We start from the raw sequence: 60948 nt of genomic DNA on the forward strand, positions 1-60948 counted from the left end.
CCTGGCTTACATAACAACTGCTACAACATAATCTCAATTTTTCTGAGTCCAGAATCCCTCCCAGACGATAAACTCACCTGGAAGCCACACTGGACTGGGGGGACTTGAAGAAGTATGGTCCCAAATTAAGTGCACACATGTCACGGGGACCACACCACTTTTCCAAGCTGGCGTCCACATCACACGAATGCATCCAGAAGGTTCTAGAACATTCTGGAAGAAACCACCTGGTGACAAGAAAGATGCTCCTACAGATAAAAAGAAAAACAGGTGGCACCAATAGATGGACGCCAGTAGCGATTGCGAGATCCTTGGAGGACAGGCCAACAACCAGTACAAGCAGGCGCCCAGTGGGAACGAATGACCACGTTCCACGTCATCTCTGGTACTAACGATGCCAGAGGGGACAAAAAGGATATTCCTCCTGGTCGGACAGCTGGCGAGCACTGACTAGCTGGCAGGCTCCCTCATCCTCCTTTATCTTTCTCCGACTATAAATAGAAGACTCTACCTTCAGGTTTAAGGATCCGATTTCTCACTCTCTTACTCTTAATGCACACTTATCCTCAAAACAAATACTTATTCTCATGTCAGAGGGTGGTCACAAGGAGAACCCCCTTTTCCCCTCCTTGTGGGAGTCACCGGTGTTGTTGTTTTGCAGCACTACTAGAAAAATTAAAATTTCTGACACCATTTTCCGTAGGAAATGCGTCACAAATCGCGTTTTTCTATGAATTTGTGACAAAATGCATATGTAGGAAAACCACTCGTAGGAAACTGGTTACTTACGCATTTTCTACGCATTTTCCTACCCATTTCTGACAGAAAAAGGGCTGTCACAAATTGCTACATATTTTCTACGCATTTTCCTACCCATTTAACATAAGTTAATTTTTAATTTTTGCTACACAATTGTCACGAAATTTAATTTTTAATTTTTGCTACACAATTGTCACGAAAATCCATTGCTACACATTTTCTACGCATTTTCCTACTACCTGTTTACTACGCATTTCTGACGAATTTGTAATAAAAAAAATGAAGAAATAAAAGGTTTTCAGCAATGGATTTTGTGTCACAAACCCGAGTAAAAATATGCTTTGTTTAAAAAAAATATTTTTTTCTAGTTTTATTCTATACAAAAGCAAATAAAACTAAAAACTATACAAATTCAATAACATTAATCATAAATTTATACAAATTTACGAACAAAAAATATATAAAACCTACAAACATAAAGAAAATAAAATTACATATTCATCCTAAGCTTGTTTTGTCATCATCTTTTCTCTAAATTTATGTGATGCCTTCACTATCTCAACGTATGTGAACCGAACAGTGACCCGAGCCGAAACAAAACCCGAACCATCATGAAGCTAGAAACACACTTCCTCCGCCACTGGTCAGACGTGAAGATCCCCACACCATCGCCTGAAATGACAACCACAACAGACCGGAGAAGATAGATCTTAAAGAAAAGAGAAGAAGATGATTGTTACCTACTGTCCGTACACCACCGAGGCACCGCCGCCGCCGTAGACGCTGAAACCACTAGAGAAATCTCAATAAAAGTCGCCGGCTGTTTACCGTCAAAACCTGTCGCCGTCGATTCTTATCAGCAATTACGGCGTCGGTCAGCCGGAACGGCGGCTGAAACCACCGGCGAAATCTCAATAAAACCTGCCGCTGTAGACGCTGAAACCACCGATCTCAATAGAAATCTCAATTACGGCGTCGGTCAGCCGGAACGGCGGCTCCGCTCACCGGCTACAGAGGAGATGGAGTAAGTGTGAGAGTGTGTTTGGCTTTTCCCTTGTGTCTGCAAGTAGTGATCGAAAGGAGGGGGTAGAAGACAATTTCTTCTTGTGGGGATAAGCAATAGAGAAAAGAAGTGGAAGGGATGGGTCTTGAGGATGGTGTGCGCAGATGTTGTTAACATAAATGAGAGGTTTTAGGGTTTTTTTTACTATTTATACATAGGGTTTAAAGTGTGTTTGGGCCTAGGCCCACAAGACCGTTTCACGCGGCCAGTAACAATTTTGAAGCCCGTTTATCAAATCCAAACTTTGTAAAACATTGTAAATTATAATGTTAAGTCGAAGCACGCAAAACCACGTCGAAAATCGATATTTTGACGCGTATTTCATAGATTGTGTCATAACCAGTAAATGCCCCGTTTGACGTTTCTGATGCGTTTCTGATCCGTTTTCAACTACGGATAATATAATTTAAAAAGAAACTAAATATGTCATAATATTTCAGTTTTGAAAGCCACATGCTAGTCTGATGCTTCCGCTTCGTTGTCGGTGCGTTCCTACAGTCGCGTTTTCGTTCACATTTGCGCTTTGTGATGTTTGAAAGCGTGTTATTTCCGCAAAGCCGCATTCATATGTATAAGTTATACGTATAAGCTTCGTATTTGTCGGCGTTGTCAGTGTTTTGTCCGGTGTCAGTTTGTTACCGCTTATCGTTCCGCTGTTTTTCCGTATATCACCATACGCGCACTGTAAAACCAGATAGACGTTCCTAGGCCTAATTAAGTTAATCTCTCTCTCTCTCTACTTCATCTCTCTCCTCTCTCTGTGTTTTCGCCGCCGTACACCACCACCAGATGGTGGTGGCCGGCTGTTTCCGTTGTCGGAGTTGCAGGAAGTCACTAGCTAGGGGAGCGGGGGTGTGTGAGGGTTGCAGTACATCAAGAGAGAAAGGGGAGCGGGGGTGTGCAACAAAATACCTAGTAAAGGACACCGCTCCCCAAACCCAAGCCCACCCGAGGTGGTGGCTTGGGCGTTTTACCCCAACCCACGCCCAAACCCCCGCCCCATACCCCACGGTCTAAGTATAGAGTACAACTACTCAATGCATCAATATGAACAGAGGTAACGTTCGCCTTAAACACTATTTATTATCGTTCTAATGCTTATTTTGCGAGAAATTAAGAGCCGTAAATCACGTGTTTATATGGTAATAATAAAATATGAAACATATTTATACATTATAAATTATCAACATGTTGATGCATCGAGTAGTTGTACTCTATACTTAGGGAGATTTTCAAAAAAAAAAAATTGATATAATTACACTTTTAATACGATTTATAAAAACAAATTGATATAATTACACTTTTAATGTGATTTATAAAAACAAATTGATATAACAAGTTTATAAAAAACTGGATATAATTTATGTGCCACCATATTAATAATAATAATATTTTTTCATTAATTAACTAGTTAATAATAATACAAGTAATAGATTCCATGCTCACCTAATTGAGCCAATCAAAAGCTTTAGTTAAACTTCACACGGATCATCATCCTACGGTCCATTGCTCACCTAATTTTCAATCCAACGGTCCATTGCACATCTAAACCCTACACATTTCCTACACAATAAATTTTCCATCACAAATGCGTAGCAAGTTGCTACACATTTCCTATACAATAAATTTTCCATCACAAATGCGTAGATAGCTGCTACACATTTCCTACACAATATGGTAATAAATTTTCCATCACAAATGCGTAGCAAGTTGCTACACATTTCCTACACAATAAATTTTCCATCACAAATGCGTAACAAGTTGCTACACATTTCCTACGCAATAATTAATAATAATGTTGATTAAACATTAAAATATAATCTAAGTATAATAATAAATAATTCGTCATAAATGCGTAGCAAGTTGCTACGCATTTCTGACGCAACAATTAATATTTAAATGAATTTAACATATAAATCGAATTCCAACAAATAAATATTGTTTCCGTCGGAAATGCGTAACAAGTTGCTACGCATTTCTGACACAATACTTAGAATTAGTATATTTGTAACTATTGTGTCACAAATTGCCCAAAAAAATCATGGTCTTTTTTCCGTAGGAAATGTGTAGTAAATGTGTTAGAATTTGTGACGCATTTTTTTGCGTAGGAAATTTCCGTAGCAAAATGACCACTTTTCTAGTAGTGCAGGACACTTCCAGGAAGATCAACTTAACGACGAGTGTAAGGTAGAGATTGAACCATCCTTTACGAGACGATCAGCTGGAATAACCTAGTGTAAACAAGTGTTTCATCAGTAATATAATATTATGTGCAACGGTCTTATTGTCACTTAAACAGTAGCTCGTATACTGGAGGAGAGTCATTGTCGCTTTCACGGAATAATTAATCTTTAACCTGTTTAAACCAAACGGTATTTTTTTAAAGACTTTTTTAATTATTTATATGGCTGAAGAAACAAAGAGAATGACTATGACAGGTAAATATTGCAACGTTATTGGCATTTTGGGGAAGACGTACAAACCGCTAAGATAGGAATCTTAGGGGTTTTTTAATATATTAAAATCTGAAAAGCTAGCCATAACAATCAACTTTTCATAATAAATCTTATGTTTTTAATTTTTATTTTTAGTGGTTAAAAATCCTATTCGAGATGATTAGTGATTATGATTGAATGCTTTTCTTTTAATCTTAAAAAGTTAGTTGTAATTAGTCACTGTTGTAAGGACTATACGCATGAATACTAACAAGTTAATGGACAATGGAACATCCAGAGTAATCTGTTTTAATGAAAATTAAGAATCACTTACCAAAAAAAAGACGAGTTTATTAGCTTAACTTTACCATATTTTCTTTTACCAAACATCACATAGTCCTACGGTACACGTTAAAAGTAATTCATTTTGGGTGGTCGTTTCACTAATTAGTTTCAAGGAGGAAATTACATTATATTCTATTTGGATTTTAAATAAATAAATTATTATGACATATAAAGAACTCTCAAACATATCATTTAATATAATAAATCTTGATTAGAAACGATTGAAGTTAAGGTGTTGCTCCCCGTCAAAGACGGATTGGTGTAAAATTTGTTGTTCTAAAAAAACCATTGTGTTTTTTTTCTTCTTCTGGATGAAGTAGCTTTTTCTAGCGAACTTGTTTCCAGACTTTAGATTTGAGGAAATGATCTCGCTAGAGAAGATGACATGGTCTCGTCCACAGAAGAAGATGATCAAGTGCCGCACATTAGATGTTGACGATAATTCCGGCAAAGTCATTACATCATAGATTTGTAGTTAACTAATTAAGAGTGTGAAAATCGGAAAGGGGCTAAGCTAGTACTTATAGTGTATACGGTATATTTGCGGCGGATCGCCAGTGACTTGTGGCTGTCACATCTTTGTTGTACCGAAGACTACTTAATTAATAGCCTAGGGAAATCTCATCCGGAATCTTATCTATAAGTTCATTGGAAATCCATTGCCCATTGATACACATCACTTAATGAGTCGTCTCTTGGAAGTGAGTTCGTGCTGACCCAAGGCAACCGAATTCCAACCAACCGAAGCCAACCACCGATAGTTTGTCAGTAGATGAATCAACGAATATTTATAAAAGTTGTTTTTCTGTGTTTGGATTTTCTTCTATTCCTAACCGATTTATGATATAAAATTTGTTTTTGATTTAATTCCTTAGAAATTCTTCTGTAGGTAATTAACGACCGTAGCCGTTGGTATAATGTTTCGTAGATAATAGTGACTTTTATAGTAAATGCAAGTCAACTAAAACCAAAGAATCAAATGTTCTTTATATGTAACAAGATCAGTACTTTCTAAAACAAGAGTCCCCATGCATCAAGTTGCAAATAAGATATAGGAATTTTTTTACTTTTGGTTTAGGGTTTCTAAACTCTTTAACAACTAAGGTCTTCGATGGACGATGCTGATCATTCATTTGCATTCTTTACTTTATTACAAGCAGAAAAAGCCTATATTCATGGGTGGGAATGCATGAAAAGTTGCAATAAGAGGCTTATAGCCTCCCATATCCATTCATTAATTCCACTTGCTTTTTTGCTAATTAATTCTACAATGATGCCATTAACAACATCATCAAAGGATTATATATATTTATAAGGATAACCATCACTAGGGCTCTAGCGGTGGCTACGAGTATTTAAGTTTCATCCATGGTGAGCCCGGATGAGTTTCCCCTCCAGGTCTCAAGTTCGAGTCTGGGTAATAGGGATTTCTCATTGAGGGGTTTAAATTAGGGATCTATTGTGCGAGAGGGCTCTTTAGAGCAGACTCTGTTAATACAACGTATACTAGACCTCCCGACATTCGCGAATAAGTCACACCTTTCAAAAAAATATATTACAGGGATGGGTTCAATGAGGAACCTTAAAAAATGAGACTAAAAGAATCATTCATTTAACACGTTAAATATATAATAAATAATTTAATTCAACATGTACATTTTTTTTTTCAATTTTTTTTTTTTTGGAGATAAGCTGTTTTAATTAAAAAAATAAAAAAGATGCTTAAAAACAGTTAAAAGAGTAATGTTTTATTACAATAGATTCTACATATCTTTATATGCAAAAGTTTCGAAAAAAACTTTAAAAAAAATAATTTTTGCACGTTAAATCAATTTTTTATGATATATTTAACATTCTAACTGAATAGTTCCCCAATTTCCTATTTTATAAGGTTCTCCATTTAACCTCACATTCTATGTATAAATACAGGGAAATGTTATTTTGAGAACACTATACGATAATCATGAGAACTAATGAAAAAACCAATAAAATTTGATTTTTTTTTGTACAATCCTCATTATAATTAAAATACAACATTGAAAAAATAATTTAGTCTTTAAATAATTCATCTCTTTTCTCAAAATCACTTTTAATAATTTTTTTATAAATGTGTAAATACAACAAATTTACACATATGTAAATGAAAAACTTATACATGTGTAATTTTTTTTATTTATGAATGCATGTTAATTTAAATATGTAAATTTATTTTCTAATATTTTATTCGAATAATAATGATAAGTTTTATTTTTTTTTTAAATTTGACCGTTTTTTATCAAGTTCTCGCAATTATAGGAGAAGCGGGAACAAATAGTTTTACATGTTAAAAACTTGTAAAAAATCCTTTTTCTATATAAAAATGATTTTTTTTTTCAAATTTAAAATTCATGGTTTTACGGTTTCTTACTTTTTTTGTGGTTCCACAATCAACCTCTATATATATATATATATATATATATATATAGAGAGAGAGAGAGAGAGAGAGAGAGAGAAAGGTTAACATACAAAAGCGCTTATCATACTTCAGGTACGCGACAATGGTAACCGTCAGATCAGGGCTATAATCACGCATGGAACATATAATAACGCATGGGATCAGTTATTTGGTGATAATCACGCATGGGGAGTATAATCACGCACGTTAAGATGCTCGAAAATGTAATCACGCACGTTATGTATTTGGTCGCGTACGTTAATGTAGATTAAACCGTGAAGTACATTATACTTTCTCTCTCTCTCTCTCTCTCTATATATATATATATATGTATATATATATATATATAGGGTAGAGATCTTAAGAGGAATACATTCTAATTGAGAAATGTGAGAAGTATTTTGGACCAGAGAATTCTCTAAGTCAATAATAATAATAATAATAATAATAATAATAATAATAATGATAATAATAATAATAATAATAACTAATAAAATTGGTTTTTAATAAACCAATCTTTGTCCCGTTGGTAAATAATAATCTTACCTACGTAATTGGTATACAATAATCCTACCTATCAACATGTTGGTACTCAATGAACTTCCGTTAATTTTTTTTAACTGAAGTTAATTTTTAAGTTTTATTTATTACACAAAAAGTCCCTGTAGTTGTAATTTACTAGTTTTAACTATTTTATAAAACAAAAAAACCTTAAGGGACTGTAATTTACTAGTTTTAAAATAGTTAAAACTAGTAAATTACAACTAAAGGTACTGTTTGTGTAATAAATAAAACATAAAAATTAACTTCAGTAAAAAAAAAATTAACGGAAGTTCATTGAGTACCAACATGTTGATAGGTAGGATTATTGTATACCAATTACGCAGGTAAGATTATTATTTACCAACGGGACAAATGTTGGTTTATTAAAAACCAATTTTCCTAATAATAATAATAATAATAATAATAATAATAATAATAATAATAATAATAATAATAATAATAATAATAATAATAATAATAAATTACTGCTAACCGCAATTTTTAAAATTTTTTATGTATACATATATGTATATTGTCAATTTTTAAATTATACGTATATGTATATTATTAAACATATATGTACAATACTTATTTTTCAAAATTAGACACATAAGTACACTAGAAAAAAATGTTTAGAACCATATATTTTCCTTTATATACATACATACATAGATACTTACATTATATATATATATATATATATATATATATATATATATATATATATATATATATATATATAGGTAGAGGATCCTGTAAAAAGTGCTCAAAGTGTGAGAAGTGTATTATAACACTATATATAATACTATATAACACCATAAACACCGTATAACAATATGTAACACCATATAATACCATATAACACTATGTAACACTATATATCATTTTATAACAAATATAACACTATAGTTTGTCTGATAGCATGTCTGTGATAGGTATATAGTGTTATATTTGTTATATAGTGTTACATAGTGTTATATGGTATTATATGGTGTTACATATTGTTATACGGTGTTTATATGGTGTTATATAGTATTATATATAGTGTTATAATACACTTCTTACACTTCTCACACTTTAGGCCCTTTTTACACTATCCTTACCCTATATATATATATATATATGTATATATATACACAATAAATTATACACATTTGTACCTATATGTACATTATCAAAAATATATGTACAATACTTATTTTCAATTTTAAACATGTATATACACATATGTATGATTAAAAATTGACAATATACACATGTGTATAATTAAAAAAGATACTAACAAAAAAGGGGCGATTTAGTAAAAAAATTACTCCTTTTACTTTGGAAAAACGTATGGTAGAGAATGCTTCTCGCATTTCTCAATTACTCTAGTCTTCTCCGCGATCCTAACCCTATGTTAAAATATTAGACAGAAAAAAGAATGCAGTTGTGATGTATAGTGGACCATGTTCAAATACGACCAAAACATTCTTTTATTGAATTGACTGTGTGTAGATGTTCTTGTTGTTTTTACAACAAGAGTATGGCAGGGGGAAGGTGCGGGATTGACTCCAAACGACAACTTCTTGATCAGAATCTGCAACCAAAGAACATCGTTAGCCTTAACGCGAGAGGGGGTCTCCCGTGTTTGGACTCTGGTGTGAGAATCAGTAGGATATTCTTATGAGTCTTAGCAAGAGAAAGGATAAGAGTTTTAGAGTGAGAAAGTGAGAATGACTTACTTTTGGCTGGAACAAGACTCTCCTTATATAGGCAGATTGTTCTGCCCAAAGAGCCTCATGCCAGCTGTATAACTTCTAGTCCTGATAAGCTTATCCTTCCCTAATGTTGCTTGCAGGGTTATCCTTGGCTCTTTAGGTATGTTTCAGGTTTTGTGTGTCTCAAGTACACCTTTATACTTTATAGAGGTTTGTCTTTTCACTTTGAGTTATTCAATTCAAGTCCCAAGGCTGTACAGTAATTTTACCTTTCTATCGTCAGCTGTGGGTGTATCAGCTCCTAGTCCAGAGCTTTCAGCTTCTTGCTTTGTGCTTTATCGTTGTTTATTTATTTTTACTAGAGAAAATTTCACTTTTTGTCCTTTATGTTGCACTGAATTTTGAAACATGCCCTTTAAAAGTTTTAGTTTCAATTTATGTCCAAAAAACACATGTTTTATATCACTTTATGTCCTTTACACTAAACTGAGTTAATTTACTCAGTTAGGTTTATTTAATGCAAGGGTATAATAGGTATTTCACCTTACTTATTTTTTTTCAACATTTTCTGCCATAGATATCAAAATCAAGAACACACTCTCTTTTCATCAATCATCACATCTCTCCCCCTGTTTCTCTCTCTTAAAAAAAACCCTAGATCTAAAATTTTTTCCCCTGTTTCCACCGGCACAAGCGTAATACATGGTTTCAAGCTAAATCGCTTACCGGAGAACAATTTGACTCGGATTCGCCACCATCGTCGCCAACTCAGACGACCACCTGCTGTCGTCGGACCATCATCTTCAACATCGCAACTTTTCGTCATCGTCTTCAACAGGTTATCATAATCATCATCTTTTTCGGAGACGGACATTAACGTCGTCTTCATCATCATCGGCAATGTGGGGGGTGTGTCGTTCAGCCATCCAGATCCGCCGCCGCCGCTGTGAGCGGCGGCGCCACTTCTAATCTGTCGCCGGTTTAGGGAGATCGAAGGAGGAGGGGAGTTCTGATGTTGGTGTTGTCAGCTGGTCATCCGCCGTCGTGTGCCGCCTCCTCCGCCACCAAGGAGGTGGTCGACCGGATTTTAGCGAGAGGGAGAGACAAGGAAGATGATGTTGTCTGTGAGTTTCTGTTTTGAAGTTCAAATTCTATTTTCATTTTAGATCTAGGGTTTTTTTAAGAGAGAAACCGGGGAAAATGTTGAAAAAAAATAAGTAAGGTGAAATACCTATTATACCCTTGCTTAAATAAACCTAACTGAGTAAATTAACTCAGTTTGATGTAAAGGACATAAAGTGATATAAAACATGTGTTTTTTGGACATAAATTGAAACTAAAACTTTTAAAGGGCACGTTTCAAAATTCAGTGCAAACATAAAGGATAAAAAGTGAAATTTTCTCTTTTTACTATTACCATTGACTTTGACTTTGCTGACTGAGATCTCCGAGTACCCACGTTATCACTTGTAGTAAAGTGAGCTATAATAATTTTCTTCAAGAATCTAGATGTTGAAGGTGTATAAAGCTCTTGGCTTTGTGTGATCACATATTCCCGTGTATGAGGATACAATTTGTAATTGTTAATTCAAATATTTGTCCATTAAAAAGCTTAAATAGCTAAAACGATACATGTATATCCTGTTCATTCACACACGCTTTACTAAGACGTGACTCAATGAGAAAAAAAACGAAAAAGAAATATACAACCCCTTAATATTATTAATAAGCTAGAAAATTGACATAAAAATGAAAAGACAGAAAAAAACAAGAAACGTAAAAGTGAGCCTTTCAAATAGAAATCATAAAACCAAAAGGTAAAAGACATTACGGGACATGGAACCAATTAACACAATATTCAAAAAGTTTTAAGCACTTGTCCTTGTCCTTAAATGATTTTCTTATGATTAATCGTCCAGAAAGAAGTAAATTTCAACAAATTAAGACACACCGCCTAATTAAACAATTCCATATGGTCTGCCATCAAGAAATTAAAGAAACTAAGAAACCATGATCACTAGTTTGTCACAACAAACAAAAGTGATATCATATATCGCACCAAGAAATCAACTAGAGACCCACAAATAATTAATAATCAAGATTTAAAGCAACTATATGTTTGCTAATAAATCGTGCGCTGCAAAACCAATGAAAATATATCTATTTGCCTTTTCTGTGCGGCATAAAGTCTATATATATATCATACAATTCAATATAATGGGCATTGTACTTGTCCTGACTCGTGACGATGAAATGGATTGCGACTTAAGTGAAATTTTATGTGCATGAGACTCTAAAAAGAGTGTTTAGTGCATAGCTACTTGCACCATATATGCTACGAAGCATTGTATCCAGTGATAAAAATATTGTTTTTTGAAGTAATGCTAAAAAGTTTTGGGATTCTGAAAAGATTCTTAAGTGCTTGCTTTTAAATATCTTTAATTAGATGGATTGATATGTTTGCAATAGCTTTTGGGAAGGTTGAAAGAGTTATGAAAGTAAAAAATGTTTGTAGCAACTTGCAATTAAAATATTAGTTACTTTGGCTTTTAAACTGTTGGACAAAAACAAACGTTACATCTTTTGTAACTTTATTTGCTGAAGGTGTTCACTTACTTTAATATTTTATATCGTTTAGAAACCATCTACGTGCCGATGTTTTTTGAGTTTCCCTAACATATATTATGTTATTCTTCCTGGTTTGCTTGAATACAAACAAATGTAGATATACATTTTTGTTTTGTCTTTTTAATAAGTCACATATGGTTTATCTTTATTAACCATAAGAGTGTGAATGGACAAGGAAGTGTCGTTCATATTGCCAATTCTTTTAATTAAATATCTTACCTTTTTAGGTGAAGTTGACAACAACCAAATAAAAACCATGCAGCCAAATCTAGGCTTGCAACTTTACCAACTTTTGTGATAAAATACATATTTAAAAATTTCCAAGGCTAGTAAACTAATAAAATCATTCAGTTTACAATACTACATGCAAAGAGTATAATATATGATTATCCTCTCAAAACGGTATCCATTTTCATTTTAAATATTACAAAAGAAGGGGTAGATTTAACCATGATTTAGTGCACCTTTAGCAAGGAGGTAATTAAAAAAAAAAAAAAAAAAAAAAAAAAAAACCAAAGAGTGAGGGGAGTATAAAATGCTTATTTGTTTATAGATTAGCATGTTGCGGATGACAACCTTTAGGATTCATTAGTAATACTTGTTAGGTGACCGTTCATAATTTAATGTTGATTGGTGGTAGAGAAGTGAGAAGAGAAGCAATTTGGCAAATGAACCTGAAGCATTTATTGATGAAAATACCTACCACAGTATAATCTCTGTATGTACAAGAAACGTTATCTGATACGTCGGCCTATCCCGACGACATGTCATCGGCACAACCTTTGTTGACGACATGTCGCCTCAAAAGTGAATAATGTCGTTGCGACAACTATCGTCGTTATTGGGTACCCTATCTCGATGACATGTCGTCACTAGAGGTTGACCCAAAAGCTATTTTATTGATCAACAATAAATAAATAAATAAATAAATAAATAATAAAATACATTTTAAACATGTCCTGACGACATGTCGTCGCTACCTGGTCGACCCAAAATTTTAAGCCTTCCCGCTTTAGATAGCGACGACTAGATTGTCGGGAAAGGTGAAAAAATATAATGTCGTCGCTAAAACGTCAACGTATCATACATGTTTTCTTATAGTGGTAATAGGTGCATTCTCCACATATACAAAACCCAACTCGGGGAATAGTGCCACATAGCTGTGTGGCACTCCCCTATTGGACCACCAGTTTTATTGTTTATATTCGTTTGAAATTACGATTTGGTCCTTAATTTAAAATAAAATTATGCTTTCGCCCCCACTTCAAAATAAAATTACGTTTTTGTCCCTCGCTCAAAATTACGATTTTGCCTTCGGTTCAAAATTTTGATTTTTTCCCCAGATTACAACTACAATTTTGGCCCCAGTTCGAAATAAATTTTTCCTTTCGCCCAAACTAAAAATGACGATTTCGCATTTTCGCCCCTTTCAAAAACTATTATTTCGCCTTAAGTTTAAAAATATGTTTTTGCCCGGTTCAAAATAAATAGTGCCACACACCATTCTCCACATATACAAAACCCAAGTCGGGGAATAGCGCCACACAGCTGTGTGGCACTCCCCTATTGGACCACCAGTTTTATTGTTTTATATTCGTTTGAAATTACGATTTGGTCCTTAATTTAAAATAAAATTATGCTTTCGCCCCCACTTCAAAATAAAATTACGTTTTTGTCCCTCGCTCAAAATTACGATTTTGCCCTCGGTTCAAAATTATGATTTTTTCCCCAGATTACAACTACAATTTTGGCCCCAGTTCGAAATAAATTTTTCCTTTCACCCAAACTAAAAATGACGATTTCGCATTTTCGCCCCTTTCAAAAACTATTATTTCGCCTTAAGTTTAAAAATATGTTTTTGCCCGGTTCAAAATAAATAGTGCCACACACCATTCTCCACATATACAAAACCCAAGTCGGGGAATAGTGCCACACAGCTGTGTGGCACTCCCCTATTGGACCACCAGTTTTATTGTTTTATATTCGTTTGAAATTACGATTTGGTCCTTAATTTAAAATAAAATTATGCTTTCGCTCCCACTTCAAAATAAAATTACGTTTTTGTCCCTCGCTCAAAATTACGATTTTGCCCTCGGTTCAAAATTATGATTTTTTCCCCAGATTACAACTACAATTTTGGCCTCAGTTCGAAATAAATTTTTCCTTTCGCCCAAACTAAAAATGACGATTTCGCATTTTCGCCCCTTTCAAAAACTATTATTTCGCCTTAAGTTTAAAAATATGTTTTTGCCCGGTTCAAAATAAATAGTGCCACACAGCTGTGTGGCACTTCCCTATTGGACCACCAGTTTTATTGTTTTATATTCGTTTAAAATTACGGTTTCGTCCTTAATTTAAAATAAAATTATGTTTTCGCCCCCACTTCAAAAGAAAATTACGTTTTTGTCCCTCACTCAAAATTACGATTTTGCCCTCGGTTCAAAATTATGATTTTTTTCCCCCAGATTACAACTACAATTCTCCACATATACAAAACCCAAGTCGGGGAATAGTGCCACACAGCTGTGTGGCACTCCCCTATTGGACCACCAGTTTTATTGTTTTATATTCGTTTGAAATTACGATTTGGTCCTTAATTTAAAATAAAATTATGCTTTCGCCCCCACTTCAAAATAAAATTACGTTTTTGTCCCTCGCTCAAAATTACGATTTTGCCCTCGGTTCAAAATTATGATTTTTTCCCCAGATTACAACTACAATTTTGGCCGCAGTTCGAAATAAATTTTTCCTTTCGCCCAAACTAAAAATGACGATTTCGCATTTTCGCCCCTTTCAAAAACTATTATTTCGCCTTAAGTTTAAAAATATGTTTTTGCCCGGTTCAAAATAAATAGTGCCACACAGCTGTGTGGCACTTCCCTATTGGACTACCAGTTTTATTGTTTTATATTCGTTTAAAATTACGGTTTCGTCCTTAATTTAAAATAAAATTATGTTTTCGCCCCCACTTCAAAAGAAAATTACGTTTTTGTCCCCCACTCAAAATTACGATTTTGCCCTCGGTTCAAAATTATGATTTTTTCCCCAGATTACAACTACAATTCTCCACATATACAAAACCCAAGTCGGGGAATAGTGCCACACAGCTGTGTGGCACTCCCCTATTGGACCACCAGTTTTATTGTTTTATATTCGTTTGAAATTACGATTTGGTCCTTAATTTAAAATAAAATTATGCTTTCGCCCCCACTTCAAAATAAAATTACGTTTTTGTCCCTCGCTCAAAATTACGATTTTGCCCTCGGTTCAAAATTATGATTTTTTCCCCAGATTACAACTACAATTTTGGCCCCAGTTCGAAATAAATTTTTCCTTTCGCCCAAACTAAAAATGACGATTTCGCATTTTCGCCCCTTTCAAAAACTATTATTTCGCCTTAAGTTTAAAAATATGTTTTTGCCCGGTTCAAAATAAATAGTGCCACACAGCTGTGTGGCACTTCCCTATTGGACCACCAGTTTTATTGTTTTATATTCGTTTAAAATTACGGTTTCGTCCTTAATTTAAAATAAAATTATGTTTTCGCCCCCACTTCAAAAGAAAATTACGTTTTTGTCCCTCACTCAAAATTACGATATTGCACTCGGTTCAAAATTATGATTTTTTTTCCCCAGATTACAACTACAATTTTGGTCCCAGTTCAAAATAAATTTTTGCTTTCGCCCAAACTAAAAATGACGATTTCGCATTTTCGCCCTTTTCAAAAACTATTATTTCGCCTTAAGTTTAAAATTATGTTTTTGCCCGGTTCAAAATAAAACTATGCTTTTGCCTCCTATTCAAAATTACGATTTTGCCATCAGTTCAAAATTTTGAATTTGCCCGAGTTCAAATTAAAAATATAGTTTTGTCCCCAGCTTAAAATTACGATTTTGTCCTTAGTGCAAAGTTATATTACGCTTTTGTCTCCGGTTCAAATTTATAGTATTGCCATCACTTTAACTTTTGGCAAATTACGATTTTACCCAAGTCAACAAATACAACTTTGCCCTCAGTTCAAATTACAGTATTGTTATCGTTTTAGTTTTTTTAGCAAAATTATAAAAGTGTTTTTTTATATTAGTTGACTGGATTTAATTTTTTTCCATGTTAAGGAGCTTACTAAAACTCGCTCATTAATCCTTACAAGCTACAGTTTTGCCCTGAACTCTGAACTACGGTCTTGTCATCGTTTTAGTTTTTTTTCCTAACAAAACTATAATAGTGTTTTTTTAATTGATTGATAATTATTCGGCCATCGCCCCGCAATGCGGGCGGTAGCATTAACTAGTTACTATATATGGACAAGTCGTACACTATACAAGTGGATATATAAGCAATTAAGTCAGTTACAATCAATCAAGTAGAAGTCGTGTAGTTTAGTGTATGTTCGTGCATGATAGTTGCGATACGTTTGTATCTCAATAAACTGATGGCCTAACTCTTTTATATATCATAAAGTTGTGATACATAATGCTTTGGAATTTATTGAATTTTTGTCGAGAAACGTTGTTATATAATCAACAGTGACACATTAATGTCCACTAATGCTTAGCTTTTGTGAAAAATATGCACTTATTAAAAAAAACAAAAAGATATACATCATGTTGTCTCAATTTGGTGGAATCATTTGTTTATTATTCTAAATACAGTGTGGATCTTTTTACAAAGAAGATGCATAGATTGCCAAACAGTCACACACATGTTTCACATGTTTTAGAAAAAAATTAACTTGGTTAGCACTAATGCTATCATGGTGGATTAACTTGTAAAAAACACACCTTGAATTGAAATCAAAGTTCATAGTGATCGATTAGATTACAAGACGGAAGTCTGAGACAAACACTACAATCGGTAATTAAATGGACAAAATAACTCTTAGATCATGAACATAGAGCCGAATGATTCATTTATTGAAAGAGTTCACAGCGTTACAAACATGAGATCAAGTGTGATCTCACTCAGGTCTTACAACACTCATATGAATGAATTGTATTTATAAGCCAACTCTCATTCGCTGAACATCAACTAGTGAAATGGGAGTCCATTTGTTAGCACCACCAGCGAAAGAGCGAAAGGCCTCCATTCGCTAGACACTATAATTAAAGGCACATGTTCATTTGTATATTGCTAATCACAAACACGTATTCAACATAAGACTAAAAGTAGTCAATTCGTACAATGACAGACACACTAATATGCACTATCGTGGTGGGTTAACTAAAAGTGTAGAACCAACTGCCACGTTACTATTACGTAGGCAGTGAACCTTTAACTAACACACTCTTTCACTAGGTTATAACGGTTAAGTAAAAATATATATATATATATATTTTTTTAAAGAGTGGGGAAAAAGTTGGTGATTAGTTATAGTGGTGGACCTCATCTCACCTTCAACATTCACATCCGTTAAGGGGTTGGCGGAGACGTTCTTGACCTGCGTTGCGGTGTTTGGCGCCGGGGTTGTTGAGGTGACCCTGGCTCACGTCCACTACGCATAGTCTAAACTATGCCTAAATGAAATAAGCTTTTGTCTTTATTGATACATTCTTGAGAGTGACATAAGTTTGGCGTCTCCGAAAACCAACATTAAAAGACATATTTTTCCTCAAATATAACTGAAAGGAAAAACTAAAAGTAATCAAATTTCAATGGCTTTAGAAACAAAACACGTTATTTGAGCAGACGTTGTGATGGCTTGGCTCATATCAAGAACATACAAATCATTAATCCTTGGAGCAGATAAGAGAATCCAGTCTTTGGAGATCTTGAAACCGGGCTTCAGCACATAACATCCATTAGCATCAAAGTGCACAGAAAACTTCTTATCACAGAAACACTTAGAATATGTCTTTTAATGTTGGTTTTACTACCATCATAATTAGGAATAGGTGGTCAGCGAAAACAATACGAACTAGTGAACTACACCCTTTTCGTGTGTGCATGTTGTGATTGTGACTTTGCGCGATGGGCTTACTGTGGCATCTTAATCAGTTCTTTGTAAATTGTCATTAAGGTAATTAAGCTACTAAGAAGTTTAATAAAATCGAACTAATACGGTTAATACAATTAAACGATATGTTTAAATTAAGGTTAAGCTAGACGTTTAATAAAATCAAACTAATACAGTTAATACAATTAAATGATATGTTTAACTTACTAAGCAGGTTTTGATTTTGACTATAAAGCCAAGGTTTTTACCATGGTTGAATATGCTTAAAACTACTCACACACACAGACAAACACACGACAGTACAGTGGACTTGATATGATGGCCATACGACAGTACAGTGAATCAGTCATGCTCTTATACCCAGGGCAGCCGTTTCTTTAAGTATCACTACTAGAAAAGGGGACAATTTCCTACACAATTTTTTTCGTCATAGATTACAACACCTTTACGACGAATTTCCTACAAAAAAAAATTCATGATTTTGTTACAAATTTTTGATGCATCCATGATGAAAAACAAGAAAACCCTAATTAATTGACAGTTGCGTCACAAATCTGTCAGAAATAACCTACAAAAGGTTAATTATTATTCTTTGCCGAATAAATATTTATATAAGCCAAATAAATAAGGGAAAATAATATCGTTTCCTACACATTTGTGACGAAAAATAAGAAAACGCTAATTAATTAACAGTTGCATCACAAATCTATCAGAAATAATATCATTTCCTACACAATAATATCGTTTCCTACACATTTATGACGAAATATTTATTTTTTAATTAACTTAAACCATCCGTCGGAATTCCGTACAACTTGTGACAAGTTTCCGACAAAAAAAAAAGAAAAAGAAACCCCTATTTAATTGACAGTTGCGTCACAAATCTCTCACAAATAATCTACAAAAGGTTAATTATAATTGTCTACAGAATAAACATTAATATATGCAAAATAAATAAGGGAAAATGATAGCATTTCCTACACAATTGTGACAAAATATTTATTTATTAATTAAAATAAACCATCCGTCGGGATTGCGTCACAACTTGTGACACATTTCTGACAAATATCCTTGTATCAATACAATTATCTACCGATTTATGACAAAATGCTTAAATCCATTGCAAATTGTCATAAAGGCGTAGGAAACAATCCATGTATCAATACAATTTCGTACGAATTTATGACAAAATATAGATTCATAAACCACCCGTCGGGATTGCGTCACAACTTGTGACACATTTCTGATAAATATCCTTGTATCAATACAATTTCCTAGGCATTTATGACAAAATGCTTAAATCCATTGCAAATTGTCACAAAGGCGTAGGAAACAACTGTTGTAAGCTTTTACATGTCATTGAGGATGGAACTTGGTTCTGAAGTTGGAATCACAATCGTGACTCCAGGGTTGACCGAGTCAGAAATGACTCAAGGCAAAATCATGAATAAAGACGAAGAGATGGTGGTTGATCAAGAATTAAGAGATGTGAGTCATGTTTTGATAGATATTATTGTGTTAATAGTCTTAATTGATTGAACCGACTGATGACATTTGCTTTTACGGTGAACTGATCATAGGCGGAAATGAGTATTGTACCAATAGGGATGGCTGCAACTACCGCTCGGGGTATTGTGGAGTGCGCTTGCCGAGGAGATGTTTACTTGGCAGTACCATGGTGGGTTCGGACGACGGTGTATTGGGTGGCGTTTCCCTGAGTTGGTTGAGTGGGTGAACCACTGGCTCTTACTTGTATCTCGTCTTGAAGAAGAAAGGGATATACTTGCAACTCGTCTTGACGAAGAAAGGAAAGCAAGGGAAGAACTTCAAAAACAACTTCAAGAGTTTATGAAGAATTGGCATCCTCCCTCTAATTAGTTATAGTTTTTGATATCTTTTTGGAATTACGTTGAATTGTATTAGCTTACAGTTTAAACATATTGGAACTTGCGTTGTAACGCATGATTTTTAAATTTATGTCATTGTAACTTCGGTGAATTTTGTAAAACAGTTTTTTGGTATTGTAGATTATTTCTGGAATTTTTTGCCAGAAAAATGCAGAAATGTTATTTATTTTTTTGCAGTTTTTTTTATTTAATAAATTAGGTGGTTGGAAATGTGTCACAACATAAATAGTTTTTGTTGGAAAACGGTCAAAAATAGTAGACCTTTTTTCTTTATTTTGTCAGAAATTTGTCACAAAATATACTCACTTTTCGTAGGAAATTTGTAAGAACACTTCTTATTTATTTGTTGAAAATGGGTCACAAAAAATACTCAGTTTCCTCGGAAATTTGTAACAACACTTCTAATTTATTTGTAGAAAATGGGTCACAAAAAATACTCAGTTTCCTCGAAAATTTGTAACAACACTTCTACTTTATTTGTAGGAAGTGAGTCACAAAAAATACTCAGTTTCCTCATAAATTCGTAACAACACTTCTAATTTATTAGTAGGAAGTGGGTCACAAAAAATACTCAGTTTCCTAGGAAATTTGTAACAACACTTCTAATTTATTTGTAGAAAATGGGTCACAAATAATGTTGTATTAAAATTTGTTAATTTTTTTGCTTTTTTTTTTGTCAGAAATGTGTAGCCAAAAAAATAAATCCTAAAAGATAATAAATAAATATATTGTAGGAGATTCGTAGCAATTTGCGACGTAGTAGTTTCGTAGAAAATGTGTAGGAAGTTACGTAGGAAATGCGTTGAAAACGGGTTTCCTACGAGCTGTTTTCCTACATCAGGTGTTTGTCATAAATTCGTAGAAAAACCAGTTTTATGACGCATTTCCTAGGAAAACTGGTGTAAGAAGTTTCAGATTTTCTAGTAGTAGTGTATATTTGTGTTTAAACTAAAAGAAAATAAACAGTGTAAATGATGCTCACTTGAATATTTCTGATGGAGCAGATTTTGGAGAAGAAGATTACCAGCTTTATAATAATTATTTAAGTTATTTGGAATAGAAGTATTTTTTGTAATTAAACATATTCACTCAAAAGTTTTTGTTCGGCATTAAGAGTGAATGTGGAATAACATGTACGCCTCTCCTCTTTTCAAATACTCAAACTTGAAGTTTGCTTCTTGTTCAAAAACAACCTTTTCATTTTACTAAATTTATCACTTTTTACTTATATATACTTTATTAGTTCTATCTCAATGAAGTTTGCTTGTTGTTCAAAAATAACCTTTTTAGTTTACCAAATTTATCACTTTTTACTTATTTATACTATGTTAGTTCTATCTCAAAGATGTGCATATATTCTTTTTTATTACGTGGACATTTCTTTTGGAAATCATCAATATTATCATACTCAGTAAATCTCATCAATTGCAAAATTAAAGTAGGATCTGAGGAGGCTAAGATATAGACAGCCTTACTTCCAGTGAGACCCCTAGCTTGATAGTAGTTTTGTATCAAGCCTTGGACATAAGGCACATAACACTCAGCAATTGAGACAACTGCCGATTAGTGCATGTACCCTCTTGTCTTTCGGCTATCAACGCCACGACATGATGCATGATTGATCATCCCTCTCTTTTAACGTTATTTTCATGAAATTAGTAAAATAACATTAAAATTAGTGCATTTTTACTTTGCCTCCCCCCCCCCCCCGGCGAGCGCCCACATATATTTACATTATATGCGCATACCAAGCGGGGTGTATAAATTAACAAAAAAGCTCAATGAATAAGAATTAGAATTATAAGAAGACAAGAAGTGTTTGATACTAGCGACTATAAAAAAAGTATATTATGACTCTCCGATTAAAATTTTCTAGTTTTGCCTTTGGGTGTAATGGCTAGGCCTTAGAAAATGAAAACCCTTAGAAGGCAAACGTATTTATGTTGTATTTTTATTATGGATTTCCAAAGGTGATTGATGTATTTTTATAATGTATATTTGAATTAATTTGTTTTTTTAAGTGACCTGACTCGACTTAAACCGGATCAAATTTTTATTAATGTTTAGCATAGATAACCGACCCGTAAAATACTTCTCTGTGTATTGTTTCAAGAGATGGAATAGTATCACTAAGTTCATGGAGGATTTGCAAAGTTTCATATGTGTTTCCATCATAGATGACAATTCTGTAATTTTATACATTAGATGCCATATTAAACCCAAGTTTAATAGGTAAGATGTATTTCTAGTTCTTAATATTGATTCCATTTTCTACTAAACGTGTTGCTTGAATAAATTAAAACAAATGACCCATTATGCATAAAATCATCGTGGCAAGTAGAAATGAATGGTGTAAAAACTCAACAGATTGTGCCCTCCCATTTGGCCATGTGGATGAGTTGAGGATTTTTAGACAACACCCTCTTTTATATTAATTATTATTATTATTATGATTAGATAAAGACATAGTTAGAGATTCATATGAACCATAATTGGAGATATATTACATGATCTTTATATATGTGTATACATATACACACTGTCACACTATATTCTTCGTAAAAATATCCCTTATAATATATTTGGATACGATTCTCTCTAAAGCAAGACTACCTTTTGACTTTACAACGATCTAAAGTTTGTTCTTTGTTAAACAACACGACGTAAACTGTATTGTATTTAATGTATTCAATCCATAATTAATATTAAATAAGTTTTATATAATATTAAATAAGTTATAAGTATTTTTTCTCTTTGTATTCTAGACAAAAAAAAACATTATTTATTAAAAAAAAAGCCAAAATGTGTAGAATGTTCATGAATGGAGCTTTCCTTACCAAACTATTAGAATGCATACATAAAGGAAATTCAAACATCCAAACTTAATACCTATTATATATAGTAAACATACCAATCTGCAATATGTTTGCTTCTTCGTGCTTAATTAGCAATGTTCATAGTATTTTATTTTCTATCATTAATTTCCATACCAATAAATAACATTGGACATCATACTAGTTTGATGAGAAAGAAGAGAAATTCACAAATTCTCACGGTACAAGTCTTTGTTGCATGTTCAGAAACATGTGACATGTTTCCTTTAACCAAATAAAGCAACCGACCCTCGATCCTAGTTGTTGTAGTTTACGAATATTCTTGCCAACACATGAGATCAAGAGGTAAATCTTACAGTTAAATATAATATGGATGAACTCTGAAAAAGCTGAGCTTGGCTCTAGTGCTCTACACCAAGTGCGATCACCCACATGGAAGATGAAAAGGAATAACTATTAATTTACTTTCACTACTATAAACTGCTATTGTTCCTACCAAAATTTCCTACGAATTTCCTACGAATGAAAATGGCGACACATTTCCTACAAAATTCCCACGTATTAAAAAGGGTCTTAGTTTTGTGACAAAATCAAGAGAAATCTATGTAAGTTATCTTTATCATTTTTGAATAACTAGAACATTAGCGTATTAAGTTTTAGTACAACAACTAACAATTTGTTTCCATAATTGTAGTTATGGTATAGAAGTGATATGATCAAGTTGCATGGGTCGGATCTCAACCAACATCTGGATGATCTTGATGTGTGGGCGAGAGTGGCAGGAGATAAAAAGGGCCGGATGTTCGGGGTAGGATCTTCAGATCCTAATTTCGTGACAACTGCGAAATTGTCTACATCTACCGAATCTAAATTATATGTTGATGCTATAAGGTCACAAGAGGAGGTATTGTTTACTTCTTACAAAGTATCACAATTCTATAAATTATATAGTTTTTAACAATTATTAGTAGAAAACAATAACTTATATTATTGACCCGTTTTAACAATTTAGGTTGAAAAAGTCTGAGTTGAAATGGAAAAGGAACTTGCAAATGAAAGGGACGCGAGACAGGAGTTGGAGCAAAAAGTACAACAGATGGAAAAAGAAATGAAAGAAAATGAAGAAAAGAGGCAAAAACAATTTGAAGAGTTTATGAAAAAATTCCAGCCTCCCGTTAGTCAGTAGCAGTAGTTTTTTAATTATCCCGGATCTTTATGTTTAACAACGGTGATTTTGTGATTGAAACAGGCTCGGAATTTTTGTTACTTATTCCGAATCTTTATGTTTAACAATGGATGATTATGTAATTTAAACGTTCTCCGAATTTATGTTATTCGTTTTTGTTAAATTTATATTCCGAATCATATTTATCAGTATGCATCTTTTAGCAGAAAAAAGCAGGTATTTTTTTTTGTTTTTCCTGTTATTTTTTAAATGTATCCGTAAGAAATGTGTAGGAAAAAGACTCAACAGGTTTTGTCAAATTCCATTGGAATTCTGAAGGAAAAAAAGATAGTTTCGTAGGAAATGCGTAAGAAAAAAGAATACACTATGCTAGAAGTGTGTAGGAAAAAAAACCAATTTTGTCGGAATTACTTAGGAAAAAGGAATACATTCCGTTAGAATTGTGTAGAAACAAAACTAGTTTTGTATGAAATGCGTAGGAAAAAGGAATACATTCAGTTGGAATTGTGTAGGAAAAAAATACTTCCGTAAGAACTGTGTAGGAAAAAAAAATATTTCCGTAGGAATTGTGTAGGAAAAAAATTATTTCCGTAGCAACTGTGTAGGGAAAACGAATAGATTTCGTGTGAATTGTGTAGGAAGAAAAAACAAATTCGTAGGAATTGTGTAAGAAAATTAAAATTTAATAAATATTATATAATAAATATAAATATAATTTTTTTAAGCACAAAATTTTAAAAAATAAATATTCCGTGGGAAATGCGTCGGAAAGTTAAGAAAATTTATTCCGTGAGAAATAAGTAGGAGAAATCTAACGAAACATTTGTGTGGGAAAGGAGTAGGAAAATCCATAGGAAATGTGTCAGAAAAAAATTACCCACGAGCAGAATTCCCACAACCCATTTTCGTGGGAAATCCGTGGGTAAACGCAGTTACCCACGGATTTCCCACGGAAATTGACGTGGGAATAGTAGCAGTTTTCTAGTAGTGTTTTAAATTGGTTTGTCTATAATATTTTCAGATGGCATGGTAGTACGTATGGTAGGTTTTGGAACAAAAGTATTAATATAAACAACATGAAAAATAGTCTAGGTGTCGAGCTCCTTGCATGCTCCGCTTATCGTAACCCCATAATAATCCACTCGGATCCGTATGAACCCCTGACGAGTGTTAAACAAAATGCTACTTGTAGGATCAAAATTTTCACAAGATACTAATTGAAGATGAAACGTAAATTTTCACAAGATCAAATTTAGTATTACCGAAAGAGTTTACATCAGCATCGAAGACTAAGAAATCACATTGGATCTCCGCTCAAACCTACACGCAAACATACACTTAATTGCACAATTGCTCTCCTTGTTCTGTCTAAAGTTTTGTAGTGAATGAGGTGTAACCTATATATAGACAAATGTCTGAATCGCTAAGACATCCCACATAGCGATTGAGACACAATCGCTACTCCAGGACTCAATCACTAACATCAACCTAGAGATTGAGTCCCATTCGCTAAACAAGACTATGTAACAACCAAACAAATTAGCCTATATATTTAGCACACAACTAATCTAGTCTATTCGAACAACAACGAACACACCAAAATGCACTACCACTACTCAAATCCAATAATAAATCCACTTGAGTTTTATAACTAAACTCGTATCCAAATGAGTCTAGACCCCAATACATGCAAGTTTATTAAAAATGTCATCATAGAAGCTAGATGCGAAAGTCGTGGGAACAAATGACGGTGTTAACCCCAACCCTGCATGACCCTCTTTTCCTATCGTAATCCTCGTGTTGATTTTCAATATTAATAATAGGAACTATGCAGTTGAAGATACTACCCATGCAAACAGCTCTTTCTTTCCACCCTGGCTATCCTAAGGGAGTCAAGTAACACTTACCTCATATTTATGAAATTTGTAGGTGTTTTTAAACGCGTCATGCATTGTTTTCCTATCAAATAGTCAGGGTTACCCAATAGAAGATGACAAGCATATATCTTGACAACCTCACACTATCGAAAATTCAACTAAACATTGTTTGTGGTTCCGCACCGTGTTACCCTTCCTTAACCACACAAGCTGATGGCAAGTTCGGATGATCACTTTCAGTCGAATTTCTTAACCAACATGAGATAAACAACATTTTCGCAACTACCACGATCGATGATTTACGTGCATACATTCCCTTTCAATGTACACTTGGTCTGGAAAATGAGTTTACGCCTCCATGCGCCATCATCACAACCTACTTCGGGAGAGGCACTAAGTACCCACTAAATAACCAAACTCTCGCCATGATCAGGACCAATGGCCTCATTGGTCACCGCCAACTCCCCACCCTCCTGGAAATCATTTTATTCATTGTAAACTGAGGGTGTATCATCAACGAAGGTGACCAACTGTTTATTTGGGCATTCGTGAGAGTAATGCCCGACCCCACTTCGCACATAACACCTAATTGTCCACCTCTAGTGAAGGGTTCAAAGTCGGTGGTACTGCGGCTACTGCCTTAGCTGCGATATCAATGTTGTTAGAAGTTCGAGGGCTTGCGTCGGTGGTGTCACATTTAATGCTAGCATGTGCCTCTATCATAGCCTTTGTCCATGTAAATTTAATCTTACTTTTTTTTATTGTTTTTCCACCTTAAGGTCTAACCTAGACACATCGTTGTAGGTCAAATATTGTTGTAACTAAACAACATCCGAGATCTCAGGTTTCAAATCCCCCAAAAACCTCACAACCACCTATTCTTCTTCCTCATCCACACCACAAAGCACACGTAAACAGTCAAAGAGAGTAATGAACTCTTCAATCGTTTTTCCATCTTTGTGGTTAGCCATTAATATTTTTGACTCAATGGTTTTTTCTATCTTAGTCCACAATTCAGCCTTGGACTAACCATCCCTTTGTTATTTCCTCTTTACTTATACCCACTAAACAGAACTTGGTTTCTTCAACTTGAACTTGACGGCCACTACCTTAATCTTCAACCGGTCAGGAATCTGCTTGAGGTCAAAAATCGCTCGATGATGCAGTCAACTAGAACACTCTCATCAAAAACTGGTATCTCAACCATAAGACCTAAGCCCTATGAATCATCCCAATGAGAACCCCTAACGGTTTTTTTGTAATACCGAGTGGGTACTCGTCCTCATCCCAACCATCTTCGACTATGATGTCTATCTTGGTACGTTTCATCAAAGGCCGGTTAAACTCTAACTCCTTGATTCTTTCTTAGAATCGTGCGATCTCTTTATCACGTAGATTGAGATCGTTGCCCACTTCGGCGTGTCTACGCGAGGGAGGTCGGGCTCTTCCACGTCTAACCATTTGATTACCGTAGCATTGTACCATTTGATGCAAACGTAAGGACAAGCAAATGGCAGTCAAGAACACATAAAATAAACCAAATGATTTGAATGGAAATCTTCGTAAGTCGAAAGCTCTGATCAATATTTCAATAGAAAAAGATAATCAAACGTCTACCCAGACAATAAACCATAGATCCCATTTTTTAAAATTAGGATCATGGTTCAAACAAGATACCATAAAATAAGAAATTTAAAATAAATAAATAAAGGATTACGAGCAAATTTCTTCCCCTCCTGGACCTTTGTCGTCGTTATTACCCGTATGGACTTCCTCCGAGACACCCATTTTCCCACGGTTTCCCATTAGATCACCCCTGGAGCCCAACCCGATGGGAAACGTGTTTTTCACTTGGAGACTCATAGATGCTCCAGCTTCAGAAACTACGTCTCATGAATCTTGGGGTTCAGATATGAAAAAAAAGGCTGACCGTTTATTGTTATTGTTATTATTATTATTATTATTATTAGAACTTCTCGAACAAAAGAACGAGAGTAGTTAATTACATTTGACACGGTTTCGACAACAGTCCCATCAGAATATTGATGATATATTATGAAAAGATTTAGAATATTAAGTTCGCTTTTTTAAACTATGACCAAAGATATCAATATCAGATAGTCATTATTCCTTTTTCATATATTGTTTATTTCTTATACAAGAAAAAGCCCATATTCACGGGTGGGAATATTCATAGAAAAGTTGAAATTAGAGATCTAAGGCCTCCCACGTCCATTGAATTATCCTAGTTAATTATACAACAACATAAGAGCTTTAATTATACTAGTCAGTTAAATTCACACACCGTATATATATTCTCTATTCTCTATATACAGCCAACCACTTAATAAGAAAGCACTACATGCATATCTTTTGTTATTTCACCTTTTTAAGTCGTATATAGTTGTATACATTTTATACACCTTTTTAAGTTGTATATAGTTGTATACATTTTGTATATAATAATTACATGAAAAATAGAGGCAGTGATAATTAAATGTAATCTTAAAATATATTTAAATGCAATTTAAGGATTCACATCGTTGATACTAAATTATAGTATTTTTATTCTCATTTCGATAGATAATATGGCCTAATAGAAAAGGTCAACTTAAAATGCATGTAGATAGTTCAAATATATTTCACCTATAAAACACTGAATTACATTACAATAACATATATTTTAGACTTTAACATTTGCTTAATTGCTTTTGTAGAGACTTTCATTATATATGGTTAATCGGGGAATATTCATTTGAGAAGAAAAAATTTAATTGAGAAGAAAAAGAAATAAAGGGTAATTATGTAAAATATTAAATATTTTTTCACTTATCTTATTTATTATCATTTTTAACTAATCAATTAGTCATAAAGACTAGTATCCTCAACACTAAATTTTTTTACCTACACACATCAAAAGTTATTTTAAATATTTCGAAATTCATCCTACACGTTGAAATTTATCCTACACAACTCATAATTTATATTACACAACTCGTAATTTATCTTACACTTTAAATTATTTTATTTTAATTTTTTGAAAAAATATATATTTTGAAGATAAGTTACAAAAAATTAATGTAGTTAGTTATTAAAGAGGAAGACTACAAATTAATTACCTGTGTAGATTTACCAATGTACCCTTATAGTAACATTAAATAGTTATATTAAATAAAGTAAAATAAAGCATTCTTATTGGTTGAAATTTCTTCTTTTTTCTTCTTACAAAAAATTTCTTCTCATTTGAACTCTACACATGGTTAATATATTGCATATATGTGAGAAATTAAAAGTAGTTCTATCATTGTTCTTGTTTGTGTTTTTCGGTGGTGACGACCACTGGATACTACTATCACTAGTAAATGGTTTAACATATTCAAGTCAAAACAGGTCCACACAACAAACACATCGCAAAAGGTTTGATCGAAAATTAGTCATTCTTTGAACCGAGTTTTATGAGTTAGTATAAAATTATGTCAAGCCAAGTTGTTTTGTTACTTTTTGTTATTAGTTTAATAAATACATTTAAAAACTTTTAACATTTTAAGCATAAATACAATTGGTCAAGATACCTAAATTTTCTATTATAAAAATCCAAAATAAAAAACATTAGTTTATAAGTTTAGTTTTGACTTATAAATGAATGGAGAAATGCCCACCTGAACTTAGAGCATGTTAAAAGTTTTGTTTATTAACTGGATTTAGGTGGTGTTTGTTTTTTCAGATGTAAAAGGTCTGCGGTCTGCGGACCACATCTTCAAACGTCTGTACGAGAAGAGGTGGACCAAATGTCTGCAGAGTGTAATAAAAGAGTGTTTGGTTATCTCAAAACCCCACATCTGCAAACCTTCTCTTCTCACCTTTCTCTTTCAGATCTGTGCTAACCCATACACCCCATTCACCCATTCACCCCTAAAACCCTAAACCCATTATTATTCACTGCTAATTTTGGTCGCATTCTCCACCAATTCCCCCCACACTCCTATAAAAAGAGGCCTTTTATATTATCAACTTATAATTGATGGAACAAATTAAAAGGAGTCCTTGGATTGCCAGATATGGGGACTACAGGGAAGCAGAGAAAAAGCAAAGCTGGAGGTGGAGTGCGGCTGGAGGTGGAGGTCGGCCGGAGATAGAGGTCGCCAGAGGTGGAGGTGCGTCTGGAGGTGGAGGTCGGCGGAGGTTGAGGTCGGCTGGAGGTGAAGCTCGGCTGGAGGTGGAGCTCGACTGGAGATGGGGGTGGAGCATGTAACGGCTGGAGAAAACTAGGGTTTGGAAGACCTTTTGAAATAGAGGGAGAGGAGAGCTTGAAGAGGCTAGAAGATGTGAGGCCAGGTCTCTTTGAGGAAGAGGTGGGGAAGACATTTTTTAATGAAAGCTCTTCCAAAAAACAAACACGCTGCAGAGTTCAACGTCTGCGCGTGGTCTGCGTGGGGCAGACATAAGAGGCTCTGAAGTACTTTTGACAAAAAACAAACACCCCCTTAAAGAAGATCGACAAACAACACTTCATCACTATTTTGAACTAAGGAGTTGATGTATGCATAAAGGCAGTCCAATTGCTCGTGGTATATAACAGCTTGTCAAAGCCGATGCTCCTCGTCAAAGCCATTAAGTTAAAAGCTGTTTCTTTTATGATATTGAAGTTGTACCGTTAATAGGGTGTTCTTCATGAGGGAAGTGTTCACAATGATAACAAATTAAGGCAATCCAATTACTGATCACATTAACAAGGTTAATTCGATTTTGTCGAATTTAACAACTGTGAGCATGAAGTTCGATGATGATACTCAGGTTCTGATTTTGTTATCTTCCATACTTGATACATGGTCACGATCTGTAACAACGGTTACTAAAACTGCTGGAACTAGAAATTTGAAGTTTGATCGGATCCGAGATAGTGTTTTTGGTGAAGACATTCGCCAGAGGACCTTTAGTGGAGGATATACTTCTGGTATGTTTAGTATTAGCAGGGGAGGAAGTACTAACAGAAGCAGTGGTAGTCGTGAGAAAAACTTGTCTAAAGCTGGAAAGAATGTGAGGTGCTGGAATTGTGATCAAATACATTAAATGGGACTAAGTTGTAACCAGAACTTGTTCAATATATAATCAAATAATAAATTTAACAAGAAAAAACTCTTTGATTAATATTGAATGTTCATAAACCCTAAACATATAATCCTTATTTATATTGAACAACCATTGGAGAACAAGTAACCTACTCCTATAAGGAAACCAAATAACATGTATAAATCCTAAATCTTCATACTAAAATAAAATACAAAAAATAAACCATTTATATCTTCCAAGTTTTGAGTATTGACAAGATTAGTTTCAACAATCATCCCTCAATCTTGTCAAGTTCCTCATAGGTCTTGAATACCAAGTAAGACCCAAAGTTCTTCCACCTTAATACTCGGTCTCTTGTGTTCGCTTTACATCAACACCTTTGTTGTAGCCGACACATCGCACCCCTGGTTTTCTAACTCCTTTGGGATCATACCCAAAACTTGTCTAAACACTTGAACCACCAACCACAAACATGCAACAACCTTTCTCTTCCACCTTGATCAAACTCGCTACTTCATCACCTTTTAAGTCTACTGTTGATCCGATTTAACACTACACTACACCTGGGTTTTTCATCATGCCTGCAATCACTGCTCCTTGATTGCTACGGTCTTATTATTTTTTTATCACAACCTCGATCACTACAACTTTCATAAACCCTAAACATATAATCCCTATTTATGCTAAACAACCCCTTGAAGAACAATTAACCTACTCCTATAAGGAAACCAAATAACTAATATAAATCCTAAATCTTCCTATACCAAAATATAATAAAAATAAAAATAAACCATTTAGATCTTCCAAATTTTGAGTATTGACAAGATTAATTCCAACAACAAATGCTCTAGTGCACCAATTAAGTTTTAGCCATAGAATACAATAGAATTATTACTGATCTGTGAAACATTCATGAACGAAGCTGGTAAATAATTGTTCTTTCTATTTAAGTTTGAGAACAAAGCGCAAAAGATTCTTAACATCCTGAGCATTATGCCATTTCTAAGGGCACGAGATTGGTGTATATGAGACTTGAAAAATACAAAAAAAAAAAAAAAAAAAAAATCGATAGGGCATGAGATTGGTGTATAAGAGACTTCAAAAATACCAAAAATCAAAACTTATATTAGTGAATGATATTTTATATTTATTTAATAACTGACGCAAGATCTATAAAGAGAGATTAATATTTTTAAAAAGATAATAATAAAGCTAACCAACTAATTATAAAACAAACCAATTAATGATTATGATAAAACGTTAATAACTTTGCACATTTTCTAACTAGATATGCAAAAATATGCAACATATAAAATCAAAATAAACTTAAGACTGGCCGCTCAAAAATCCTAATTATGATGATCAGAAAGGTAGCATCATTAAATCATGATTCATGAGATGACAATAAACACCAAAGATTTCACTACTCTTTTTTTACGAAGTCAAAGTGCTCTCTCCATTGCACAACATGAAAAGGACTTTCCATAAGTTATTGGCAATGAAGACAAAACCATCTTCAATTTTATATGGCTAGTAGCTGTCCATTATTCTTTTATAACAAATCTTATTTTTTCCTTTTTTGTTTCTATATCTTAACCTTTTAAATGAAGTTGACAGTAAGCCTTGAATATTAGCCACCCGGCCAATAACGCTGTATATTTTGTATAACTAATCAGTTCTAAGTAGGCTATCTCAACTTTAACATGCCTTGAATAATATATGTTCAGCAACAATTATTAGAGCAAAGAGTACATCGTTTTCATCATCATCATCATCATCATCATCATCATCATCATCATCATCATCATCATCATCATCATCATCATCATCATCATCATCATCATCATACTCAGTAAATCCCACCAATAGCAAAGCTAAGGTAGGGTCTGAGGTGGGTAAGATGTAGACAGCCTTACCTCTACCCCGTAGGAATAGAGAGGCTGCTTCCAGTGAGACCCCCCGACTCGATGGTAGTTTTGTATCAAGGCTTGGCTATCAACCTCACCACATGATGCATGATTAAGCATCTCCCTCTCACTACTACAAAATAGAGCTTTAGACGGGGTGAAATGGGTTTTAAGACGGTGTTTTCAACACCGTCTTAAACTGCACTGGTTTAAAATCAAGTCTTATTAGACGGTGTTGTATTTGAACACCGGCTTAAACTCACGTCTTATTAGACGGTGTTCAGTTTGAACACCGACTTAAACTTTGTGAACACCGTCTTTTAATATCAAAACAAACTAGGTGAACCTCGTCTTTTAATACCATTTTAACACGGTCTTATAAGCTGCTGAAAAAAAAATACATTTACTGAATACATATTTTCCAAAAATACATTTGCTGGAAAAAAAATACATCAACCTTATATACACCAATGGAACATTTTCAAATCAAACCAAAACAATACGCATTCAAATCCAAAATAAACCCGTAGACATCGAATTACGAATTAAACCCGTCAAATTACAATTATTTGTGAATACATAACAAACTACACATAAGCTAAACTACCGAAATACCTAATTCGCTAAAAAACTTCGGCATCAACGTCATCAACAAAACATCTATTTCATTATTCGTAGCCTCTCTCATGTCGTGCCACATCTAAAATAAAAGTAGATAGAAAGAGTTATTACAAATATTATAGAATAAATCTAAAGGCAAAGAGAAAAATCGATAACAACATCGGCAATAAAGCTATGTATATATTTACATGTTATATACATCTAAACCTTCTAAGTTTAAAAAAAAAACAGTTAAGTAATAAATTGATAAACAAGTATATTTTACTTACTTCATCGGGAAATTGGTTTTGATACAAATTGACAAAGTCAAACATATGTTGGAGAACCATGTAGCCGCATTCCCATCCACCCTTTTGTTGCTTACACTGTAATAAATTAACAAATTATTATTTAAAAGTAACGAAAATCAAACAATTTAGAAATAACAAACACACATACATCAACCATTGTGTAGTTGAACTCGGATCCTAAGGCGGTGGGAAGTAGGCTTGAAAGACGATAGTTAGAAGCATTCTTTTCGCCTTTTATCTTTGTTGAATCCAAAATATATACATGTCCTATATGTTGGGCAATGATGAACAAAGACCAATGGTCGCTACAAAATTAGCGTTATAGAATAGTTAGGTGAATCATAGTAATAAAATAAAAGCAAGTTAACTAAAAAAACTTACTCAGACAAATGCGGTGCAAGAATGAAATCTTTATCGACATGATGAGTCGCTAAACTGAAAATGTGATCTTCAACCTCTCTAGGATTTCTTTTGCACATATCACCTGTGATTGCGTTCACATTTAAAAAAGCACATCGATTGTGTTTGTTAGCCTCTGACTCCTTATAAAAGTACCTTAAAACAAGAATAAAATATATGATAAAACTTAATAAATTCAATTATATCTATACAATATTATAGTGATAACAACTTACAACGTAAACCAAAACACAATGGTGAGATCAACCCAGTTTTTGACAAATAATGCTAGCATTGATTCAACCTCAATATAGGTACCACTTTTGCTAGGAAACATATTCGTTAAAATGTATACATATCCTAAATGAGATAGAATATTCAAAAAGCAGTCCCAAAACGGGACAATCCAAAATTTATCTCTATTAGATAAATTTTAGATGGGTAATCCTAAAGGGTTATCTAAATCTATATTTATACACCTACTAGGTTATCACCCGTGTAATACACGGGCTGTACAATCTAATTTATAAAAGTTATAAGACTACAAATAATCGAAATAAAAATTGAAATACCCGAACTCATTGTATTAAAATTTATTAGAACACAAACTTACTCGTATTGTAAACTAACAATGCCAACAATGCTCCAACCCCTTTCCCTACGAAATAAAAAAAAAACAATAAAAAAATGTAAGTTTATTTAATGGCACATAATTTGTGTTTTAGGAAAAATAAAATACTTGCAAAAACCAAAGCCATCATTTCCATTGCCAGCATCCACAATTATAATAAATCCTTCCAATTGTTTTATCTAGTAATTTGAAGATAAGAAAATTAAAATGGCATTTCTACTAAATGCCTAAACCAGTTAAAGTGGCAAAATTGGCATGTCCGATCTGGTTTGTATAAGAAAAACGGCTTCTTTTATGTGCAAAAAGAAACATGTTAGGCGAGGCTAGTACCACAAACAAATGTTTAAATTTTGTAAAGCTCTCTAATTTTTATATACAATGTACTAGTGATTTATCAAAACAAAGCAAGAAAAAAATCAAATTTGAATTTTTAACAAGAAAACATATAATTAAACATGATATAACTACTATTTATAAAACTAAAAAACATTAAATAACATATGTAAAGAGAAAAAAAACAAACCTTGAAACTTTGTAAGGTTGTTAATGGTGAAATTGAATGAAGAAGATGAAGAAGATGAATGAAGAGAAGATGAGATGAATGAAGAAGAGAAGATGAAGAAGTTGTTATGAGGAAGATAAAAGGAAGGGTAAATTACACTTTTCGTCCTTTATGTTTATTGCGGATTACAATGGATGACCTTTAACTTCAATAATTACAGTCATAGTCCTTTATTTAGAAAACTCATTACACTTTACGTCCTTTGGCCCTAACCAGGTTATAATTTTCAGTCACATAAGGGTAGGTTTGTAATTTTACCCGTTTCAACCACAAAACCCAACCCATGGGCAGCCACCACTGAACCACCACCACTCTCATCTTCTAAAAGCACCACTGCCGATCATCATCTCCGACCCACCACCACCATCATCGTTAACCCTCCATTTCTGATTGAAGTCGAACCCCCACTCTACAGCGCCTCAACCATCTCTGCACTACCGCCACTCCCACCCAATTCAAGTCTCATGATAATAGAAAGATACATAGATACACCTAATTTTAATAATGTTTGTTCTGAAATGTAAAAACTGTAGTTTTGAATATCTGATGTTATTAAAGAAAAAAAAAGCAAATTGATATCAGAAAGGAACGAACTAGAATTCAAAGCAGATTACTTCTAATATCCTAAATAATTTGAAATGACAAAAACCATGTGCAAAGCTATTTCTTTCATAACATATTTTTCAAAAAACTTCTGGAGCTAAAAGTTTTGTGCCAAACACCCAGCCAGATATTCAAACTTACAGTGTGATAATAAAAACTATATCTTTTTCTAATTTTCCGAACACCAAGCCAGAAATCCAGCAATCGCTAGCCGGATCTGAATCGTTTCAGGGTGAAACCGGATCTAAATCCACTGGCCGGTCTGAATCCAGCAAGATGAAACTGGATCTGAATCGCTTCAAGGCCGCAACCTCGCAGGTGGATTTGAAGCCAGATCTGAGTCGTTTGTGCCAGAGTATTGACGGAACTGAAAAATGGGTTGGGGGTTGTTCACCGGAGTTGATGACGGACGAAGATAGGCGTGATTCTTTTTGTTCTTCAACTTTAAAATGAAACATATGAGGAACTGATGATGACAAGGTTTGATTATTGGAGAAGAACCAGAAAGTGTTGAGAGAGGAGAATGAGAGGAGAGAGTATATATTATTTTCTTGTTTTTTCATTTGTTTATAAAGATATTTATCAAATAAATAAGTACATTTACGAAACTACCCTTTTGTGATTAGAATTAACTGAAAAATTTAACCTGGTCAGTTCTAAAGGACGTAGATTGTTATGGTTTTTTCAAATAAAGGACTGTGACTGTAATTATTGAAGTTAAAGGTCATCTATTGCAACTCGCTACAAACATAAAGGACGAAAAGTGTAATTTACCCTAAAAGGAAAGAGATAAGGTTTTCGTGGTTGCTATTTAGCGATCTTTTTCAGTTTATAAGACGGTGTTCACAAGCAACACCGTCTAAAGGATGCAGAAATTAGTTTATAAGACGGTGTTTAAGCATTAGACGGGGTTCTGTTGAATTTTATTTAATATTTATAAGACGGTGTTCAGAGACAACACCGTCTAATGGTTGAAGAAATTAGTATAAGACGGTGTTCTGAATTTTATTGAATATTTTATTAAAAAGAGCTTAACGATTATATTGGTATTGGTTTTAAGACGGTGTTACTACTTTAACACCGTCTAAAACAAATCCTTAACACCGTCTAATGCTACATTTTGTAGTAGTGTCTTTTAATATTATTTTCACGAAATTAGTAAAATAACGTTAAAATTAGTGCACTTTCACTCCCCCCCCTCCCCGAGCTCCCACACATATATACATTATATACGTATACCGCAAGTGAGGTGTAAAAGAATACAATGTAAGTGATGATGCTAAAGCTCCTCCTTCAAACTCGATCAAACTGAACATGGTTTGCGAGATGCTCGATAAGTGAACTAAACACATAACACTAAGATTTTGTGCGATGCTCGATTAGTGATATCAACCACATGGTTATCAATATATTTGATGAGTGAAGTAATTAAAGCTACTCTAGCGTTTAAACAGAAAATATTCGAATTATTAGAGAAATAATTGTTAGCTATGAAAATTCAGTGGTATAGCTATTTATTGGCTCCTTGAATAGTAAAAAAAGTTGTTTACATTTTTAGATACCACTAATTTATAGCTATGAAAATTCGGTTTGTTAGATACCACTAATTTATATCTATGTCGATGTCCCCTTGGACTAGTGGTTTGAAATGTTTATGGACCTTATTTACCAAAACTGTGTGGTTGAATCACGTGTTCGGTTTAGAACAAGATCTGAAAATTGTGAATTCACAGTGATATCAGAGCTATATAAGATTTAATCGATTAGGTCACCGTGCTCTTGATTTGGTGATCGATTTGATTTTTTTTTTTTTTTTATTAAAATTGTGCCAAAACCTAGATTTGAAATTTGATGGTCAAAAAGTGGTTTATAGATCAAATTGATGCTTAAGGATCATTAGGTTTTGATTTTCGCACATTATAGAGTTGTTTTCATCATCAGTTCATAGTTTTTTGAAGATTTTATTAGAACAATGATGAACTGCAGCTAACAGGGGCGCAGGTTAGAAGGGGCGGGGGACGCCCGACCCTCCGAACTTTTCGCTCAATAGTGTTATGTATGTAGCTTTCGTATAGAAATTTTTGGGTATATACGTTTTCGACCCCCGGTTCTATAGAAATTTTTGGGTATATACGTTTTCGACCCCCGGTTCTATAGAAATTTTTGGGTATATATGTTTTCGACCCCCGGTAGGAAATCTCAAGCTTCGCCACTGGCAACTCATACGTAGAAGTTCGTTCAAATAAGTTCGCTTGATCAACCAATATCAAAAAATGTTCGTTCAACGTATACAACTTATTATAACTAACGAACTTTAGCTAGATACACTTTATTATAAGTCCATTCAATCAAACACATTGGCGGACCTACATAGTGGTCAGGGTGGGCGGCCGCAACCCTTGAAAAAAAAAATTAGTGTATATTTTAGGCAAAAAACCCGACCGCACCCCTTGAAAATATGGTTGAACATCTCATCCGCACCCCCATCAAATAATTTATGGGTCCGCCACTGATCAAACAAATAAGTTCTTAGACTAATTCGTTAATCAAGTTTGTCTAGGACAACCCCAAACAAACTTATCAAGTTTGTCGACTTATAAACAACCCCAAACGTACTTATCAAGATCGCTAACCAGGTTTGTATAAGGAAGTTCGTTCAATCAATCTGTATCTTCTACCAAGTTAAAACTCACATGTTCACAAGTCCGGACAACTTCAAGTTCGTTCACTATCAAATCCGTTCGATCTTCTTCTACAAACAAGTTTGTACGACGCAATTTACGAACCTGTAAAAACCTAACATCACTTTTGACGTCCAAACAACTTCTAAGAACCATAGAATTGTTCGTAATTCACAAAAACTTGTTTAGTCTGAAATCAATCTCGAACCACACAATTAAGAGTCAATTGCTCTGATACCAATTATAGTGTCGTTTAAAATTAAATGTGTTAAAAGATTGTTGAGATTAAAGTTTTAAATAATTTTAAAATTGTTATTTAATAGCCATTGGTAACCGCTTTTATGTCGTTGCAAGATGTGACCCCATGAGAAATCCCATGCCGATAGGGCTGGCAAAACGACAAGTTCACATCAGTTTCACGCATTATATGAAGAGTCAAAATGACAAGTGATATGAGTTATCATTTAAGGGGTTGTTTGGTAGTCTCTGAATGGTCATTAAGAGGCTACCTCTTAATGGAACCATTAAGAATTTTACCAATGAGAAGGTAGAAGAATATGACATGTGATGATTTACCATTCAGAGGTTACCTCTTAACCATTCAGACTTGAGGTTACCTCTTATTCATTCAGAGGTTTTAAACCATTAAGAGGTAGCATCTGAATGGTCATTAAGAGGCTACCAAACAGCCCCTAAATCGTTAACTATTACAACTTTATTAGATATGTAAAAAAACCCTTTATTTACCTAATTACCTTGCCAAGTGTTGTAACATGACTAATAATCATTCTGACACTTGATTTCTTGCATATCGCCTTTAAGAAAAAATAAAAAGAAACACGTTAGCTTTAAAAAGAAGAAAGGAAAAAAAAACTTGTTAAAATTACATAAAAGATAAAGACAAATTTCATGAAGATCTTCATCTTTGATTCTTGGGCAATCCAATCTAAACCCATTGCAAAGTCAGCCCAAACTTCCACCATTGCTAAGCGCAACACTACTTTTAGGAGCCCAAATCATGAACGGCCCATTAAACTTCAAGATTATTATTAGGCTTATGGATGCTCCTGGGTGGATCACCCTAAATTTTATTTTATGGGTTTTGGTGGACAAAATGCATTATATACTTTTCAGTTATATCTCCTTATATATCTGGATTTTATTATTCTTAAAATTAAAGATATAAGTTTTTATTATTAGAAGACTAGTGGGAAGGCCCGCGCGTTGCAGCGGGTGTCCCAACTCATATGATACCAAGATTAATTTGATAGACCCAAAATGTCGTGTGCCACTCGTCCAATTCATAGGAATTTTATTTATTTATTTAGGAAGGCATTTTTTGCTTTGAATAAAATATCTTTTGTACAATCTCTAAAGACTTTTGGAAACACCACTTACATGTTAGAAAGGAATTATGAAATGATTTAAACACTTCAAGGTTTGTTAATTAAACCCAATTTTCAAGTTAACGAAACATAGTTTTCAAGTTATATGTTTTTCCCCTTTTGATTGTCTTTCATCTATCCCTTCGATTGATTGTATAGTATCTTAAAACACACAATGCCAAAAGGCTTTCCCTCACTAAAGAAAATTGGCTATTTAGATAACACTAAAGAAAACAACTCACTTTTTGCATCTTACATGTTACTTGTAACTTCACATTTTTTTTTGAAAGGTGTAGATCGATTGGAAACCCACTACCGACTGCGCTTCAACCCTTTTATCGGAAGCACAGCAACCCGGGTTCGAATGAGGGGGAGTGCAGTGCAGAGCCCTTCCTCGCACCTCGTGGAAACTTAATCCCGACTGCCAGGCCCGAACCCGTGACCCCGGTCTGGAACCCCACCAAGATGCGTAAACCTTACCACCTCACTTGCAGTTAGTGGGGATCGAACCTGGTCTCATTTGAGAACTCAAGCACTTTCCACCACTGGACCACAAGGTCATTGGCAAGAAAAAGATATAGGGTCTGACACAAGAAAAAGAGATCATGCTAAGATTTACAATGATATACTTGTTGTAATAAAATTTACGATGAAGTTGATAATTAGATTGCATACAATTCATGGATAGAGTTAAATTTCAATGCTTAGTGGTTGATTGCCCAAAAAAGTGTTTAGATAACGTTTAGTGGTTGATTGCCTAAAAAAGTGTATAAATGCTTCTTAGAATATGGACTCGTTTTGTTTTATACTATTTTTTCTATGTTTTAAAAGATTTCATGTTTATAATTTATATAATCATTTTTTGAACACATTCATTGGCCACAAAAAAAAAAAAAAAAAGATTTATTGTCAGGTTAGTTTTTTTTTTTTTGAAAAAACAAAGCTTCCATTCATTCAGCCCAGCAAGTTGCTGGGCAAATTGTTACAGCAGTGGTACATTTCAAAATTAAAGAAACAGGAAACAGGTTCATCACGAAGGCAGCATATCATCCATGCATATTCTAGGTGCTCTCCTGATTATTTTCAGCCTATCTCCTCCATTCCAGCTCCGTTATTTTCGATCCATTTGACAGCCACAAAAGTGCCAGTTCTTTTACATCCCCCATAATTTTGCTTTTTTGGTTGAAAACTTTTTCAATTCGATTCAGCGAACCGAATTCTCATGTATGCAAGTTGATATATGTTTCATTTTTTTTGTACTTTCTTCTGCCACTAAAGTGATTAAGCTTGTTCATTACAATCTTTCCTGTTATCACCTATAGTGTTTGTTTCTTAGACAATTATTCTTCAGTATCCTATTGCAGTTCAGAATTTAGGTCAATAATCAAAGTCAAATAGCACCCCACATGGATCCCAAATACCTTTTTTTAACAGCGAAACAGTCTATGATTATAGAATACGGTTCCATCAAGCAAGGCTATAAAACCCAAACGGAGTACAAGAAAAACAAACGACAAATAGCAACTACAAAATTACTTTTGCAGCCCATTAAAGACCACCGAATTGTAGCTCTTTCCAACCATTTAATTAACTCGAATTACACCAACCCGATAACCATATAACCCACCCTAACTTATTTCATGGCCCATGAATAAACTTAAATGGATGAAAGTCTACTCTAACTACAACAAGTCAAATCAATGTGAGTCCAAATCTTTACAAAAAATGATATATACCAAACGGCCCCAACTTTCAACATGAAGATCGATAACAATTCATAAATTTAACAACTTTAAACACAATTTCATCCAGCTTCACAACTAATGTCACACAAAAACATATCATGATGTGGAATTAGTAAAAACTAAAAAGTCAATAATTATCCGTGCATACGATCACTAACACAAACCTAAATCAAACACAAATTCAATTAAAAAGCAGCAAAAAGGCCCTAATTTTCCGATTCAAGTGGGATGCGCTTTAGGGTTACATAAATAGTGGCTTATGTTTGGTTAAACCCATCATCACCCATCAATAAACTTGAATCTGTATGGGTTTTTGCTGCCAGCCCTAAAAATCATACAAACTCAAAAACCTAACAGATAATACAGATCATCAAGTTTACTAATCAGGGTACAAGACTCATACAAACACAAAATAAGTTTGAATTTTTTACCTTAAAATTCCGAATCTTGCACAAACATCGGTTCTTTAGCTGAAAGGCCAAAACCCATTGCTACCATCACCGACGGACTCATAGAGTGTGCTTCCTTTTTCTTCACCATTAGTCCATCAGCAACCAACTTTTCAATCGTTTTACCCATAACCAATTGATCAAGTAGTGCCACATCCACATTCAGTCGGGCCCCTCATCCACCAATGAACTCAACATTGTTATCTTGATTAACCAAAGTTGTACCCCCTCGGCCTCTACAAGTTGGCCTCGACATTTGTGCTTTTAGTACCTGAGCTTTACCTATGTCGTGGGGACTGCATTTTTTTACAAGCCAAACACAACTTTATTCATAACCAAACCACAAGGCCCTCTTTAGCCAAAGCCTAATCAAGGAACCTCATAATACACCAAAACAATACAACGACAAAAAAAGGCAACAACAAACAGATTACAAATAAAAATTTATAACACCAAAATTTATCCGGTCATCAAAGGCTAACCCGTGCTCCTTAAATGCTAAAGCGTTTGTGCTCTTAAATAATGCTGTGAAGAAAACTGGACAAATGGGTCAAACGGGTTGAAGTTATTTAAAGTGATGATGCTATTAAGGTTTTAATATTTACCTGTAGCATTTTTAAGAGTAAAAATCATTACTTTCATTTTGTTGCTATGAAAGTGAATAAATGAATATTAACAATTAAAAAGACTTGATGCAAAATATACACTATGATGTTACAGAAACAATGAAATCAAATAAAAGATTACATGTAATCTAACCATGAGAAGCATGATCATCCAACAACGCTTCATCAACGAAGACTCAAACAAAATTTAAAAAAATATCTAATCTTTTTAGGGTTCGTCATATACGAATGTAGCACAACTCCAGAACGACTTATCTGCAAATCTTAACAAAAATAGAGTTGAGAAAACGTTGGTGAAAAGAAATTAGGGCTAAATTGTTGGAAATATGCATAAGGTTGTACACAAATTGCATCAGCTTCAACAGATGGGTTTAGGGATTCAGGGCTCACCTAGGGTTCATCAATTTCAGGAATGAAGACATGCCATCTTGTATGAAGCAATTGATCTTAGACTTGCATCTCTGTTCCTTAGTTGCCTGAGATAACAATAACATGAAAACTGAACATTCATTATTTACAGTAAAATGATTCACTCAAAAGCAAGTAATCCATCAAAGTAACAAGAAACTACATAAATCATAATCCCAATTATACGACACGATAAACCATGTTTCACCCCAAAAACCACAAAAAGCAAAATGCATTTCATATAATTAACGCCATTCATGCTCCAAATAAAGAAGAAAACATGTAGGATTAGGATCTATACCGAACGTCCATAAGATTAGGGTGGTAAACAACTCCAAAATTTACTCTCCAAACATCAAAATCAAACAACAAAAAATACAAAAAAAAAAAATTAAAGCCGACAATTTTAGAGTTTACCTCGTATAAAATATATTTGAAAACGGCACATAAGCCAATGATTGGCGAACCAAAAACCCGACCGTCGCTATCATCTTCAGTCTGCCGGTAGTTTACCCTAGCCGCCATCATATCTCGTTCGCCTGCCTCAGAAATACACAGGTAGATGATCAATTCCTGCAGGATGAAGGTGAAGGTTAAAGAAGGATGGAAATCGAACCTGACGTCAACGATGATGGTGGCCGCCGGAGGCAGTGCCTGTCTCCCTATCTCCATTATCTCTCTGCCGTTCTCTCTCCCGTAGCTTTTCAAAGTTTGGAACCAAAAGACGACAGGATTCGCACCTGACATAGGGGGATTCCGGATGCAGCCTGTGTGGATCTGGTTCACAATTGAGAAAGTTATAATGTATTGAGTGGAACCTAGGAGAAGAAGAGTGGGTAATCCAAACCTGGTGACAGAGCACTGAAGTATGAAAGATGTACAGAATTGAAGCATGGATTTGATCTTAAATATTGTTGGATGAGGAGACAATTCAATCATCATCTTCAATTTAGCGGTCCATCTTTCCATCCTTTAATCTGCTTTTGCCTTGATGGTTCTGTTTCAATCTTCACGTTGCAAGACGATTCATTTACAATCGGATATTAGGGTTCATGGGTGAAATCCCTAGGCTGTCCCTGGAGGCGTCTTAAAAGTCTAATGAACTTCCTCTTCTACCAGCTTCTAGTCGCTTGTACATGCTTTTTTAAAATGTGTACCCTTGGTCAAATTACATTTTTGTACACAACTTCTCCTTTTTATAATAGTAATAGATAAGATTTCATGAGTTGTATGGGTATTTTTCTTTTTTTTTTTAATGGTCAAAAACCAACTTTTGTTTTTCTCCAAATGCTCATGGTTCTTGACCAAATTACATTATTTTGAAAACTCAAAACGATTACACACTAATGGCAGGTAGACGAGCAACAAGCTGTGCCGCTATCCCTTTCTGAAAATTATAACTCGGTCTAGTTATTTCTTTGTAGCTAATACTGACATCTTAATGTACATTGGTGTAACTCTTGAGAAATATATTAATAAACAAACTTCTATTATAAGAGTATGGGATGTGGAGAAGCCTCCTCATTTGAGGATGTTCCTTCATATCATTCGTTACGTCAACACATAAGGAGGATGCCCCTCCAATGATGGACCAAGGGTGTTGAGGATAGCCTCTTTAAAAACGCTATCGTCACTCCACCCACTTGGACGATTAGTATATAAATTGTTATAATGGCCACAAAAACGATTGACGACCGGATGCATATTTCCCACTTCGAAGCGACGGAATCGAGATCTCGATACGGACCTTATTCCATAATCGAAAGGAATTTTGCTAGTATTTCCTTCCAAAAACTATCGCCGATTTGGTTGTTTCCTATATTTTTAAAATGTAATAAAATTTATATATTAAAAACTTTAATATATATATATATATATATATATATATATATTAAAAAGTTTAAAATTTATATGTTTTTATATACCAACGATTGGGCATTTTAACGTACTAATCCACGCCTTACCTAATGCCTCCTCGATTTTTTACCATGGTTGCGCTTTCGGTTTCGAAGGCTGATCACCGGTTAGACGCACCATTTGCTTCCTTTTTTTTCGTTTGGAGGTTTGGGGTTGTGTCTCCGGCACATATTCTTCAACCTCATCTTCTACGGGTTGAGACGATTCTACTAGTGGCGGTGAAGGTTGTGGTTGCAATTGAAATTGCGAGTCAAACAGGTTTCGCATTAACATTTGTTTCATCGATTGCATTTGGTTCATTTGAACATTTGTTTCATCGATTGCATTTGGTTCATTTGAGTAAAAGCATTGGGGGCTTTGTTGGAAACCCGAAAAAGAAAATTGTGATGCCGATCAACTAGGATCCATCGTTGGATAGTAGCCGGGTACCGAGAAAACGTTTTGGTTTGGGTTCGGGTTGTTTTGATTGTATGGATCCATGGCTAAATTTTTTTATAAAATTTGAAGATTTTAATAAAAAAAGAGAGAAATTAGGTTGAATTGGTTTGAAAAAGTGGGGTAAATTGTTATTATTTATAAAGAAATTAAATAATTTTTTACTCAAAAGTAGCCGTTTAGAACGTCTTTTTTTTGAAAATAGGGCCGGCAACAACATCGAAGGCCAGACGGAGAGGACGGGGACACACCTAGGGGGCGGTGTGCTGGCACGGTGCCGCAGCCCGACGGCCCACACTACCGAAGAGCCTAAGCATTTCTTCTTAGCCTATGACACTTTTTTAAACCCACACATGCAGTCCAGCCTACCATCCTTTGTTTCTAGTAGCTACCTTTTCCTTCTTTTGAAATCATAATACACATTTCATTAAAAGAATTATGATTTAGGAATTAAATTCATGATCAAACACAACAAATTTAAATAACACTGATAAAAGGGGGTTATCAGTGGCGGCGCAACTTGTTGCCCGACTATCTGCCATTGCTTTGTAATTGCCCTTTTTCGTGTGGCATGATATTGTTGTGAACTCGTAAAAAAAAAAAAAAAAAAAAAAAAAAAAAAAAAAAAACCCAAATAACACTGATAAAAAAAAGAAATAACAACTCTTTAGCAATGAAATCAGATATTACATAACCAACCTTCATGCATAAGTACAAACATGATTGATTATAATGTTGTTCTATTGCATACTTGAAGCTCATAATAAGATGGTCTTTTCCTCGATTACAACGGATTTCTGTTTACGTCTTTGTAGAGCAAATATCGGGTTGGAATTTTGCCTAGCGCAGCATACCTGCACACAAGATTTTCAAAATAAAACTATAACCAACTGATTTAGCAACAAGGGTGATTCGATAACGCTCGTCAAGTTCATTACCATTGAGGCACAAATGGAGCCATCCAGATCGCATCTCCAGCCTGGACCGGATACCTATATTTTTTTACACGAAATTAAAGTAGTTCGCATGATGAAACAACAAACAAGTTTGTTTGGTGAATATTAACTTTCTTTAACAACGTCTAGTAAAAAAAAATAGAGTGTGTTTTGCCTTCGAACTTACCAGCTGTCACCTAGACGGTAAATACCTTGTCCCTCTAAAAGTAGCAAACCATGCTGATTATAGTGAACTTCCTGCAAAAAAAAAAAAAAAAAAAAAAAAAAAAACAATAAGAACCAAAGAGAAGAAGGTTTAAAAGTACGGAGTCGTGCATTGAGACGTTTTTCCTTTGCCTCACGAGGCAGCGAACTGAGTCGTAAACCCGAGGCGGGATTAAAAAATAAATATAAAAATTATATATCTTATATAAAAATAAAATACTTACTAATTTCATCATCAGATTCATCGAAAAGTCGAAAACACACATAAAAGAGACATGAAATGTTTGAAATTGACACAAAAAGTCGAAAACATAAAAAACAAACATCAAAACCCCTGAGGCGCAGCTTTTTTTTACCGCCTCAGCCTTATGAAGCACACGTACAAAATAACCCCCCTGAGGCGCCACCTCATACTCATTTTTTGGCATACACCTCTACCGTTTTTTAGACCATGAAGACAACTTATAATACATCTGGTCAGGGTCGACCCTAAGAATTCGTGTACTCTGTTCGAGCTCGAAAAAATGTGCCCTTAGGCCTTAACGAAATTGGGTATTGGGCTCACTAAAGGTCTAAATTTAATGTCAAATGGGCTAATAACTAATCTAAACCATAAGAATAGTTTCGCAAGAGAGCCTATGTTGGTGTTTGTATGGGTGTACCCTATTAAAAATATATTTTACATATACATATCGGGTTTTTTCATAAAAAAACGTGCCCCTTGAAATATCGGGCCCTGGCCGGTGATCCTCCCCGCCCACCCCCAGGGCCGGCCATGCATCTGGTTTTCGTCACAAGGTTTTTTATTTAAAATGAATGTGTGTTACAACAGGTTACAAGTAACGGCATACCTTTACGTTGAGAAATTCGCCCGGTTGGAAGTCCATGATCTGCAAGATGGTGAATTTCAGAATTTAGCTTAATTTAAAAATTTTGTAATCCTGATATGGATCCAAATAGTTTTTTTCAGGTTTGTCTACTCTTGTTTACGGATATTTTAGTATTTATTAATCAAAGACTTAATAATCTACATGCAAAATCAAACATTGCAATCTTTATTTTTTTTAATTATTTTTTTTTTTTAATGTAGCTTACATGAATGTTGAAGTCATAAGGCAGGGATGTAGGAAGAAGCTTCCGCAGTTCGAACACCTAATACATAAAAAAAATATTAATTTGAGACAGGGGTATTTAATTAGTAGAAGGATATATTTACAACCATTACATATATTTCAAATTAATGAAACCAAATGTATAATAATAAACAGTAAGCAGACTGTTGAAAATAGGCACCTCGCCAGGGGTGTCAAGAAGTGGTTGTTGATCGGTGGAACCAACAATTTGCTCAGGAACATGATTTTCCAGGTAAGCGTACCTATAGAAAAGTGAACCTTTTTAGCCGTTGTGGTTCATTAATAACTATATAATGGTTCAAATATACAACGTAGGGTACGTTTGGCATGGAGCTTTTAAGAGCTTTTAGGAGCTTCTAGCTTTAAACTTTTAAGAAAAAGCTCCTATTCAATAAAAAGACTCGTTTAATTGAAGGAGCTTGAAGCTTTTAGGTTAGGAGCTTGAAGCTTTTGGTTGAACGCTCCTACCAGTAGCGTTTAGAAGGAGCTACAAGCTTTTAGGAAAAAAAATGACTTTTTTAACCTTTAAAGATAATGAACTTTTTAATGAACAAACTTTTTAAATTTTTAGTTATGTCCATTTTGGTCATTTTATACATTTTATTAAAAGCTCCAGTTACTCTGCCAAACACCAAATATATTTAAAAAGCTACCGCTACCAGCTACAGCTATCAGCTAACAGCTTCCAGCCACCAGCTACCAGCTTCCAGCCAACAGCTACTTTTGCCAAACATACCCGTAGTATGAAGTAAAGAGAAGGAATGATAATATGATATACCTTCTTTCGAACACAACAAGTGTAGCAGATTCATAGCTTTCAAAGAGATGTTCTGAGTTAGGAGGTAGGTAAGCAAACGAATCCACCTATAATTCAAACATAAATTTAACTAATGAAAAAAATACTTAATTACATTCATGAGTGGAACAAACTACTTATAAATATCAAAATTCGACATGAGTATAATATCAAAGCATAAAGAAATTAAATCATTTAGATGTAGCAATTAGAATGGGGCAGGGGAAGTATATATTTATCTAATTTTTTACCATTAAATTTGAAAAGTGTTAGGTTTGACCATGAAAATGAAAGACCTTTATCTTTCTATTATGTTTGGGAAAACAAGTGCATTCTAAGCAAACAAGATAAGGGTTCATTGTCACAAATACAAACTCGAGAAACTATTTAAATCGTATATGATGGTCTTCATCGTCAACCATCATTTTAATTGACACTATGAACAGTACGTTAGCTTCACTAGTAATAAGAAAGAAATTTTAAAAAGAGAAAAAAGGATCCATGTTTGACTTTTGAAAATTAAAGTCAAAACTAGTGTTTCCAAACTCAACATAGATACAGTTTCTTTACCTTCTTAACATCCATATGTATTAAATCTTATAAAATCAAAACGACGAGTTAAATAAAACACATTACAAGATCAAGATCAAGAGGGGTCACTTACCATCAATGTTTGACCAACACCAGAAACGTTAGTGAATGTGACCGACCCTTGAAGCACAAATACAAACCTAAATCATTATCATAAAAAAAACACATAAAAATAGCACTTCAAAAGTAACTTGTTATTCATTACAAACTGAGGCGACGATAAATACCTCTCAACATCCTTAGGAGGACACCCTGATTTTGCACTTTCTACAAACACGAAACCAAAGCTAACGCTCGTAACGCATTCATGATCATTTTGCATTAGCCAATTATAATTAAAAAAATCTAAACATAAAATTACCTTGCATCTTTGCAATATACATAACAAAATGTGCACCCATTGCTGGAGACACTAAATAAGCCCCCAATGTGTTGCTCCTATCAAATTGATCACCAACACAATCTTAAAAAAAAAAAAAAAAAAAAAAAAAAAAAAAAAAATCTTGAAGGATTCAACTAACCAATCAGGCAATGGGCTGAACACATGACTTTCAGGAGTGATTAAAGCATGATCACTCTTATACACACTTCTAGTAAACCCAGGTAAATCTATAACAAACAACAAACACCCTTTAACAATCATTCACCCAAACATCATTCTCATAATCATTTTACAAAAAAAAAAAAAAAAAAAAAAAAAAAAAAAACACTAGGGAACTAACCTTGTAGATGAGAAGGGTTGAGAGTGGGATTAATAACCTTTGAATAAAGGGGGTTACAATTTGAATTGGAATCAGTTACTGATGATATTGCAGAACAAAACCCTTGTTCGGTAACAACAAGATTGAGAGTACCTGTGAATTAAAAGGGAAAAAGATGTCAAATTTGTTGATAAAGATTGAAAAAGGTGTAATCTTTGATGGGTTTACATAGGATTGTTGACAGAAGCAAGAGAGATTTGGCATGAGTTGCTGATAAAGATTGCATTTTTCTGGTGTGTGATTTCACTTGCTTTCTGGTTCAATATTTAATGTTTTCAGAACCGGACCGGAGGTCGACCCGGTCGTCTTACGGGGTCAAAGGTCGGACCGGTCAGACCGGTTCGACCGGATTTAAAACCCGGATTACATTATGAATTATATAAAAATATATATAATAAGTATATAAGAGCATTCTCATTCAAACCACCAAAATCTGTGTGGGGGGTTTTTAAAATATAAGAAGTATAAAAAGTGGTTGTGAGTAGAGGAGAGAGAAAATTTTACTGTTCATCTGTATATTTGGGGGGACACTGTTCACCCCCTATACTTTTTTAATATATATTGAAAGTGGTTGTGAGTGTAGGAAAGAGAAAACGTAATATATATTGAAAAGGATAGAGAAAAAGTATTTGTTTTTAGTGAAAATATATTAATATAGGAGTTGTTTTTTAGTGGAATGTATGTATATTTTTAGTGGATTGGATGTGAATACTCTAAGTAAAACCTATTAAAAAAAAGTAAACTAGATTTAAAAAAATATATAAGCATAAAAATTGCTTTACACCTTTCAAAACAAAAAAAGGGATTTTTAAAAAATTAAAATCAATCTAAAGGATCACTACATCTATACATTAAAAGTGAAGGGCTAAAAATAAACATTCTTATAATAAAACAAAAACTCTCTCCTACTTTTACACTTCCCCGTGCAGTCACCTTCTCCAAAGGGTTTCTCCATTAAAGCTTTACCATAAGCTTTACCATGAAGCTTTATCATGAATCGAGATAAACCAAGCTTTTAACTTTGGGCGCCAAACTTTCAGATGTCGGAGGAGGTCTCATATGTCGCCGGAGGAGGTTGCGGATGTCGCCGAGGTCGAGGATGTCGCCGGAGGAGGTTGCAGATGTCTCCGGCCCGACCCTACGCGAAGACCCGCCGGCCCGACCGCCCGGCTTCCGGCCCGACCGCCGGGCTAATGTCGAAACGGATTTGAGTGCTGAACCGGCCCGGTATGTGCTCCGGATCCCGGCCGGACCGGTCCGACCGGCCGGCCCGGTCCGGTTTTGAAAACCTTTTTTTTAAGGTTTGTGGTGTTTTAGAGTATTTGTTTCCTATTGGCGTTTTGTGGGAGATGAGTCAGCCAGGAGTGTGAGTGTCACAGAATCTGTGAATCATTTCTAGTTTCCAAAAAATACTTCAACAAAATGACAGATTTTGAGGCCCTAAAGTTTTGATTTTGTTGTTTACACCCCACAAGCTTTAAAGTTTTAATTTTTCATTCTAAGTGTTAAGTTTTCTCTAATAAGAGCTCACGGAAAGAAAGGCCTACCAGTGGCGGACCCACCTGTGAAGGTAGGTCCGTCTCTGAGGCTTACAATAACAAAAAATAACGCCCGAGTAATTGAGAACAAAACACACTTGAATACTAAGGTCAGGCGATGTGGCACAACGCCCCCTGCCACCTCATCCTATTTGGCGCCCCTCCCCACTTTCTGGGCGCTATGTAGAGGGGGGGGGGGTATAGATCTCTTCACCAAGCAAATGACGAACGTTTTGCGCTGATTTCGAGAAGAGAGGTCATATGACCGTTGGTAAACGGTCAAATTAAAAAAAAAAATAAACCTTAAAACTTTTAGGGAGCCGCTAGAATGAGAACCACCTCGAGTTGTAAGAACCGCGAGAACTACACTCCACGGAGCGCCGTTCGCCATGATTTTTTTTTACAAGTAGATGTGTATATTATAAACACAGCCGTAAAAAATCATGGCGAACGGCGCTCCGTGAGGTGTAGTTTTTTACACCACAAGTTTGGTAAAAAAAAAGAAAAAAGAAAAAAAATTAAAAAACACCAAACTTGTGGTGTAAAAAACTACACCCCACGGAGCGCCGTTCGCCATGATTTTTTACGGTTGTGTTTATAATACACACATCTACTTGTAAAAAAAAAATCATGGCGAACGGCGCGCCGTGGGGTGTAGTTCTCGCGGTTCTTACAACTCGGGGTGGTTCTCATTCTAGCAGCCCCCTATATATATATATATATATGGCAAGGATAAATCGAAAACCCACTCCAGTTGACTAAACCCTGAAAACCCAAGATCTACCATTGATTAAAAAAGATGGATGGTTGTGATGTCTTTTAGTGTAATATATATTACTTTTTAATATTCTAATCAGTAATAGTACACATAAGGGATAAAATGGGAATAATGTGTGAGAATTTTCTTCTTGGAAGAATGGAACTTTTGTCAGTTGTCTGTCTGCATGATCATTATTACATCCATTTTTTTAACAATCTCTCTCTCTCTCTCTCTCTCTCTCTCTCTCTCTCTCTCTCTCTCTCTCTCTCTCTCTCTCTCTCTCTCTCTCTCTCTCTCTCTCTCTCTCTTCATCCCATCATCCTCTATCTCTCAAAATTCTTTAAAATTTTTTTTACTGAAAATAAAGCAGCAGAATCTTGGTCACTTGGGTCATTATCACAAATTTAATATTGTTGAAACCCAAAAGTCGTTTATTCAATCTGTTATTTTTATTATATACATAATAAAAACTTGAACAAATATATGTAAATAATTACAATCTTGCATGAGGGCTTGGTTCGATTCCTCTTTTTATGTTGTGATTATTTTTTATTAACTCAATTTTGCTAACTACAATCACCACATTTATTGTCATTAATAACAGTCATTTATTGTTATTATTTTGTTGGTATAAAGAAAATTTCCGAAAATGCTCGTCAAAATGGTGAATTATTTTTCTATATACTAATTTTCTTAATTAATATACAACGTTGTCATGAAAAAAAAAAAAGATATTCAAGCAACCATCAACAAAAGCACATGATCAAACTCACATAGAGCAAAAATGTACAAAAATCTCAGTGAAAAAAAAATGTAACATGGATACAACAAAAATGTACCAAAATCTAAGGCAAAAAAAATGTAACATGGTAAAAATAAAACCAAAAAATCCATAACATATAAAATGTAACATAAAAAATGTAACAACACACTTATTTTTACAATAATCTAAAAAAGTGTAACAATGCACTTTATTTTTATGTAAATACAACAAAAATGTACAAAAATCTGAGGCAAAAATAAAATGTAACATGGTAAAAACAAAACCAAAAAATCCATAACATATAAAATGTAACATAAAAAATGTAACAACACACTTATTTTTACAATAATCTAAACAAGTGTAACAATGCACTTTATTTTATGTAAACGTACATTATTTATGTGACACGGAAAAATGTAACATGCATTTTTTCTTGAAAAAATTTAACACAAAAAAAATTGATCAATTAAGAAATTAAAAACATTTATCTTCTTGAACAAAAAAAAAATATCCAGAAAAAGTTGCATGTAACAACACACTTTATTTTTACAATAATCTGAAAAAGTGTAACAATTCACTTTATTTTATGTAAACGTACATTATTTATGTGACACGGAAAAATATAACATGCATTTTTTCTTGAACAAATTTTACACAAAAAATTGATAAATCAAGAAATTAAAAACATTTATCTTCTTGAACAAAAAAAAAAAAAACATATCCAGAAAAAAGTTGGAGCATCTGGATGATGATCTTTTGAACTGGATCATCTTTTGGATTCAGATCACTTTTAGATCTGGATGAAGATCTTTAAGAACTGGAAATGAAATAGAAGATAAAGATATAAAGAGAGAGAGGGAGGGAAAAGTCATAAATAACACATTTTTACACATTTCATACTTTAAATACCTGATTCAACTAAAAACACTTACAAAAAATGTGTAATTTTAGATAAAAAACATAAAGAGAATTTAAAAAAAAGTAACAAGATTCATATCTGATTCATCGTCATCTTCGTATCTTATTCATCATCATCATCTTCATATTCATATTCATATTCATGTGTGATTTTCTTCAAGCTGCCAGATCTATTAACATCTAGATCTTAACTCACACACCGGATCTGGTAACCACCGCTGCAATGGTGGTGGGTATTCTTTTCAATCTAGAACAAAATTCTAGTAGTGGTGGGTGTTTTTTTTTTTAATCCGGAACAAAAGTCTTTCTATGACGCTTGATGTAGTTTGGTTGAGATGAGAGAGATTTCTAGTAGTGGTGGGTGTTTTTTTAAATCTGGAACAAAAGCCTTTCTATGAAGCTTGATGTAGTTTGGTTGAGATGAGAGAGATAAGCCTTGTAAAAAAATGACGGTGATGGAGGTAACAATGAAGACTACTTTATGGAGAAGAGTGAATTATGGAGAAGAATGAATTATTATATTAGAGAGATAAAGTTTTTCAATGTAGTACAAAAAGGTGTCAGGTGAAAAGTTTGAAACTATTACATTAATTAATTGATGGATGGAGGTGAATTTCCAAATTTACCCTTTAAGCTATCTGTTACAAAAAACACGTGGAAGCTTATTGTCCACACAATTGGGTTTCTTGGGTTTAGTCAACTGGAGTGGGTTTTCTCCTTATAATTAGCCTATATATATATATATATATATATATATATATATACACACACACATCTATTGCACAAACCAATCACAAACTCATTCGCTAAAACCTACAAATTCTCTCCAATCATTTATAAACAATGTCATTCGGCTCTTCATCCAATTCGTCCAGCTCTCTTCATCCAAGGGAGTGATCGACGATAGGGGTGTTCACGGTCCGGTTTGGCCGGTTTTTAGGTCAAACCATAAGCCAAACAGTTATTAACGGTTTTTATTGTCGAAAACCGAAACCAAACTGTCGAAAATAAAAACCGAACCAGACCAAACCGTTATTAAATTGAAATAAATTGAAATTAACGGTTTGGTTCCGGTTTGGTTTGTAGGTTTGGGCTTTGATAATAAATTGAAATTAATATATGAACTAATGATCTGATTATACCTATAATCATATCTACCTATACTCTAATTAAGAAGAAGCATCAAGCCATCAAAAGAACATAGAGCAACAACAGGAAGGTCATAACAAAAACAAGATTGAAAGAAAAGCCTTGGCCATTGTGGAGGAGAGGCCGGGGGAACTAGAGGCAGGTTTTAAAATGTTTTTTGAGTTTTCTTTTCAGCTTTCACTCGGCCACTTTGGGTTAGAAAATAAACAAGCAAGTTAAGACTTGAATTTGTGATAATTTAATGTTCTAAATATTAATCCTAATGTAGAAAGTCAACAAAAATTTATTCACACCATCAAAAATTTCAAAGGCCCAAACTATGTACGTTGTTGTGGGAAATAATAGCCCAACTATTAGGCCCATTGGACATACATCTGCAACACAATATTGTATTTGTATTTTAGTATTAAAAAACCATAGATGTAGTTGCAAAATATTAAAATCATTCATGTCGAATACTCATGTGAATATATCCTTTGTTTCAATATTTCAAACGGTGGTTCATGTCTCCACCATATCCGTTGGATCTTAAACAATGATATCCAAAGTAGCAAGTATCTACCAACTTATTTAATACTATGTTTTTCAGTGTTTCTTCACTTCCAATAATCTTGAAAATGTAAAATATTGTATGCCATATTATTTTTGACAACTAAACTAGTTTTTTTTTTTTTTTTTTGATTGGCGTTTTTATAAAAATGGCCCCGCTGGCAAGCAATTAGCAAAGGCAAAAGCAACATACAAGGGAAAAAGGAAACAAATTACACTTTGAAACTAATCCATCCATCCCGCTCTAACCAAATTGACCAACTTAGCGTGATTCTTTATCCGAAGGAAGCTTAAGGATTTGACTTCACCGATAATCTTGTGTATCTTGATTTGTTCTCCTAAATCTATCAAATTATTTCTGGCCCGTCAAATACACCAACACGCTACTGATAATATGGAATACATTATACATCAGACGCCAAGAAAACAAATTGGGCTTAAGTTTGCACCAAGAGCTTATACTATGACAACTAAACTAGTTGGTAATTGGTACCGTGGATACCCTGGTGGTTAAAATATGTGTCTTATAACCAAAAGGTTTGAGGTTTAAATCTTACATGATGTAGGATGTGGTATGTTTATCTTTGAAAATGTATTGATGTTTTATTTTTAACGACAACACTCCGAAATCCCTTAGGCAAAACCTTCAAACTCCGATATTAACTTCCGTTGCCCAACCCCCTTACTAAGGTCACATAGGGTATACTTTCACGTCTTTTAACTACATGTAGGCGTCACGTCATCCACTTTATCCTCTTTCATGTCACCTTACATTAAGGAAACGGTTTAACCCTTGTTAATGCCCCTTAAATTAATTAAAATACATATATATCGCATATTTTGTGTTTGTGCAAATTTCCCAATGCTTGCTTTCCTCTCTTTATCCTTTTATTAACTACTTAATATGTGAAGCTTTTAATACTCCTTAACTCCTCCGGAAGCGGTGTGTCAAGCGTTAAAGAATGCCAATTAGAATTAAGGATTATGGTAGTTAGATAAGATTCAAGTGAGGTAGCCTAAAATCAGCCAGAATTGTTGTTAAGAAAAAAGCTAAAAAAAGTATCGAAGTTTAAAAAAGGGTATTCTGCGTTAATTTCATTTTTTTTAACGGTCAACAGAATCAATCCTGAGCATTCTTGGGGTACTCACTAGACCAAACGGAGTACTTCGAGAGTAACTCGAGTCCACCACCAATTCCGGGGAAAACCCGGTAACCCACCCGCCCGTAGGCACGACGGTGAAATTACTGGTAAAACATATTTGACTCAAGGATCAAACCTAAGTTTCTCTGAGTCTTCTATCATTGTCCATCAAGACTCACTCCGCACCAAATGAAAGTTAAATTTGCATCTATGTAAAGAAATGCAAGTTTTCTACCTTCTAGAGATCATTGGCTCTATGTTAATTGCAAATTTATATTTTTCTTTTTCTTGAAAATTGTGTAGAGCTTAGGGTATATGGGGTGCCTTCGGCAACCCCCATCGGTGACCCAAAATCCCGAGCGGGGATGCACCGCCATCACTGCGGTGACCAAGAGAGAGGGGGTGAATTAGGTGGCGGCTCACCGAAGAGAGAGGGAGGAGAGAGAGAGGGGCGGTCCAATCAATGCTTTTCTTCTTCTTCTTTTTTTTTTTTTTAAAAAAAAAAACCAATTCACCTAAGAGGGGAGTGCCGCCATCAATTTAGGGTGTTAGAGGAATTTAAGAGGGGAGTTGACGTGGCACACGAGAATTGGTTGGGCGTAAGAGAGGGGACTCACCTCTTAGGTGAGCACCCCTTACACCCTTAGCCGGTTAGGTGTAGCAAAGCAATCTGGTTCATGTTTATCATTCCACCATCATAACCCGACCGACTAACAACAGAAAACCCGAGAAATGGGAGCCTTACCGGCAGTTTACACACTGGGATTCTCCCCTAATCGTTTCACAAACACCGCCACCGCTGTCCGAACAAGTAGTGTAACAGTGTCACCGACAGCCGGACTTAAATCAACTTTTGTCGTAAGCAGCAATGTCCGACAGAAATTGAGGAAACTACCAAGTTCAAGATTAAACACAAGTCATGTCTGCAAATGCCAACTTATTCAAGATTTTGCCCCTATAGCTTCTGCAGGCTACGCTGTTCTTCTTCTTGGCGGTGGTCTTTTTGCCTGTAAGTTGTTTTAATTCAACTGTTTGTTTGTTTGTTGAATGAAAGTATGAAAAAATGGTGTAAGTTATGTTGGTTTTGCAAGCAGATAACAAATCTGGAAGCAAAGGGTCGCTCTTTGGTGGGCTTACAGGGGCAACTCTTATGTCTGTTGTAAGTCTTACTTTTTATTTTATTACTTTTGGTTGCTAAGATGTCTATAACTACCAACTTTAAAGGTTTAATTTGGAATAAGTTGTTTGATTTGATGCATGATTGGAATCTGTGTTTCTTCTATACAGAAGAAAGATGGAGAATTTGCTACTTAAAAAGATAATCTTTGAATTTTCATTAGCAAACTAGATTTTTCATCACACTACAGGTGCTTATGTTAGTAAGATAATGTATGCATACACCACCCAAGTGTTGAAAGAAATAACAGTTGGGTCATCCTTACATTTCAAATTAAGTCACCCAAGTATTCATTTTGTTTTGGTTAATCGGGCATAAAACAAGCTCGTATCTTGCTAACTGTCGATTTAATGATTGGGTAAAAGTGTGTTCATAAATGTTGGTTATCATGACAAAATTTACAACTGTCGTTCATGTTTCGAAGCTTGTTTCCTAACTTTGTAATGTTGACTTCCAAGTTTGCACTACGTCAAAAAAGGCCTACAGCCACACGAAAAAAGTGTGGCCATACGTCTTTCGCCACACTTTTTTTTTTCCAGCTCAAGTGTGACCAAAGGTCGAGTCATCGTAGGTATCATACGGCAACATTCATGTTTAGTGGCCGTAGCAACTTAAAAGTGTGGCTAAAGGGTACCACTTTTTCTTGCTGGAATCAGACATCCTTTACACTAAGTGTGGCTAAAGGGTAGCAACGGGCACATGAATTTACCGTAAGTGTGACCGTTTCTATTATATAGTCACTTAAAAGTTTTTAGCCACATCAATTAAAAGAAAATGTGGCAAAAAGGGTTGTTGAAATCAAGCATTCCATCCATTAAGTGTGACTAAACGGTAGCAACAGCCATATGAATTCACTGTAGGTGTGGTCGTCGTATTATTTAGTTACGTGAGTTTACTGTAAGGGTGGCTAAAAACTATTTCTAGACACACGAAACAATTTTATAATTTTAAATGTGACTATTGTCTAACCTTTAGTCACAGATATTTTTCTTTCTAATGACATTTACTATTATTCTGTCACACAAAAATAAAATAAAAAAACAAAGTGACATAGTGTGGCTAACGGTTATGTAAAGTCACATAAAGTTTTGTAAGTTTAAGTGTGACTATTGTTTAACCTTTAGTCATACACATTTTTTTTTCACATGACGTTTGCTATCATTCTGTCACACAAAAAAATAAAGTGTGGCGGTAGCCCCTTTTTACAAATGTGTGGCAGGGCGGTTTTGCCAAAAGTGTGGCCGTAGCCCCTTTTTCACGTAGTGTTGATACCATTTTTTTCTAAATTTGGAGCATTGTTGTCATTTTAGAATTTTTAACAAGTTATATGCCAGAGTTGACATAAACATGTAACCTTTTAAATACTTGGATGGCTTATGCATACATTTTCCTCTATACATGTAATTATCTTATAAATCAAAAGCAGCTGTTGAGTTCTATCATCCTCAATGTGTAGTTAGTATCCCGATATAACACTGATATATCAGTGATATATTGGTTATCGGTCCTCTGCCGAGATATGGGTGCAAAAATATCGGTCAGAATATTGGTACCGATAATATCGGTGATATTGACCAACATTAGACCGATATTGGACCGATATATCACCGATTTTCCCGATATCAATACCTTTCTTCTTAGTTCTATCATTCGTCGTTCTTCTTATTGCTACTATTAGTGTTTTAAGTCTTAGTTGTTAGTGTTAAAAGTTAGTGTTTTAAGTCTTAGTCAATTCCTCCTTGCTACAATTGTTAGTGTTTTACAAGTTGCAAAAGGTTAATTTCTTAATGGTAGGAGAGTATACTGAATTGTTAGTGTTAAATAAATTGCTATATATATAAATTTAGCATGATATTAAGATTACCGAATATCCCACCGCGATAACCTATATCTAAAATATCGGTCCTTGACCGATATCCGATATTTTACCGCATTAACTACTTAGGCTCAATCAACAAGACGAATGTAGGCATAGCCAGCATTTTTCTTCTACCAAATCACCAATAATATTATGCATCGATTGAGAAACGCTGTGTTGAAAAATTAACGGTTATGTGTTTTCCTTTGCAGGCGTACTATCTTATGCAGGCATCCGACACTAAGGAATTAGGCGACGCACTTGCATTTGGGGCTTCTCTCCTTTTTGCCTTCGTATTTGGTATGAGTTTCGATATACGTATACATATACATATACATATACATATACATATACATATACATATACATATACATATACATATACATATACATATACATATACATATACGTACATCCTCCATTATTTTGAAGTTAAAGATAACACTGGCTAATCACCTAAACTCATCAAGTTCTTTTTTTTTCTAATGTTGCTGCAGGCATTCGTTTTGCAGCCACACGCAAAGTAGTCCCCGCAGGCTTGCTATTGGTTATTTCAATCGGTTTAACAGCATTGACCTTATCAGCTTATTTACAAGACAAGGTCTGATGTAACGTGTAATCGCTTCACTTTGCATGTTGCACCTCTTATGCTTGTCCAAAATGCTACCCTGTTGATGTTTGAACACGAAAATAATAATAATAATGAGGATATTAGTTATCTGGTTGAGATTGAACTTGCAACAGAAAAATATATACTGTAGGGTCTGCTTTATTTCTCAAAGTAGAAATTAGTGGAGGCAGAAGTGGTGTTTCATTCATACCATATAAGGAAGTTTGTCTTTTCATATGTGAAACATTGGTATATTTGAATAGGAGTTAATTACTGTTTTCGTTCATGTGGTTTGTCAAAAATCACCATTTCAGTCCATTAGTTTAAAAATTGCGATTTAAGTCCCTGTGGTTTCACTTTCGTAACCGTTTCAGTCCCTGTGGTTTCACTTTCGTAACCATTTCAATCCAGTTATTCTGTTAGTACAGGGACTAAAATGGTTACAAGGTGGACTGAAATGGTTACGAAAGTGAAACCACAGGGACTGAAGTTGCAATTTTTAAACTAATGGACTGAAACAATGATTTTTGACAAACCACAGGGACGAAAACAGTAATTAACTCTTTGAATAGAAAGATTGTAAATATGGTGGTAATTATTGGTAACCTGCAACTTAAAAAAAGACTTAGTTTTTGGACAAATGTGAAACAA

The 60948-nt window shown here is 34.3% G+C and overlaps 3 protein-coding genes and 1 long non-coding RNA gene across 11 annotated transcripts; 1 reads left to right on the forward strand and 3 right to left on the reverse strand.

Annotated features, from left to right (window-relative positions):
• Positions 1–33147: 33147 nt before the first annotated feature.
• Positions 33148–36284, reverse strand: LOC110921368. 6 transcript variants are annotated; one of them, XM_022165688.2, is made up of 6 exons: positions 35889–36284; positions 34565–34609; positions 33934–34107; positions 33701–33857; positions 33532–33627; positions 33148–33341 (listed from the first exon to the last, which is right to left on the reverse strand). In XM_022165688.2, exons 3-6 carry the CDS (start codon positions 34029–34031, stop codon positions 33240–33242), a joined length of 453 nt encoding a protein of 150 aa, XP_022021380.1. In that variant the 5' UTR covers positions 34032–34107; positions 34565–34609; positions 35889–36284; the 3' UTR covers positions 33148–33239. The 6 variants fall into 6 exon arrangements, with proteins under 6 accessions (XP_022021380.1, XP_022021379.1, XP_022021377.1 ...); XM_022165687.2 differs by having other exon boundaries at positions 35403–36284; XM_022165685.2 differs by having other exon boundaries at positions 35106–36284.
• A 4447-nt stretch (positions 36285–40731) lies between these two features.
• Positions 40732–44133, reverse strand: LOC110923025. Of its 3 annotated transcripts, none has more exons than XR_004886050.1 (5): positions 43889–44133; positions 43658–43818; positions 43459–43580; positions 41990–43109; positions 40732–41129 (listed from the first exon to the last, which is right to left on the reverse strand). It is a non-coding gene; the product is annotated as an uncharacterized LOC110923025 (long non-coding RNA). The 3 variants fall into 3 exon arrangements; XR_004886049.1 differs by having other exon boundaries at positions 40732–41168; positions 43889–44132; XR_004886048.1 differs by having other exon boundaries at positions 40732–43109; positions 43889–44119.
• A 1901-nt stretch (positions 44134–46034) lies between these two features.
• Positions 46035–50105, reverse strand: LOC110922124 ((S)-ureidoglycine aminohydrolase). Its single transcript, XM_022166449.2, has 13 exons — positions 50003–50105; positions 49796–49927; positions 49595–49682; positions 49435–49511; positions 49301–49340; positions 49147–49213; positions 48465–48550; positions 47847–47928; positions 47649–47705; positions 47405–47443; positions 46516–46586; positions 46332–46385; positions 46035–46247 (listed from the first exon to the last, which is right to left on the reverse strand). Exons 1-13 carry the CDS (start codon positions 50058–50060, stop codon positions 46178–46180), a joined length of 921 nt encoding a protein of 306 aa, XP_022022141.1. The 5' UTR covers positions 50061–50105; the 3' UTR covers positions 46035–46177.
• Positions 50106–57289: 7184 nt separating this feature from the next.
• Positions 57290–60414, forward strand: LOC110922398 (protein FATTY ACID EXPORT 4, chloroplastic). Its single transcript, XM_022166706.2, has 4 exons — positions 57290–57662; positions 57748–57812; positions 59901–59988; positions 60185–60414. Exons 1-4 carry the CDS (start codon positions 57386–57388, stop codon positions 60292–60294), a joined length of 540 nt encoding a protein of 179 aa, XP_022022398.1. The 5' UTR covers positions 57290–57385; the 3' UTR covers positions 60295–60414.
• The last annotated feature ends 534 nt before the right edge of the window (positions 60415–60948 follow it).

The sequence above is a fragment of the Helianthus annuus genome, chromosome 17 (genome assembly GCF_002127325.2).
Source record: "Helianthus annuus cultivar XRQ/B chromosome 17, HanXRQr2.0-SUNRISE, whole genome shotgun sequence".
Taxonomy (NCBI): Eukaryota; Viridiplantae; Streptophyta; class Magnoliopsida; order Asterales; family Asteraceae; genus Helianthus; species Helianthus annuus.

Bases quoted from the DNA above. Each gene is read 5' to 3' on its own strand.
- LOC110922398 (XM_022166706.2), top strand. From the start codon at position 57,386: ATGGGAGCCTTACCGGCAGTTTACACACTGGGATTCTCCCCTAATCGT. The intron at 57,663-57,747 runs GTAAGTTGTTTT...TTTTGCAAGCAG, and splicing joins TGGCGGTGGTCTTTTTGCCT to ATAACAAATCTGGAAGCAAA. The intron at 59,989-60,184 runs GTATGAGTTTCG...ATGTTGCTGCAG, and splicing joins CCTTTTTGCCTTCGTATTTG to GCATTCGTTTTGCAGCCACA.
- LOC110922124 (XM_022166449.2), bottom strand. From the start codon at position 50,060: ATGCAATCTTTATCAGCAACTCATGCCAAATCTCTCTTGCTTCTGTCA. The intron at 49,683-49,795 runs GTTAGTTCCCTA...TGTTTGTTATAG, and splicing joins CAACCCTTCTCATCTACAAG to ATTTACCTGGGTTTACTAGA. The intron at 49,512-49,594 runs GTTAGTTGAATC...TCAATTTGATAG, and splicing joins TTCAGCCCATTGCCTGATTG to GAGCAACACATTGGGGGCTT.
- LOC110921368 (XM_022165688.2), bottom strand. From the start codon at position 34,031: ATGTGCAAAAGAAATCCTAGAGAGGTTGAAGATCACATTTTCAGTTTA. The intron at 33,858-33,933 runs GTAAGTTTTTTT...CTAATTTTGTAG, and splicing joins CTTGCACCGCATTTGTCTGA to CGACCATTGGTCTTTGTTCA. The intron at 33,628-33,700 runs GTATGTGTGTTT...AATTTATTACAG, and splicing joins TCAACTACACAATGGTTGAT to TGTAAGCAACAAAAGGGTGG.